Source organism: Helianthus annuus, chromosome 3 (assembly GCF_002127325.2).
Source record: "Helianthus annuus cultivar XRQ/B chromosome 3, HanXRQr2.0-SUNRISE, whole genome shotgun sequence".
Taxonomy (NCBI): Eukaryota; Viridiplantae; Streptophyta; class Magnoliopsida; order Asterales; family Asteraceae; genus Helianthus; species Helianthus annuus.
Genome location: NC_035435.2, coordinates 169,854,067 through 169,921,100, shown reverse-complemented (window position 1 = coordinate 169,921,100; position 67,034 = coordinate 169,854,067). Strand labels below are relative to the sequence as shown.

Here is a 67,034-nt window from a genome sequence, read left to right as displayed (position 1 = left end):
CACCTTCGAAGGAAACAAATATATACTTGTGGCAGTCGATTACTTGTCTAAATGGGCAGAGGCCGAGGCTCTTCCAACAAATGATGGAAGAGTGGTGGTAAAATTTCTGAAAAAGCTGTTCTCTCGTTTCGGGACACCAAAGGCTTTGATAAGTGATACAGGTACCCATTTTTGCAATCATCAACTCGAAAAATATTAACAAGGTATGGGGTCTATCACCGGGTCTCAACAGCATATCACCCTCAAACAAATGGGCAAGCCGAAGTGACTAATCGAGGTTTAAAGCAAATACTTGAAAAAACCGTAGGAATAAATAAAAAGAATGGGCCGATAAATTAGACGACGCTTTATGGGCTTTTCGAACTGCTTATAAAACCACTATAGGCACAACCCCATATAAACTCGTCTATGGAAAAAGTTGTCACTTGCCAGTAGAAATAGCTCACAAAGCCTACTGGGCAATAAAAAACGTAAACTTAGATTTGGAAAATGCCGGTAAAAATCGATTTTGTCAAATAAATGAATTAGACGAGCTTAGGAATTGTGCGTATTCTAACTCCGAAATTTATAAAGAAAGAATGAAAAATTTGCATGATAAATATATTAAATCTAATGAATTTCGGGTTGGAGACCAAGTTCTATTGTTTAATTCACGACTTCGATTATTTCCTGGTAAGTTAAAATCTAGGTGGTCAGGACCTTTTTCCGTCACCCATGTTTTTCCACACGGTGCAGTAGAAATTAAAACTCGAAACGGGACACCATTTAAAGTCAATGGCCAACGGCTGAAACTCTACCGAGGATCCATTGAGGATGAGGAAGAGGAGATCTCACTTCAGACGGTTAACGAATAAACTCGTACCCGACATGTTACAGGTAAGTGTACGTTTAAAAACCGGTAAATCGTCTAACCATTTTTCGGAAATAAGGGGCATGCACACGAGCACATAAAAAAAAAATCAAAAAACTTTGCCCGGCACGGGGCCGTGTCCGCTGGACACGGGGCCGTGTCGAGGCGACTGTCGGGATAAAACCCTCTTTTCCTATCAGTTACACCATTCCACACGCCCCGTTTAGCCGAAAACTCTCTGGTTCGAGGCGATTTTCTGCAGTTTTTCTACGTCACCACCGAATCTAACAACGTCAAGGTATGATTCTATCTTCATTAGTAGTTAGATTAGTTACTTGCATGTAGTTAAAACATCAAAAATTGGGGAAAAATCTAGGGTTCTTCATGTTCATCCGGATCGAACTCAAAATTTTTGATGAAATTTGTTAGTAGTAGTTTAGATTAGTGTAGTAGAAAGTAAATAAGCATGTATTGTTGATAGATTTGTCCGATTTCCAAATAAAACCCCAAACCCTTGTTCTTGAACCGAAAAACACGAAATTGAAAGGGTAAACGGTTTGTTTTGGGAAAAATGACACTTAGGGTTTCATTTTCGGGGGAAACCGCTACTATTGGGCTAAAAATTTTCAGGTTTTCGAAACCGGGACGAAAAATGGAATTTTTGGGTTATAGACGCCTGGACACGGGGTCGTGTCCGCTGAACACGGGGCCGTGTCCAGCCCACTGTTTGCAGTTTCACTTTGATTTTCCTTGTTTCGTACTAACTTTTTATGTATTCTTTTCAGATGTCGAAATTCACAAGGTTTAGCGCAAATGAACTGGATGTTAGGGCACGGTACGAGGTTCTTCAAACACGACCGGAAGAGTACCCAAGGCGGGCGTGTACTGATTTGCTAACCATGGTGAACCAACTTGACCGCTTCAACAACATTGTGAAGGGTCCACTGCATGTCGCATTGACCACCCGACTACGGTCGGTACATCAATGCACGATGGAGTTCTACAGCACCTTCCTTTTCAACTCGAGGCGCGAACCGTTTGATCATGACGCGGTCGAATTTCGATGTGGAGGGACCACGTTTAGAACCTCCATGGCACAGTTTGGAGCCATCATTGGGCTATATAGTGAAGAGGAAGCGGGGAATGAAGAGAATACAGGGGGTTTACGAGACTTGGATGCAACCGAACGCCAAGCCGCATGGGCTCAAATATGTGAAGGAATCTACAACCCGAGCAGCACCAAAAGTACCAAACTGAGGGACCCACTATACCGATACATCCACAGGCTCCTCACGTACTCGCTGAACCAACGCCATGACAGTAGTGGCGTTGTTGGGTTAAAAGATTTGGTTGTCCTTCACTGCATCCACAACCAGAAGCCTCTCGATGTTCCTTACCTCCTACTGCGAAACATGCACTTGAACCGCCTTGCTTCTGCTCCTACACCAATCTTCTTCGGGGGATGGGTGTACCATCTTTTCAAGCACTTCACGAATATCCCAAGGTCCTTCGAAAGGAGTCCATGGTCGGGACGGGTCGATTATCACATCTGCCGAGCCATGAACCTGCTTTATGAAGCGGAGGACGGGACGGTGAGCTTTCAGAGGACGCAAGGCTACGCATGGAATCCGCAGGAGGCTCTAGTTCTTCATGCACCACCTCCCCATTTTCAGTATCCACCCCAAGGCGATCCGGGTCAATCCTCCTCTCAAGGAGGCGGTTTTCCTAACTTCCAAAGTTTACATGATCTTTTGCAGGAAAACCTTATGTGCACCAGGAACACCTACAACCTCGCCAACAACACATACCACCGGGTTGGAGCTATCGAGCGCAACGTCAACGATATACAAGATGATATCGGTAGCATCCGGGAGTACATGGCGAGGCAAGGGGGTGGAGGTGATGGTAGTGATGAAGACATGGAGTAGGAGGCTTGGAGGAACAACGGGCTGGCTGGTGATGAGCCCACAGGTTTGAATACCCTTCTAATCTATCAAACAATTCATGGCCTGCGTGCCATTTGTCGAACAATTTACTTTCCCTAACTACTTTTTATCTTTATTTCGTTTTTACTTTATGTTTGGATAATGCTTGACAATGGTAAATTAGGATGGTTTGTGCTTGGTTGGTTGGTATTGAATGATTAAACAGGTGCAATGCAAGGGTTAGAGTGCTAAACATTAGCACTTGCAGCCCCAGGATGGAGAAACCGGGAGAAAAACCTATTTTTCGGGCTAACAGACTGTCTACACGGGGACGTGTCCAGCCGACACGCCCCCGTGTCCATCTCCCAGATCTGCTGTTTGGCTACTGACCTGCAATTTTTTGCCCGACACGTGGCCGTGTTCACCCGACACGCCCCCGTGTCCACCTTCTGTAAGTTTTCGTTACTGGCAGTTCACCACGGGGCCGTGTCCAATGGACACGGGGCCGTGTCCAGAATGCCAGTAACACAAACCTTTGTTTTTAAACACACTTTTATACATTCTAATCAACCAAAAACATTATTTTTGGACACATTGAGGACAATGTGTAAATTAAGTGTGGGGGGGATGCTTAAACCCTTGAAATTTTGCAAAAATCCTAAAAACAAGCCTTACACAAAACTCTATTAGAACCGCTAAACACCCCAAATTTTTTCAAAAACTTTTTCATTTTTTTATTTACTTGTCTTAGTTTAAGTTGGGAATAACAAGTTCTAAAAAGGTTATATTTTTACAAGTTTACAACCGATAGCGTCGTGATAAAAAAGGAACTAACATAAGAAAATTATGAAACGGCATAACAAGTCTAGTTTAAAATTCGATTATATATGCTTGGTCACATTAAAAACCCATTCCCACAAAAGTGAGTTTTGAGCCTTTATTGAGCATAAAAATACACATTTTAGATTAAATGCTCATTTTTCGTTTCTTGTGTGAATAGCCGCTCGGTCCTTACAAATCTAGAACTTGCCACGACGATACATTCCCGGTCCTTACCAACTTAAACCCAAGTAAGTAAATGATGGAGGCATTAGGACTAACCAATTTTTCTTTCAAAACCATTATTTTTCATTTTTTTTACCTACCCAAAATCCCCCTAGATAGCCCCTTTGAGCCTAAACCTTTCATTTCATTACCCCAAAACCCTTTTTACCCACCAAAAACCTTTTTATTTATTTTTTTAGTAACAAGTTCGATTTTTCGTAAACATCACCTTTTTATGTGACGATCAAAAAAAAATGATGAAGTCAAAAACAAACAAAAGCTATAAAAGCTTGTTTGGAGAAATACTTCAAAATAAAAAAATCACTAAAAACAAGGTACTTCACGAAAACCGACGCTTGTTACGATTTTCGTCCTTTTTACTAACCACTAACCAACCACCCACCTTTAAACCCAAAGCCTTCACCCCAAAAGTCCTCTTGATATTTACAAAGGTAAAAAGTTAAAAAGGAGGAGGATTGATTGCTTGGCAAGCCTATGGAAGACGTGAGTTCCGTGCCGCTCTCGAGTGATTCACTAAAATATACACCTTCGGCCGAGTGTTGAGTGATCTCCCGTGAGGTATGTGAACTTGTATATAAATGGAATTTTAATAAGGCATGCTATGCCCAAATAAGTAATTCATCTTATGAAAAGTTCAAAATAAATCATAACGAATAGGATTGTAAATAAATAAAAATAAAACCAATAAAAACCTTGGATTCCCGACACTCTAGGACAAGCTAAAAAACTTCTCTTCTACCTATTCCATTTGGGAGTGTAAGCCACATTTAAAGAGTTTTGCTTGAGGACAAGCAAAAGTTCAAGTGTGGGGGTATTTGATGTGTGTAAAATGCAACATATAAAACACATCAATTAAGGCATAAAACTAACCCTTTTTAAGTACTAATGTTGGAAAAATAGTGTTTTTGTCTTCCTTTTGTATTTTCAGGATGAAATGAGCTCAAAATCACAAAAGAAGCAAAAAGACTACTAATTCTACCATAAATACAAGAAAAGGAACAAAAGTGGACTGCCCGGACCCTCAACGGCATCTCCCAAGGCAAAAGAGAAAAAACAGAGTCTGAACACGCCCCGTGTCCAGCGAACACGGGGGCGTGCCCAGGAAGCAGCAGAAAAGACAAACCAGTAGAAGCTTCCATTGCCCACCACGGGGCCGTGTCCAGCGAGCACGGGGGCGTGGTGAAAGTACAGCAGGCGCATTAATTGTAATTCGCAATTACAATTAATGAGGAGAGAGAGTGTCAGGCGGGCACGGGGCCGTGTCCAGCGGACACGGGGCCGTGTCCAGCCTTCTGTTCAGCCTATAAATAGAGGAGCTTGGCTTCATTCTCTCTCATCCCTTGGCACACCACCTCTCTCACACCTCATCCACCACCCACCACCACCATAACACCATCATCCACCACCATCATCCATTGTCCATCGTAGAGTGTGTGAGTCGTCTCGGGATCCAAGATTGATCGTAAGAGTTCTTGACAATCAAGGCCATGTTTGCCTAAGTCTCTTACATCACTTGGTGAAGACAAGTGTTTAGTATAATACTTTTTATTTTTAATCTTTTGCACTTTTTATTTGGTTTTGTATTAATGACTTTAATAACTAGTTGCTTATGTTGAAGGTGATCTTTCCTTATCGTTTGTCCGTGGTGTCTTGGCATTATTTTACTGTCTATATAAAATAAAAGATTTTCACCATTCATATCTCCACGGTCTATATGGAGGTATGTTGGCTACCTGGTCGGGGGTTAAGGGAACGGTTTGGTAAGGGTCTTGCCCTTGTTCAGCGTTTAGAGGTCCTGCTTGGGACCTGGGTCAAATTTAGTAGGATCTCCTTCAATGCCCATAGGTATTGGATGGCGGGGATCCAAACTCTTTGACCCCCTCATAAGTTAACTACTATTAATACTATAACCCGGCTATTTAGGACTGTATCCCTGCTGACTCAGACTACTTAGCCGAGGGTAACGTCACCGCCAAAAGCGGGGCCTACCATAATTTGCATTAATAACTTAATTCATTATCTTTCAATAATCCGACCCTTTAGGATTGTATCCTTGCTGACTCAAACTACTGGGTTGAGGGTAACGTCGCCTTCAAAAGAGGGGCCTACTACAATAACTAAGATAATCTCTTAAACAAGTGCAAAAGTGCGAAAATAATCAAAGGTTATACTAATACACGTGTCGGATCCAAGTGATTCATCTTGTCTATCTGTCTTTATTTTATTTTTATTTTCAGCATTTAGTTAGTTTTTATTTTTCTTAGTTTAAAACATTTTTCTAACCTTTTTGATTTGATTAGACGTTGAGGATAAACCGGTATTAAAAGCTCTTGTGTCCTTGGACGACCTCGGTATCTTACCAACACTATACTACGTCCACGATGGGTGCACTTGCCCATATGTGTGTTTAGTGTTAGTGAATATCGTGTTTTATAAATTTAAAACTTGGCTAAAAGTGTAAAAAGGGCTTAAATATACATCTAAAAACATATACACACTAACACGCATCAGAGAGTTATGCTAATTAGCGCAATTAAAATAAACTTTTGTAATAAACGGCGCAATTAGCATAACGCCCATCTAACCCAAGAATTCGTCACCAAAACTTTTACCCACTATTATAAAATAATATTTTTGGAATTTTAAAGATTTTTAATAATTTTAACCTCGCTCATAACCTGCGGTTATGGCTACGGTTCGGTAAATACCGAATATGCCCTTTTCGGCCAAAACATGAGTTCTACAAGGTCTTTTGACCCGATTCCAGTTGCTACTGATTTTAAATAATAAATAAAGTATTTTAGACTTTATAAACTGTTCGGGAAACTCAGATTTCCTGTAGAACCCGAAAAGCCCTTTTAAAAGTCTTTAAAATGACCGATAAACCCCTACGGGGCGATATTTTAACTTAAACTCGTTACGGGCATCACGGAAGGTATCCTACTGATACCACAACCTCTTTAAGGCGTATTGACTTAGGAAGTAGGCGTAAGACTCTCATGGTTAACCGTTTCGCCTATTGCGCGCACGGTTCGGCTTATGAAACTAGTTTTCATAAATTAGCCGATACGGGTCAAATTATATTATTTGAACCCCAAAATCCAGAGTGTGAACCATAAACCCATATAAAACAAGTCTCTGAACTTGTTGGGTCAGAATCACACTCCATTCTCGGTTTTCGCCTTTTCGCGCGATTAAACCATATTCATATATCGGAACCAACCGGTCTAGGCTACGGCCAATATAAAGACCCGTTAGGATTCTAAGAGGTTAATTAAAACCTTCGTTCCAGATTAGGAGCCCCGGTAAAAGCTATCGGCGATTTAATCGAATTAAGGATATATACTTGCAAAGGTAAATACTTTTGACTTATTTCCCCTATATGGGCTTGGGTTACGGTATATTAATACCGCTTGATTGAGCATTATATAATTCCATCGCTTAGGTGGTTAATTGATTAAATATGATCGGCTCATTTAAACAGTTTTGTTTCTTAAAAGCCTTTGGGGGATTATTGACCGTTGTCCCGGATATCCTTGGCATCATTTTACGAAATGGCCACGACCATCGACATCCCGGTGTAGGCGTACACCCGGTATATATTGTCGACATATAAATTAAAAGACGTAGCCGTTGGTTTTTATACTACGGTTTTACGCAATGTGGTGTGTCAATTAATCTTTAACCCGGCACGACCCGGGCTACTGAACGCATAAAAGAACATGTAAAACGTTCACAAGATTATTATGATTTTCCCAAGTTATAAAAGAATTTGTGCCTTGTGCATTCAAATCAATTTTAATAAACATTTTCAAATGTGTCAGTTGAACGTATTTACCAGTGTAAACTGACGTATTTTCCCCAAAAAGATTAAATGCGGGTACTAAACGAAATGGGCTGGTATTGGTTTCCTAAGCATCATAGATAGTCTCGCAAACTCGATGCGATATCTGAATGAACAATATTTTTATTTGATCCGCTGTGGATATTCGACTTCTGTAATACATTTGATATTACAACCAGAGGTTGAAATATATATTTACCTTTAAGCTTCCGCTGTGCATCATATAATTGTGTGGTTTGACTACATTGTTGCCAACATCGTCACGGTAATCCCCCACCGGTGATACACGTGGAAATTGGGGTGTGACAGGTTGGTATCAGAGCCAACGTTGAGTGAATTAAACACTATCCTAATGTGTTTAATCTCAACAACACAATTGCACATACTTGAGTCTAGACAATAACTTAGGACAAATTCGGATTAATACTCCTTTTTGTCTTTTTCTTTCATATGATTTTTAATAAGTTTTGAAGCAGGAAAATGCCACCTGTTATCTTTCGCGGACGAGGAAGGGGAAGACGAGGCCGAGGAGAGATCGTTACCCATAACGATCATGAAGCTGGACCGTCAGGTACAAGACCTCCTTCAATGACGAGGAGCGAAGAACCCCAACGACGAAGAGACCTGTATGAACCAGCAAGGCATTCGACCTCGCACAGTTCAACACCATCTTATCGACACTCATTCGGACCAGATTCCGAGAACGATCCGAACAACCCCCAACCATCCTACATACCGCTACAGCGCTCGGTGTCTCACCGTGCATTTGGGGATCCTACCCCGTACTTCCGAGGTCAGTTCAATCCGGCTGACTACATACAGGAACCTTCTGGATTTGTTCCGCTTGGTCCACAAGACCACTTTTCTGAAGATCCCATGGAAGAAGACGAGGATCCTACTGAACCAGCACGTGGTACGCCCACGCATCCGATTGAAATCTCCGATGGATCTTCCTACCATGGTCCACAATACCAAGGCCCTGACAGCTTTATGGCCTTGTTCGATCAACATGAGTGGTATTATACACCATCACAACTTGGATCGCAGCAGCAGCAGCAACATCCGCGAGATCCTTCTGAGGATCCGCACTTCGAGGCAGTGACGCCACCGCCTCCCCCAGCAACTCAGCCAGTAATGCCTGATCCGCCAAGGCGAAGAAGATCAGGTGCAAGAATGTCTACCCGTGGAGGGGAGTTCCATTTCAGTACCCCTCGACACTCTAGTGGTAGCCACTACCCATCCGTACCGGAGGAAGGGCCTTCAAGCCCAGCTCAAGAGGCGAACTCAGCACCAGTTGCACATAATTCGCCGCCATTTGGGGACGACCGCCCGTTACCTCCGTACGCAACGAACTATAACCCGTTTGAGCCAACGTCGCAAGCTCACTACAACTACAATTACGAGCGCGACCCATATGTGGTAGCGTCAAGGTATAATGCCCGCTATCCAGACGGGAATAGAGGCATACCGGATTACTCAGCTCATGGGTATCCAGCACCACCAAGACCTCCAGTTCCTCAACCACAACCACGTTTCTCTCCTCCTGAGCAGGAGGAGATACTCCAACGACTAGATCGTGTGGAGAGAGAGTTTGAGGAAGAGAAGAAGAGCCACAGAGGATTTCTCAAAGGCTTGGCGAACCTACTAAAGGGCAAAAAGAAGAAGCGTGACCACTAGCCCTTATGGATATATTAATGTAATTTCTACTTTTGAAATAAGTCCCTGCGTGGACACTTATCGTATTTCAGTCCTTATATGGACTTATCGTATTTTAATCCTACAAGGACATATGTCATGAACTAGTCCCTGTATGGACCTATCTGTTATTTTAACCTTATTAAAGGTATGTACTGTTTAAGACCCGTTTAGGGCAACATGTGATAATAGTTGAAATTTATGGAATGTATTTTATGAGTTTGTTTTCATATGTATGAAATAAATCAAAACCATTCCTTTTACATTGATCTGCCTAAATAAAGAATCTTAAAAGGTGAAACCTAGCATGGTGTCTTTTAAGATCCGGTCATGATGGTACGACCTAATTATAAGATTCAGATTCGTTGATAACCTCTGCAAGCATGTTAACACTCATGGCAGATGTGATTCGTTAAAATCACACACGTCATTCTTATACGATAATCCTTAAAAGATTTTAAAGACCCAACTAAATGATTTATAAATCATGGGCTAAATCACCAGTAAAGGTGATCACAATATTAAAACATCCATTAGTGATGTAGTGCCTACGGGCCAACCATATTGAAACATCCATTAGTGATGTAGTGCCTACGGGCCAAACTTATTAAAACATCCATTAGTGATGTAGTGCCTACGGGCCAAACTTATTAAAACGTCCATTAGTGATGTAGTGCCTACGGGCCAACCTTGATAAAACATCCATTAGAGGTGTAGTGCCTATGGGCCGTAATGATTGTCTAATAAAGACCAAAGACAGTGGTGGTTTATGACTCCCTGTCAGAAAGAGGTAAAATAACTACGGTTCAAACCTCTATGCCTTTGATTCTCTGTAATCTCGGCCAATATTATAAAACATCTTCGTGATTAGGCTTTATGCCGCCAATATTATTATTATAGCTACAATAGGATGTATTCAAATCCTAATATTAAATGTGTGATAAGTTAACCAGATATGGTCTCTGTTACCATGGTTAACGAATTGTCATGAAAGACAATTCCATAATAAACTTCTAAATAAATTTTTGTTATCTTCTGTAACAGATTTTAGTTACAATGGCGGATCCTAACGGAGTTAACAGCCATACAAATGAAGACGATTACGATAATGCTCAGGTGCACCTAACCGGCGCACAATTAAAGGCTCTAATAAACGAAGTTGTTCAGGCAGCTCTGGATCGTCAAAACACTGAGTCCCACAGCAGGTCTGTGACAAAACCCCTCTCCAAACCAAAGACACACTCCAAACCACCTTCTCAACCCAAGAAAGATGACGATAAGCACTCGTCAGCTGAAAACAGTGTTCATCGCGATCGCGAGTACACTGATGCATCTGGTGCAAAGGGTTGCACCTACAAATACTTTGTATCTTGTAAGCCCCGGGAATTTACAGGGGAGAAAGGTGCTGTTGACTGTATCACCTGGCTAGACGAGATGGACACGATTGTGGACATCAGCGGGTGCGCTGAGAGGGACGTGGTGAAGTTTGTGTCCCAGTCATTTAAGGGCGAGGCCCTGGCGTGGTGGAGAGCTTTGGTGCAGGCTTCAGGTAAGTCTACTTTATACAAAATGTCATGGGGGGAGTTTATTGCCCTCATAAAGGAAAACTACTGCCCTCAACATGAGGTTGAGAAGATATAGGCTGACTTTGTCTCACTGGTGATGACGAACCTGGACTGCCAGGCATATTTGACAAGTTTCAATACAATGTCACGCCTGGTACCATATCTTGTGACACCGGAGCCCCGAAGGATTGCCCGTTTCATTGGGGGCTTGGAGCCTGCGATAAAGGCTAGTGTGAAGGCCTCTAGGCCGACGACCTTCAGGTCAGTTACTGACCTCTCCTTGTCTCTTACATTGGATGCGGTCCGTCTGAGGGCCCTAAGGAGCAAGGAGGCAGAGAAGCGGAAACGTGAGGATGATACCTCACGGAGGTCTGGGAAAAAGCACCGTGGAAACGGTGAAGGCAAAAGGGGGTCGGATGCAAAGAAGGATGGGCAAGCCGGTGAGAGACCCCACTGCAAAATCTGCAAGAAACCCCACTCTGGGAAGTGCATATTTGCATCGAACTCCCAGTCACAATCAAAGACTCCATCCTGTGGACTATGCAAGTCCAAGGATCATAAGACCGTGGAGTGCAAAAAGATCAAGGATGCAACCTGCTATGGTTGTAATGAAAAGGGGCACATCAAGAGTAACTGCCCTAAGTATGCCAAAAAGGCGGAAGAGACAAAGAAGTCAAATGCGAGAGTTTTTCGCATGGATGCAAAGGAAGCGGTCCAGAACGACAACGTGCTTACAGGTACTTTTCTCGTAAATAATATATTTGCAAGAGTACTATTCGATTCTGGCGCTGATAAATCCTTTGTAGACCAAAAATTTTGCCAACTACTAAATATGCCTATCAAAACCCTTGATGTGAAATACGAAGTAGAGTTAGCAGACGGCACGATAGAAACCGACTCTACTGTTCTAGAAGGATGCGAAATATCCATTAGGAACCATTCTTTTCCTTTATCTCTACTTCCCTTCAAATTAGCGGGTTTTGACATTGTGCTAGGCATGGACTGGTTATCCCATAACCAGGCCCAAATCATTTGCGGCAAGAGGCAGATAGTTTTAAAGACTCCGAGTGGTGAATCTCTTACCATTCGAGGAGATACGCAGTACGGATTGCCCGAGGACGTATCTATGCTCAAAGCCTCAAAGTGTTTGAACAGAGGTGGCGTAATTTACATGGCTCAGGTAATAATAGAAGAGCCTAAGCCGAAGATAGAAGATCTTCCTGTCATTTCTGAATATCCCGAGGTTTTTCCTGAAGAACTACCTGGTTTGCCACCAGATAGACAAGTGGAGTTCAGAATAGACATCATTCCCGGAGCAGCTCCGATAGCGAGAGCATCTTACAGATTAGCTCCGACGGAAATGAAAGAACTAAGGACCCAGTTGGATGAACTGCTGGCGAAAGGTTTTATCCGACCTAGTTCGTCTCCCTGGGGAGCACCGGTCCTTTTTGTAAAGAAGAAGGACGGGTCGATGCGTTTGTGCATCGACTACCGAGAGCTAAACAAAGTTACTATAAAGAATAGATATCCTTTGCCAAGGATAGATGATCTATTCGACCAGCTGCAAGGAGCAAGCTATTTCTCGAAGATCGACTTGAGGTCGGGCTATCATCAGCTAAGGGTCAGAGATGAAGATGTACACAAGACAGCATTTAGGACTCGCTATGGTCATTACGAGTTCCTAGTGATGCCTTTTGGGCTCACAAATGCACCGGCTGCGTTCATGGATCTCATGAATCGCGTTTGCAAGCCGTATTTGGATAAATTTGTCATCGTCTTCATCGACGATATCCTGATATATTCTAAAAGCCAAGCTGATCACGAGAAGCATCTCCGTTGCATTCTCGAATTACTACAACGTGAGAAACTCTACGCCAAATTCTCGAAATGTGAATTCTGGCTAAGAGAGGTTCAGTTTTTGGGTCACGTTGTGAGTGAGCGTGGTATCCAGGTGGATCCCGCTAAGGTAGAGGCGGTCATGAACTGGCAGGAGCCAAAGACGCCTACCGAGATTCGTAGTTTCCTGGGATTGGCAGGATACTACAGGAGGTTTATAGAGAATTTTTCGAGGATTGCTGCGCCCTTGACTTCTTTGACCAAGAAGAAAGAAAAGTTTATTTGGGGCCCAAAGCAGCAAGAGTCCTTCGAAATCCTGAAGCAGAAGCTAAGCAACGCTCCTGTGTTGACATTACCAGAAGGTACTGATGAGTTCGTGGTTTACTGCGACGCATCACACAAAGGCATGGGGTGTGTGCTTATGCAGAAGGGCAAGGTGATTGCCTATGCTTCAAGACAACTAAAGGTGCATGAAAAGAATTACACCACCCATGATTTGGAGTTGGGTGCTGTTGTATTTGCACTAAAATTATGGAGGCATTACCTTTATGGCATTAAATTTGTGATTTATTCTGATCACAAAAGCCTCCAGCACTTGTTCAACCAGAAGGAGTTGAACATGAGGCAACGCCGTTGGATGGAGACCCTGAATGATTATGACTGTGAGATCAGGTACCATCCCGACAAGGCGAATGTGGTCGCCGATGCCTTGAGCAGAAAAGAAAGGATAAAACCCATTCGAATCAATGCCAAGAGCATTGAGGTGAAGAACAATTTGATAGAAAGGATATTAGCTGCGCAGCGAGAGGCTGTGTTGGAAGCTAACTATCCAAATGAAAAGCTAGGAGTAACTGAGGAGCAGTTGACTCTTAGCAAGGATGGAATCTTGAGGCTGAATGGGCGTATATGGGTTCCGATTTATGGAGGACTACGAGATGTTGTTCTCCAGGAAGCCCATAGTTCCAAATACTCAGTCCATCCTGGTGCTGACAAGATGTATCAAGATTTAAAGGCAAACTATTGGTGGATAGGCTTGAAAAAGTCTGTAGCCGCCCACGTAGCAAAGTGCTTGACTTGTGCTCAAGTCAAAGCCGAGCACCAAAAGCCGTCTGGCTTGCTACAACAGCCTGAACTTCCCGAGTGGAAGTGGGAATGTGTAACTATGGATTTTATAACCAAGTTACCAAAAACCAGGAAAGGGAACGACACGATATGGGTCATAGTTGATAGGCTGACTAAATCAGCACATTTCTTACCCATCAAGGAGACATATAGCTCCGATATGCTAGCCCAACTTTATGTTGACAAGATTGTAGCCTTACACGGCATACCTGTGACTATTATCTCTGACCGAGATACCAGGTACACATCTCATTTCTGGAAGAGTTTCCAGCAATCTTTGGGCACGCGCTTAAACTTCAGTACGGCTTACCATCCACAGACGGACGGTCAAAGTGAGCGTACTATCCAAACGCTAGAAGACATGCTTCGTGCATGTGCGATCGATTTAGGTGGTAACTGGGATAAGAACCTACCCCTAATCGAATTCTCCTACAATAATAGCTACCATACCAGCATTAAGGCTGCGCCTTTCGAGGCCTTATACGGTAGAAAATGTAGATCGCCTGTTTGTTGGGCGGAAGTGGGAGAGGTCCAATTATCGGGACCAGAGATAGTGTTCCAGACAACGGACAAAATTGTCCAGATACGGGAACGTCTCAAGGCTGCCCGTGATAGGCAGAAAAGCTACGCCGATCCAAAACGTAAGGATCTTCACTTCGAAGTAGGTGAAAAGGTGTTGCTTAAGGTGTCACCCTGGAAGGGGGTGATGCGTTTCGGCAAGAAAGGTAAACTGAGTCCGAGGTACATAGGACCTTTTGAGGTCATTGAACGAGTCGGATCAGTTGCCTATAAATTGAATTTGCCCGAAGAGCTCAATGGAATTCATAACGTATTCCACATCTGCAATCTCAAAAAGTGCTTCGCCGATGAATCATTGGTGATTCCGCACACAGATGTGCATATAGATGAGAGCTTAAAGTTTATAGAAAAACCTTTGTCGATCGAAGATCGACAGGTAAAGAAGCTTCGCAGAAAGCACGTACCGATTATAAAAGTCAAATGGGATGCTCGTACAGGTCCTGAATATACGTGGGAAGTCGAAGCTACAATGAAAGAAAAGTACCCCTATTTATTTGAGTAAATCTCGGGTCGAGATTTATTTTAAGGGGGTGAGGATGTAACACCTCGAAATTTTGTGTCCAAATGATGTGTTAACACGTGTCATTTGATTACACGTGGCATCCATAATAAATAAAGGACTAATTTTGACAAACCTTGAAAGTATATAAATTCGAGGGTTATAAATGTCAACAAGGGTAAATATACTGTATAGTAACCCTAAATGGTGCTTATACCTTCAAACGAATAAATCATTAATCGTACGGAAGCGAAACGCGGAAGAAAGTGAGGGATTACGAGCTACAGGGGTTAACTGTGTCAACATGTTTAATTATACCTCTGAGTGACCCTTTAACGTTCCCAAGGCTTCGTAACAGTATTATACGCTCACTAAAATATACTGTATAAATTCCGCGAAGTTCCGTTTTAAAACGAGAAAGATATGGTCGAATTCGTATGAGAAGGGTTAAAAGCGTCAATAATGAAAGTTAAGGCTTTCTGAATAATTAATAAACAAACCGAGGACTTAACAACGCGGGTAAATAACACGAGGTCCTTAGTTGTAATTAACCGAGGGCCAAACCGCAAAGTTACCCCTTCAAACCCGAAAGGTCAGGTAAATCATTACGAAAGATTTCGTTATTAATTACCAGGATTTCGTAATCATGACAAAAGATTTAAGAATTCAGAAAATATAACCTCTCGCGGCCCGCGTGAGGTTTAGGCATAAGTTGAGGCGGGCCGCGAGCCTCCTCATTAACTCGCCTGATTTCTTAAACTCAGGCGGCCCGCGTAAAAATGCATGGGAACTCCCATGCGGGCCGCGTGGGACGCCCAGATGCAGAAAAGTTGTAACTACATGCCTTTTGGAGCCTTTGAACGACCAACAACCAATTAATGAGGCATGGGCACCCTATGCTCGACCCATATCACTTAGGGGCACCTGCCCATCATCCATGATCAAATGTAGACTGAGTTGTGATGATCTTGAGGTCTCTTGAACACTATAAATAGCCACTCTTGGCTCATAAGTTCACCACACTTCAAACACACTCATCTGATCATTCCAAGAGCTCTCTAGCATTCCTCTGTGTTCTTAAGTTTTCCCTCAAGCTTCTGTAAGTGATCTAACCCTTTGTGGTTTCACATTTCCTTAGTAAATAGCTAAAAACCAAACCGTCGTAAATACGGTTTGACTTTAAAATGAATCAGTGATGGTTCAGTCTTATGACGAATCAAAAGTAGTTATGAGTTGGTATTAATGTGGGTAATAAACCTCTAAAAGGGTTCCCTCGGATCACCACTCTAACTATGTCAAATATCGAGTCAAACGCGCACTTAAAAAGTCAACAGAAAGTCGTTTCGCCATTTTATACATAATCTGTAATGTATATGCTATGGAACCTGTTTTGATAATCATAAAACATGATAATAAGCATATAAACTTGTTTGCGCTCGTTTGAATCGACCATTGGCTATATTGAACCGGTTCGGAGCCGAATGTCGCAAAAGTTTGACTTTTGCTTTGACTTCAGTTCTGACCCGTTTTAGTGAGGTATAGATATGCCTTAGGACTCTCTTAGGACCAGGTCACATGTTGGTATAAACCTATGTGATCGGTTCATGAGTTATCCGAGTCTTTTACGCATTTCCGTTAATCGCCTAAAAGTTGACCGTAACGGCCTTTTAAAAATAAAACGAGTATTTCGGACACGTGAACGGACCAGAACCTTGCTTATTAAATTATAAGCATGTCCTTAAAGTTTCACGTCAATCCGAGGTCTAGAATGAGAGTTATGCTAATTAGCGCAATTAAAATAAACTTTTGTAATAAACGGCGCAATTAGCATAACGCCCATCTAACCCAAGAATTCGTCACCAAAACTTTTACCCACTGTTATAAAATAATATTTTTGGAATTTTAAAGATTTTTAATAATTTTAACCTCGCTCATAACCTGCGGTTATGGCTACGGTTCGGTAAATACCGAATATGCCCTTTTCGGCCAAAACATGAGTTCTACAAGGTCTTTTGACCCGATTCCAGTTGCTACTGATTTTAAATAATAAATAAAGTATTTTAGACTTTATAAACTGTTCGGGAAACTCAGATTTCCTGTAGAACCCGAAAAGCCCTTTTAAAAGTCTTTAAAATGACCGATAAACCCCTACGGGGCGATATTTTAACTTAAACTCGTTACGGGCATCACGGAAGGTATCCTACTGATACCACAACCTCTTTAAGGCGTATTGACTTAGGAAGTAGGCGTAAGACTCTCATGGTTAACCGTTTCGCCTATTGCGCGCACGGTTCGGCTTATGAAACTAGTTTTCATAAATTAGCCGATACGGGTCAAATTATATTATTTGAACCCCAAAATCCAGAGTGTGAACCATAAACCCATATAAAACAAGTCTCTGAACTTGTTGGGTCAGAATCACACTCCATTCTCGGTTTTCGCCTTTTCGCGCGATTAAACCATATTCATATATCGGAACCAACCGGTCTAGGCTACGGCCAATATAAAGACCCGTTAGGATTCTAAGAGGTTAATTAAAACCTTCGTTCCAGATTAGGAGCCCCGGTAAAAGCTATCGGCGATTTAATCGAATTAAGGATATATACTTGCAAAGGTAAATACTTTTGACTTATTTCCCCTATATGGGCTTGGGTTACGGTATATTAATACCGCTTGATTGAGCATTATATAATTCCATCGCTTAGGTGGTTAATTGATTAAATATGATCGGCTCATTTAAACAGTTTTGTTTCTTAAAAGCCTTTGGGGGGTTATTGACCGTTGTCCCGGATATCCTTGGCATCATTTTACGAAATGGCCACGACCATCGACATCCCGGTGTAGGCGTACACCCGGTATATATTGTCGACATATAAATTAAAAGACGTAGCCGTTGGTTTTTATACTACGGTTTTACGCAATGTGGTGTGTCAATTAATCTTTAACCCGGCACGACCCGGGCTACTGAACGCATAAAAGAACATGTAAAACGTTCACAAGATTATTATGATTTTCCCAAGTTATAAAAGAATTTGTGCCTTGTGCATTCAAATCAATTTTAATAAACATTTTCAAATGTGTCAGTTGAACGTATTTACCAGTGTAAACTGACGTATTTTCCCCAAAAAGATTAAATGCAGGTACTAAACGAAATGGGCTGGTATTGGCTTCCTAAGCATCATAGATAGTCTCGCAAACTCGATGCGATATCTGAATGAACAATATTTTTATTTGATCCGCTGTGGATATTCGACTTCTGTAATACATTTGATATTACAACCAGAGGTTGAAATATATATTTACCTTTAAGCTTCCGCTGTGCATCATATAATTGTGTGGTTTGACTACATTGTTGCCAACATCGTCACGGTAATCCCCCACCGGGCCCACCGGTGATACACGTGGAAATCGGGGTGTGACATGGTTGAGGCGAGCGGTTTCGCCTCTACCCATTTTGTGAAGTAATCAACCGCTACTATGATAAATTTGACTGCGCCTGGTGCGTCTGGGAAGGGTCCGACCACGTCGATTGCCCATTTCTGAAAGGGCCAGGCGGTGGTGACCGGGACCAAGTTGTTTTTGGGGCGCAATGTTTTTGGAGCGTGTCGCTGACAGTTAATACATTTGCGCAACTCTTTGACGGCGTCCAGGTGCATGTCGAGCCAGTAGTACCCAGCATTCATGATTTTGGCCACTACCATGCGTGGTCCTGCGTGTATGCCGCACATACCCTCGTGTATCTCTCTGATGAGGTATGTGGCATCCTGGGGGTTGACGCATCGTAGGAGTGGCCCTAGGTATGATTTGCGGTATAAGATACCGTCTCCCATTTGATAATGGCATGCTTTGTATTGTAGCTTGCGTGCCTCTGACTTGCTTTCGGGAGTCACACCTGATTGCAAATATGCAATAATTGGTGTCATCCAAGATGTTGTGCCGTATTGGATGACGTTGACCTGGCGCAGGGGTACTGAAGGATTTTGTAGAATTTCGATGCGTATCTCCTTTGCCAGGTGTTGAAAGCTGGTGGATGCAAGTTTTGAGAGTGCATCCGCGGATTTGTTTTCACTTCTGTTAATATGTCGGATGTTAAATGAAGTGAACTTTGATGTTAGTTGCAGGGCTTGCTCGAGGTAGAGGATCATGATATCCCCCTTTGCGGCATAGTCGCCGCGTATCTGTCCTGCAACCGACAAAGAGTCGACGTGTGCTTCCAGATGTTGCACGCTGAGTTTGACTGCTAAACGTAGTCCTGCCAATAGGGCCTCATATTCGGCCTCGTTATTTGTGCTTTTGAAATCGAGGCGGATTGCATATGTAAGCTCTTGACCATCAGGGCTGACGAGTCGCAGACCTGCGCCTGCACCTTCCTCGTTGGAGGCACCATCGGTGAATAGTGCCCATGTTTCTGAGGAAGATGGTGTTGGTGCAGGGTTTTGTGCTTCTTCGCATTCTTGGATGCGATTCACCGGTACTTCGGCGGCGAAATCAGCTAAGATTTGGCCTTTAATCGCGGGGCGCGATTTATAGTTCAGCGTGTGCGCGCCCAGCTCTATTGCCCATTTTGCTAACCTCCCAGAGATGTCAGGTTTGGATAGGATCGGGTCGATCCTGTAATTGGTTAGCACTGTGATGACATGATTTGCGAAGTAGCGTCGCAACCGTCGTGAAGCGTGCACCAATGCTAATACCAACTTCTCCATTATTGAATATCTCGTCTCTGGGTCGTTGAGCATCTTGCTGATGTAATAGATGGGTGTTTGAACCCCCTTCCGCTCCACTATCAATACCGCACCTACCGCGTTGTCTGCGGCAGATAGGTATAATATGAGTGGCTCATCCTTGCGTGGTGCGGTTAAAGTTGGGAGTTGTATCAAACACTCCTTCATTTCTCGGAAAGCGTTCTCAGCCTCTGCGGTCCACTGGAATTGTTCTTTCTTTAAACAGTTCCGCAGGGTCTTGATGAAAGGGAAAGACTTAGCTGCATGGTTGGCTAAGAATCTGTTGAGTGCGGCTAGCATGCCGGCCAGTCGCTGCATATCTTTCATTGTTGAAGGCGATGGCATGCGCTCGATCGCCTGAACTTTTTCCGGGTTTACCTTGAATCCATCTTTAGTCACGATGAACCCAAGGAATTTGCCTTCTTCCATTCCAAATGAGCATTTCCCTGGATTGAGCTTTATGTTAACGCTTCACAGAGTCTGGAATGTTCTTTTGATATCTGTGAGCATGGTATCTTCCTCCATGCTCATGAAGACTAGGTCGTCCATGTAGATTTCGACACTTTTGCTTATTTTCCCGCGGAAAGTGTCGCTCATCAGTTTTTGGTAGGTTGCGCCCGCGTTGCGCAACTCAAACGGCATTTTTGTATAACAGTAATTCCTGGTAGGAGTGCGGAATGCCGTTTTATCTTCATCCTCGATTGCCATTTGTACCTGGTGGTAACCTTTGTAGCAATCGAGGAAACAATTCCACCTGAATGGTGCGAGATTATCGACCTTTTCGTCGATTTCTAGAAGTGCGTAACAATCCTTGGGACAGGCTTTGTTGAGGTCCTTGTAATCGACGCACATGCACCAGCCCCCGGATGGTTTCTCTACCATGACTGGGTTGGATAACCAAGTCTGGTATTTAACTTCACGCAGGATGCCTGCGGAGAGCAGTTCTTCGACCTGCTCTTGCATCGCCTGGTTTTTAGCGGATCCAAGGTGGCGTTGGCCTTGGATCACCGGATTGATACCTGGCAAGGTATTCAAGTGATGTTGCGCGATATCATGTGGGACCCCTGTCATGTCTGCGGGTGTCCATGCGAAAATGTCTTGGTTCCTGAAGAGAAGCTGCTTCAGGTGCGCTTTGGTGGTCGGGGATAAGGCGTGACCCAATGTAACCTTTTGTTCTGGGTATCTCGCGTTGAGAACCCATTTTTCTGGTTGGTTGTTGGGGGTGGGCCTTGCGACCTTGGTCGGACGTATTTCGTCCGACATCATGACGTCTCTGCGTGCGTAGATTATCGCGACCCCCGATTCGGTTGGAAAACCGACAACAGAGTGGGGGACGGACGTAATCATATTGAAATCGCCTTGGGATTCCCTCCCAAGGAGTACGTCATATCTGGAGGTGTGAGGTAAAACCATAAAGTTTACCTCTTCTGTTCTTGTGTGCCTTCCGCTGGTAAGACGCACAGGAAAAGTAATCTGGCCCAGGGGAAAGACAGTTTCCCCTGCGAACCCGACCAATGGGTAATCTACTGCCTGCAACCGATCTTTGTCCTCCTGGTCGAACTGGTTGAAGCATTGTTCGTAGATTATATCAGAAGTACTGCACGGGTCGATGAATAGACGCTCGGTGCAGTAATGCGCCAGTTGGCCTGTAATAACGACGGCACGCCTGTCGCGCGGTCCGCCTCGGACTTTTGGAAAGACGACTTGCTCGTCTTTCTAGTCATTGTCCGGCCTTCTCGCCGCTTTGTGCGGCCTACCTTTACCTCCGTTGATCATGTGGATGGAGGCCACGTACATGGTCTTCTTCCCGGAGGAGGTGCCTTCGCCATGAGGGGTGATGCGCTTGGTGGGTTTCTGCCCACCCGACAAAAGATGTTGTAGTTTCCCCTCTTTTAAGGCTCGCTCAATCTCCAGCCGGAGACTGATGCAGTTGTTTGTGGTGTGGCCCAAGTCCTTGTGATACTCACAATAGAGTGTGAGATCCTGATTTTTCTTGTACTTCATCGGTTGGGCAGGTCGCAAGAGCTGTGCGTCTGTTAGAAGGACTTTGCTTGGCGACACAGTGATCTCGGTCCAGTTGCGGTCCCGAGAATCTTTCTTTGGTGCCCGGTTGTCCCGTTGGGGGTTGTAGTTCCTTGGGTCAAATGGGTTGGTCCGCGGAAAGTATGGTTTGGAAAATCGCGATTTCCAACGTCCCGGTTGCGTTTATTGTTACGCTTGGACCCTTGGTGGGAGGTGCGGCTTGGGGCTGTGCCTTTGACACATGCGGTTCGAGAGACCGCTGCGTCTGGGCGTATGTCTTGACCGCGGCCATGACATCTTCCCATTTTTTAGGCAAGCCCTCCTTGCCAGAGATGGTCATGACCATCTGCCTGTCCCTAACGGCCTTGATGAAATGGTTCCGTGCCATTTGGTCTTGCACGTCACCTATCTCTAGGCACTCTTTATTGTACCGGACGACGAATGCTTCTAGAGATTCGTCGTCCCTTCGCCAGATATTCATGACGTCCAATGAGTCACGTACGTGACGTCGTTGCTGGCTGAAATGAGCGAGGAACTTTACATGCAAGTCCTCGAATGAGGCCAGTGATCCCACTGGCAAAGAATCGAACCATGCCCTGGCCAGGCCCGTGAGGGTCTAGGGGAAAAAATTGCACCAGGTGGGTTCGTCCCACAGGCCGTTGCACCCTGCGCCCATGAAAACGTTCATGTGGTCGTCCGGGTCGGACGAACCGTTGTATTTCCCGACGTTGAATGGGAATTTTGTTGTGGTAACATGGGCGTGGGCAATTCGCGGGGCGAATCTGGAATTTTCGGCCGCAGCTTTCGGCCTGTATGGCTGGTTCTCAGGGAGTTTTGAGGCCCTGAGGTATGTGTTGCGGGGATGAGTGGGAGGGACATAGTTGCGTCCTCCCGGTCTGCTGCTGGTGTCATGCGAATCCCCGATATATGTATGGTCGTCCGGGTCGGTACGACCATACCCTTCGGTATACGGTTGCGGGCCCAACCGGCTCTGAATTCCAGAGCCATGTCGAGATGCGGACCGTCGCCTGTCCTCAACGTAAGGACCTAGGCGGGTATGCACTGGTCCCCTGGTGGGGGAATCGTCCTCGTTTATTGTGCGGACCTCACAGTAAGATGATCCGCGGTCTTCATGTCTGCTTCTCGAAGCTGGACGTGAATGTACCCTGCCTTCGTATTGTAGAATACGGTTGGCAGGGGTGTGCGGTGCTGGGGTAGGCCCAGCTTGTATTTGCGCTTCCGCACAAGCGCGGTTGTATGTTGCAGTCAGGAGGGCTGCCTGCTGGTCATACCAGGTATGAAGGTCCGTGCCTGGTGGGATCACAGATGCGTACTGTGATAAGTCATGTCCGAACGTAAGGGATGGGCCCCTTTGCGTCGACGTGCCGATGTGTCCGGGTTGCGAGGTTGAGGGATTGACCCCTACCGGACCTAGGTTTGTGGGATTTTGGTTATCCTCAGTGTTGTTTTGGTGATCAGTTATGATCTTGTGAGAGGGAAAAGGATGGTTTAAAAAGTGCTAAGAGTAGCGGTGGGCGCCAATGATGAAACAATGGTTAGCCGGGCAGGGTTAACTCACTGATCTCGTCAAGAAGGGTTAATCCCTTCCTCTCGAGGATCGCTGGCTGGATCACCGGTGGGTTGATCTCCTGCACAAGGAAACAAACCGTGACTCGTAACAAGGAGGATGGGGTGGGGGGTGCTCCTTGTTACCACTCTCCGGCGTGAGAATCAGTAATCTGTTTGGGAAGCAAAGTATGATAGTAGTAGTAGTGAGAGAGTTGTACAGAGATACCTCAAACCTGGTTTGGGGTTGGTATTTATAGCCGAGGAGTGAAGGAGGAGGATGATGGACAGACTGACGACGTGCTGCACCTTTGCAGGTGTGTCAGGCTTGTCGGGTGTGGAGGTTACGCCACGTCAGTCTGTTACTTACGTAGCCCTGACAGATGACTGTCATCGGTGCTACTTGCACTGTGGTGTCAGTCCCACTTGTTGGGCGTATAGGATGCGGTGCGAGCCGCATCGCTGCCTGCGGTAACATCTGATGTTACCGCGTCCCTTGCTTGTGATCAAGAAATACGCGAGACGCGGTGCCAGCTGCATCGTCGCCTGTGGTGACTGTCGCAGCTTCCTTGTATTGATAGAAGTGTTCACTAGACGCGGTGCCAGGCCGCGTCGCTGTGAATACTTCCGTTTTCATACACCAGATGTGATGCTTTGCCGCATCACCCTACCGTTCTCATATTCCAGGTAAGTCCTCCTCCATCACTGGACATATTGGATTCAACCACTGTGTCGATGCGTTCCCGCACGGACATAAGTAGGTTATTAGCTAGTGGAGGTTTTGATAAGGGTAATGGTCACTCGCGGTCGATGCTGACGCGGGATCTGGGACCATACCCCTTCAGTGTCTAAAGTGAAAAGCCGTATGAGCCGGCCCTGTGGGCAATAATGAATGATGTAGGATTATTGATTTAATCATAACATGAGTAAACAATGTCATTCAAAAAATAAAATTATTTTTGTGTTCAAATAACTTTATAAGTGTATACCACTATATTTGGTCGTATACTAATAAATTGCAGGCCCTGTATGCCTGTGTAATGTATTGGAGGTTCGTTTAGAATATCCCTACATTAATTATATTGTATTATTTATTTTGATCTAATTATAGTCACGTTAATAATCACAACCATAAGGTAAAACAAAATCACCAAAGTGGTAATTGTTTTCTTTTCTCTGTTAGAGAGAGAGAGAGAGAGAGAGTCATATAAGTAAAGAAACAAGCATATACACAAATTTACGATAATGCATCATCTTCCTACAAAGCCCAAACATATCATGTATTTAGTTGATACCTTTTTAATATTTTATGCTTATCTTTGTTTACATGGTTTATTTAATATGTTTTGGTTTTACATAGTTATTCAAAATTTTCATAACTAACTAGTATTTAGGATCCGCACTTTGCAGCTTGATCGTTAAATCAAACAAAAAGTAGACATAAAAACGTGGAATCACGCACGCACGTTACGGCATGTTAACTCATAAAAATACCTAAGTTGACACTGCAACGGCCCATATAAGGTGTTACTTACAACCATTGCCCTTTTATGTGATTCGTATAAAAGCTCATATACATAGAGTCCGTTCTTTATACGATCCTTAAAACAAATGATTTGACAAACATGATACATTTAGTAAAAGTAGAACTACCTGTTTAACACAACTTTTTTCTAATTTAGGTACATAAAATCAACCACTCTATCTGAATTCACATTCACATTCACATATATAAATATTGGAAAATCATGTGATACACATCATTATAGAGTTAAATGCCATTTTAGTCTTTGTGGTTTGTGTCATTTTGTCAGTTTAGTCCAAAGGTTTGAAACGTTGTCATTTTAGTCCAAATAGTTTCAAGCGTTGCCATTTTAGTCCACTGTGTTAACTCCGTCCATTTTTTATGTTAGCTAGAGGGGTAATTCGATCATTTTATATGGTCGAATTGCCCTTCGAGTTAACAAAATTACATATAAATGACCGAAATGCCCTTCTAGTTAATAAATAAAGGGACGGAGTTAACCCAACGGACTAAAATGACAACGTTTAAAACTATTTGGACTAAAATGACAACGTTTCAAACCTTTGAACTAAACTGACAAAATAATCCAAATCACACGAAGTAAAATGAGATTTAACTCCGTCATTATATCCTAATCTATACTTACCATTGAAATTGAAATGATGGAATAAACCGTTACGATATTTATCATACAACCATGGTATTTCTTTTCTATACAATAATAATAACAATATTATAAGATAAAAAAACTAACTAACGTGAAAAAAGGGGAAAACAAAATCCAGGCGAAAACGAAAGAAACGGTCTTTGTTGAGTTGATGGAGACGCAACTGCTACACCCATCTTCTCTCATCTCTAACCTACACGATCTTCAACTTTCATCCGCCATTACAGTCACCTCACTTCTCTTCTCTTCAGGTACCACATCATTCTTCTCAATTTCATCTCATCCGATCACGTCTTCGATCATCGTTCAACATTTCACTCGTTCGTCAATTACTTCGTTCGTTTGTTTCATTGGAATATTAGGGTTTTTGTTCTAATTAGTCGTTCAATTAACTCGATCTTGTTTGTTTTTGTCGCCTATTGTTTGTTTTATGTTAGTGAGGGAGTGTGATTTTGAGTTTTATCAGTTTAGGGTTTTATAATTTGGAACTAGGTTTTAATAATATTAATAATAATAATAATTAATAATAATACCAATAATAATAGAATTGTTATTGTTGTTATATTATTATGAAGTAATTAATGCTATCGTTTTGTTTTGTTTATCTGCTTGTTAATTATATGTTGATTGCCAGATGATGAAGGTGGAGTGGAATTGATTAATATTTAAGAGTTTTTGATGATGTCGTTTGATGGAGATCATAAGCAATCTATTACCTCTAATTTCTCCCCCAATCGATATTCACGTCAATTGCAGTTGCGAGGTCTAAACATTTTACTTGTTTTGGTCATTATGTCTTTACATATGTGTTTGTTCATTTGGGTTAAATACACATATAATATATGAAAAAAATATTGAATGCCATACTTTTTGGGACCCTAGGCCTTTGCCTAGAATGCTAAGCCTATCGAGCTGACCATGATGTAAGACTAGCTCATTTGGTAAAGGTATATGCTTTTTAGAAAGAGGTTTCAGGTTCGAACCTAGGCAATCATGGTCGTTTCAACGTTTTTGGAGGCCCTAAACGAAATACAAAGTGGGGGCCATTTAAATCATAATATGTATCATTTCACAAAAAACGACCCCTCGTTCGTAACAATATAGTGATAACTTAGATACACTTGCAAACACGCTGGGAATTGGGAATGATAATGGCAGCTATAGTTGAGAGATTTTAAGCTGAATAACCAATTGTCAAATGATGCAGTTATGCATATTAGACTATTAGCTAGAGTTTTTAATTCAGAAGTGATCCTTTTAAATTGGACCCTTTTTCCTAATAGAAAACTAGTTGTGTTTTGCAAATAATTTATTAATTTGGTCCTTAACACACATACTATATATAATAATTTAATAAAAATTTGCGGATCTTGATTTCTGGTGGCTATAGCCCTGTGTCTAAAGTGAAAAGCCCTGTGTCTAAAGTGAAAAGCCCTATGAGCCGACCCTATGGGCAACAATGAACAATGTAGGATTATTGGTTTAATCATAACATGAGTCAAAGTTGTCATTCAAAAAATAAAATTAGTATTTAGCTCATAGCTTTTAATATCTTATGCTTATCTTTGTTTACATGATTTTTTTTATATGTTTTGGTTTTACATCGATCTTCAAAATTTTTATAAGTAATTAGTATTTAGGACTCGCACTTTGCAGCATGATCGTTAAATCAAACAAGAAGTAGACATAAAAACATGGAATCACGCACGCACGTTACGACATGTTAACTCACAATGTGACAACTCGTAACTACAGGTTAATGCCTTAACTTAACACAATTAAGTTGGTCACACAATCTTTAGCATTTCATGGAACTATGTACTACTTTATGCATTAATTGACTTACATGAGAACTTTGTGCCTTGATTGTAAATTATATTGTGATGTGTGTGTTTTATGTAAAAGATGATACTTAGGGGTGAGTAGAGTAGTTAGTGAAATCTTAGTAACTCTTAACCCTAACCTCTCTCACAAATCATCTCACAAATCATCACACGTACTTTCAATATTCATCTACAATCCTCTCCTACAATCATCTTCTTCATCATTCTTGGTGGCACAAGCTCTCAATCATCACTTTTGATCCCTCTCTTCATCTAGAATCAATCTAAGGTAAATGTTTAATGATTATTTGTTGTTAATCCTTGATTATTTGATTCGTGCAAAACCCTAGTTCTCCAAACAATGGTTCTGTGTTTATTGATCATTCTGATTGTTTGCACAATGGTTTATGAGTATTTGCGTAACCTTTTGCCTGTCACTATGATGTTTGATATGCTAGAATGGTTAGATTGTCTGTTTGATTACAGCACTGGCAATGTCTGGGATTAGGGTTCTTGATCGTAAAACGTAACCGTTCCATTGAATTTGAATATTCGCATGATTGATTGTTGGTCCGAATTATATATATAAGTGAAACATGGTACGAATATTATAAGGACTCCTTGAGTCCGAGTTTTATGAAATGCACAAGGTCCGACTTTTTGATGCATGAATGGTCCGACTTTTGGATTGAACACATGGTCCGACTTTTGTGATGTAATGTATGGCCGACTTTTAAGTATTGATTAAATGGTCCGAATTTCTGTAAAGCATATATAGTCCGAGTTTTTATAAAGAGTGTTTGGTCTGAGTTTTGATTTAATGATATATATAGTCCGAACTTATTACATGGTCCGAATTTATTGAATGGTCCGAACTTGCTGGATGATATATAAGGAGTGTTTGGGTCCGAGTTTTATAAGCATGAATGGTCCGAACTTTGTTTGGTTGCCTAGTCTGAGTTTTTATTAATACTTGTATGATCCGAGTTTTGTAAACAAAACACATGGTCTGAGTTTTCAAACATTAAAGGGGTCCGAGATTGTTGTTTGGTTCATAAGTGTTACTGTATGCCACTTTATGCCACTGCATGTTACTGTATGTTACCTATGTTACTGTATGAATGTGCAATCTATGTCATGTCCATCTGTAAACAATTATCACACGGAACACAGTTGTTTGGACACCAAGGAATTGTAAACCTTATTTGAACGTAAACACTTACATTAAGTTTATATGCAATGTACCTTAGGTCGTGTGTAACGGACCTAACCATTAATTAACATTAGAAGCAATAACAAACTGAGCAAACCAAGGTGAGTTCACACTCTAACCAAGGCATGGGATTCCCGGGGTTGGGAATGGGATTGAAAGAATGGGATTTGTACTTACACTGTTACTAGACTATCTACCATCGTCCTCGGATGCGAAGGATACATACGTAAAACCTACATATACTTGTACTCATCACTGTCCTCAGGTTGCGAAGGACACTTACGTAAAACCTACGTAAACTTATACTCACTACTGCCTCGGGTTGTGACAGGCACTTACGTAAAACCTACGTAAACCCCCGCGTACCACTGTCCTCGGGTTGAGAAGGGCACTTACGTAAAACCTACGTAAACCTTGTACGTACTACTTTCTCGGGTTAAGAAGAACACTTATGGTTACCTCTAGTCTAGTACATGCACACATGGGAAGCCCCCACTATACGAACATACAATTGACTTAGTTACTAACGCATGGAGGTGCAACGGACTTACTATTACGAACTTATTTACTGTGAACTCGCTCAACTAGTTGTTGACTCTCTGTTACATGCCTTGCAGGTCGTTAGGAATACATGGAGCTTGCACTGGGAGGCACGGTCGTTGTGGACAAGGATCATGAATGCTTTGATTAAACATTATGACATTATATTCATACTTATGTTGGGTTATTTTTATGCTTCCGCTAAACATTGATATTGCACTTATGTTTTAAACACCTTTCATATTGGTTTGGTTGAAATACATTTACTTTTACTTATTACTTACTTGTTCAATATGATTGGTGGCTTGATCCTGACCAGTCACGCTCTCAAGCGGTGATACTCCGCGGGTGGATTTTGGGGGTGTGATAAAGAATACCTAAGTTGACACTGCAACGACCCATATAAGGTGTTACATACAACCATTTCCCTTTTATGCGATTCGTATAAAAGCTCATATACATAAAGTCCGTTCTTTATACGATCCATAGAACAACTAATTTGACAAACATGATACATTTAGTAAAAGTAGAACTACCTGTTTAACACAACCTTTTTCAATAGCGTGTTTTTGACATTTTCTATTTAGATACATAAAATCAACCACTCTATCAGAATTCACATCACATTCACATATATAAATAGAGTTTTTTTTCCCCAAACTAGTGTAGATACAAAAAGTATTTACCTATTTGGGTACTTTGAAAAATATTTACCTATTTGGGTACTTTGAAAAATATTTACCTATTTGGGTACTTTTATATATCCTTTTAACTTTTTTACCTAATTTACACATTTCTTTTTATTTTTCTACCCAAAGTTAAATTAGATTACTCACATAATTAGAATCAACAAAAATATGAGTAATTATTTTTTGTAAAAAAAATAAAAAAATTTGAAAAAATTCTACAAAAAATTATGCGAAAAATCCATAAAAAAATATTAAAAAATCTACAATAATTCTGCAAAGTTAAAAAAAATCTGCAAACAATTTTTATAAAAAAACCCATAACAATAATTCTGCAAAGTAAAAAAAATCTGCAAAAAATATTATAAAAATACATTATATGTTTTTTTATAATATTTTTTGCAGATTTTTTTAACTTTGCAGACTTATTGTATAATTTTTTAATATATTTCTGCAGATTTTTTGTGGATTTTTCGCAGATTTTTTTTAGAATTTTTGCAGAATTTTTTTGAATATTTGCAGAATATTTTATTTTTTTTTACAAAAAATAATTACTCATATTTTTGCCGATTCTAATTCTGTGAGTAATCTAATTTTACTTTGGGTAGAAAAATAAAAAGAAATGTATAAATTAGGTAAAAAATTAAAGAGATATAGAAAAGTACCCAAATACGTAAATATTTTTCAAAGTACCCAAATAAGTAAATACTTTTTGTATCTACACTAGTTTGGGAAAAAACTCTATATAAATATTGGAAAATCATGTGATACACATCATTATAGAGTTAAATGCCATTTTAGTCTTTGTGGTTTGGGTCATTTTATCAATTTAGTACAAAGGTTTGAAACGTTGCCATTTTAGTCCAGTTAGTTTCAAGCGTTGCCATTTTAGTCCACTGTGTTAACTCCGTCCATTTTTTATGTTAGCTAGAAGGGTAATTCAATCATTTTATATGATCGAATTGCCCTTCTAGTTAACAAAATTGCATATAAAATGACTGAAATGCCCTTCTAGTTAACAAAATAAAGGGATGAAGTTAACCTAATGGACTAAAATGACAACTTTTAAAACTATTTGAAACTAAAATGACAACGTTTCAAATCTCTAAACTAAACTAGCAAAATAATCAAATCACAAGGACTAAAATGACATTTAACTCGGTCATTATATCCTAATCTATACCTTACCATTGGAATGATAAGGAATAAACCGTTACATATTTATCATACCACCCATGGTATTTCTTTATAATAATAACAATATTATAAGATTAAAAAAAAAAACTAACGTGAAAAAGGGGAAAACAAAATCCAGGCGAAAACGAAAGAAACGGTCTTTGTTGAGTTGATGGAGACGCAACTGCTACACCCATCTTCTCTCATCTCCAATCTACACGATCTTCAACTTTCATCCGCCATTACAATCACCTCACTGATCTTCAGGTACCACATCATTCTTCTCAATTTCATCTCATCCGATCATCGTCCAACATTCCACTCGTTCGTCAATTACTTCGTCCATTTGTTTGTTTCACTGGTATATTAGGGTTTTTGTTCTAATTAGTCGTTCAATTGAGTCGATCTTGTTTGTTTTTGTCGCCTATTGTTTGTTTTATGTTAGTGAGGGAGTGTGATTTTGAGTTTTATCACTTTAGGGTTTTATAATTTGGAACTAGGTTTTAATAATATTATTAATTATTAATAATAATTAATAACAATAATAGAATTGTTATTGTTGTTGTATTATTATGAATTAATTAATTAATGCTATTGTTTTGTTTTGTTTATCTGCTTGTTAATTATATGTTGATTGCTAGATGATGAAGGTGGAGTGGAATTGATTAATATTTAAGAGTTTTTGATGATGTCGTTTGACGGAGATCATAAGCAATGGACGTGTGGGAAGAGTGGGACGGTCAATTTGCAGCGAGTCGGTTCTATGGTTCGGGATATTGGGGAACCTTGTCTTCATCAATCGCCGATAAAGGTTGTTACTGTAAGACTCCAAACATGATCCTCCCTTTTAATTGCCTGTACGGTTTTAATGCATTTAAACGTGGAACGAGAGGATACAGAGTTTTGCTACAAAAAGATCAGTTTCCGTTTTTTTTTGTTTAACATGTGGATTTTGTTTGTCGAATTCTTTAAACTCTACTGCTTGTCATGGAGCAGGGCCGGGTCCATAGGCTTGGTAACCTAGGCACGGACCTAGGCCACCAAAAAATTAGGGCCTTCGAATTTTTAGAAAGTTTTTATATATAGTTATATGTATTAGGCCCGGATAAATACATTTATTTCAAAACTAAACATGTTTTTCATTGAAGGAGTCCAAAATAAATATTGTTTGGCAAAAAAAGACCAAGTTGCAAAGCCCATTTCGCCTTGATTTCCAGCTATTACAACACAACCACCATCGACCTAATCATCATTAGTTAGCGGCCTAAATCCCCAAAATACAGCCGCAATCATCGTTCCCATTTCCCATAGCAACCTGCTTTCAATTTCTAGGCTATCGGCTATCACTAGCCGAAAAAAGTAAGGGTAATCACCCATGGCATCGGGATTGGAGGAGAGTTTGTCGGCGAAATTAGGGCCCCCACTTTATAGTTCGCTTAGGGTCTCCAAAAACGTAGGAACGGCCCTGGTCATGGAGTACTTTAGTGGTTGCAGTTATATTGTGATTCATGACCCGGCTTATGAGATTGTGTTCTGTCTTTTTTAATAAATTTGTGAACTGTGCAGATAAACAAAAAGCTTAAACCGGAGAAGTGGCAAACAACATTTGATAGTGATGGAAAGGTTTTCGGTTTTCAGAAAGCACTGAAATTGATTATGTTAGGGGTAACGTTTTATCCATTTTATCTTTTTCGTTTTCTTTTTCTTTTTCTTTTTTTCTGCATCCTGTTCACATTCAGGTGTATGTCATTGAAAAAGGGCATCTATCTTTTTATTATTCTTGTTGATTTCTTTTGCAACATGTTTGTGAAGCAAAAACCAATTCTTTTTACACGTATGTCGTAACGTTTTCTTTTTATTTGTTTGGCAGGGGGTAGATCCGTCTATAAGACCTGAAGTTTGGGAGTTTCTTTTAGGCTGTTATGCTTTAAGCAGTACTGCAGATTACCGGAGAAAATTAAGGACTGCAAGGAGGTATTTTACTGTTTTGATTGTAAGATTTTATAAACAAATTATGTTTGATATAATAACTGTCAGATGAAAATTACACATGCAGGGAACGGTACAGAGACCTTGTTAAGCAGTGCCAGTCAATGCATTCGAGCATAGGTACCGGTTCGTTAGCCTACGTTGTGGGGAACAAAGTCATGGATATGAGAACAACAGCTAAAGAGGATGAAAAACGGAAAAAATCGGAAGTAAAACCTGGACGAGATTCTAGTGTTGTTTCCGACAGATTAGAAACTATCTCCAATTGTTCTGATTGTGCGTCATACGATGATTCATATAGTCCATACAACGGCAATTGCACAAAATCAAGAAGTGAAGGGGATGCATCGGAGTACAGAAGTTCAAGTTATTATGATTTTCCTCCTTTACCTGTTACAAATTTGTTTGATAATAACGGTATAAACGATGAGAATGAAAGTAAATCAAACGATGAAAGGCATTCCACACGGCGTAAGCTGAGATTTGAAGATGATCGTGTGTATGATTTTCAGATTAATAACAATGTAGATCTAGTAATGGATGTTTCTACATGTAATGACGACTCGAGAAGCGAAGTACCTAGATCTAGTAATATGGAATATGAAATAGAAAACATTGAAATACAGAAGAAAGATGCAACGGAAATTTTGTCTGGAAGTCCGGTCCGCGTGACGACGACCCATGGAAGAACTCGAAGTCAAGGTCAAGACAGAGTATCGGAGTGGCTTTGGACACTTCACCAGATAGGTAGGGTTTACTGTATCACCAATATTGAGGAAAATTTGAAGTTTATCACTTGCCTTGAGTTTGTTATGTTTCTCTCAAAGGTGGCAAAATACTCGGGTTGGGCAGGTTGGGTAATTGGCCAAAATAGGTGGTTCTTTGGTACAGGTCGAAACAAGTTGGCCCGGGTGGGGTTCAAAACACTTATGTTACAATTTTTTAGTGTTCTGCAAGTAGTTAGTATGCCAATAGTCGGATATCATTATAAAAGTTTTGCTATTATATAGAGTAAAATGCCATTTTCGTCCATGAGGTTTGGCCAGTTTTGCGATTTTCGTCCAAAGGTTTTTTTCCGCATCTGGATCCAAAAGGTTTGAAATCTTGCCATTTTCAGCCGGCTCGTTAACTCCATCCATTTTTTCCGTTAAGTCGGGTATTTCCGTCTTTTTACCTACTTTGTTTTGTTTTGAATAAAATTACATTATGCTAAATGTTTGTACATAAAGTGAAAAAGACTGAATTGTGCTTTAAGTTAATAACAAAGACGAAAATACCCTTGACTTAACAGAGAAAACTGGATGGGGTTAACGAGCTGGATGAAAATGGCAAGATTTCAAACCCTTTGGATCCAGATGCGAAAAAACAAACCTTTGGATGAAAGGCGCAAAATTGGCCAAACCTCATGGACGAAAATAGCATTTTACTCTATTATTTTTATCAATGATTATATAATTAATATAATAAATGTTTATAAAGTTTTTGTGTTAATAATACGCCTTGGGCTACTTTGATAGTGAGTAGTTTGATCTTTCCCTTTTATGTTATTCTTTTATGACCTGTTTGACCCTATTAGGATAAAATAGACCCCGAATTAACTCATTTATAAGTAAACTGATTTAAATTGCGACCTCTAGTTTCTAAAATCTAAAAGGTGGTTATTGTTTCTATTTTTCAGTTGTTGATGTTGTTAGAACCGACAGTCATCTGGAATTCTATGAGAATACACAAAATTTAGCCCGTATGTCAGATATTCTTGCTGTTTATGCCTGGGTTGATCCTGCAACCGGATATTGTCAAGGTTATAGTTTTGAAATTTTTATCTCTTTTTTTATTGGCAAATTGGAAATAAATAATCCCACATTTTTCAATTTGACCGATAATAATCCCAAGTCAGTTATTAGCCAATAATAATCCGAACTCGTCAACTTTTTTTGTAAAATAGTCTGCCGTTAAAAAAGGTTAACGGAGTTAAGTTTTTTTCCAAATTACAAACCGATGTTTTAGGGCTTTTGATCAGAACGAGGATACGAGTCGATTGATGTAAAACCTACCTCAAAATACCGCCCCCAACCCATGAAAACGGTGCTTCAATTCGAGTTTTTAAACTTTAATTAACAAAAATCAAAGCCATTTCGAGCACAATTTCAAGGTAAGTTTTACATCAATCGACTCGTATTCTCGTTCTGATCAAAAGCCCTAAAACATCGGTTTGTAATTCGGAAACAAACTTAACTCCGTTAACCTTTTTAACGGCAGACTATTTTACAATAAAAACGGACGAGTTCGGATTATTATCAGCTAATAACTGACTTGGGATTATTATCGGCTAAAGCTAAAAAGGTGGGATTATTTATTTCCAATTTGCCTTTTTTTTAATTTTTTCTTTTTGCTAAATTATGAAGTTAATACAACTCTGATTGCAGGTATGAGTGATTTGTTATCTCCTTTTATCGTACTCTTCGAGGATAATGCTGACGCTTTTTGGTGCTTTGAGATGTTTTTAAGAAGAATGGTATTCCCGAACTTAACTTTATTTATTTATCGTCATTATATTGTGTGTATACCATGTTCACTAATAGTTTTATATTATCAAGCGTGAAAATTTTCAAATGGAAGGAACAACGGGCGTGATGAAGCAATTAGAAGCACTTTGGCATATATTAGAACACGTAGACCGAGAAATGTTCACTCACTTATCACAAATAGGTGCCGAAAGTCTTCATTTCGCCTTCCGTATGCTTCTAGTACTTTTCCGACGCGAGTTATCTTTCAGTGAGGCACTATGCATGTGGGAGGTATGTAATATGTATTCTTCTTGGTCGAAATTACTAAACCGAAGATATTCAAGCTTGCATATAACTAACTTGCCCTCTTTGTTGTCAGCAGATGATGTGGGCTGCTGATTTCGATGAATCGTTAGCGTTAAATCTGGAGAATAGTTGTCCGGAACTTCTGGTCCTACAGATCCCGAGCGAATCAACTAAAGTCACAGGAAAGGAGGTTATTGAGAATGAAAACGGTAGTTCAAACGGTGGGTCAGAAGTGAAAAATGGAAATTTAGAACACTCGAGTTCTGAAACTAATGGGATAAAACCGACACCGAGTCATCCTTTTTGTGGCCTGACAAAAAGTTTGTGGTCGAAAAGTGACCATTTTCAGATTTGCACTATTATCTCGTCAACAAGAAACGGTGATGATGAATTGCCGATCTTTTGTGTAGCAGCAATTCTTATTTTGAACCGCCATAAAATCATGAGAGATACCCGTTCAATTGATGATTTGATAAAGGCAAGTCGATTAACTTTACTTCTTATCTACAAAGTTTTTTCTTTTTGTTTCTGATAAAAGGTCAATTATACTTGTTTAATTTTGGTTAATTTATGATGCAGATATTCAATGATAATTTGTTGAAGATTAGGGTTAAGAGATGCATACGTACAGCCATTAAACTCCGGAAGAAATACTTTTACAAGGTTTAGGCGTATTACAACTTTCATCTTTTTATTTACCATTTTATGCTTATTTTCTTTCTGGTTCATTTTGCAGTATAATAATCTTAGATTTGGCATACTAGACTCATAAGTAGGGGTGCAAACGAGCCGAGCAGAGCTCGAACAGACTCGAGCTTGGTTCGTTGGTAGTTTCTCAAGCTCGAGCTCGGCACGGGCTCGGCTCGTTTATTATCTTTGTTTTGTTGGAACGGCGACTTACTTTTTGTGTTTGGCCACCGCACTCCCCAATTTGGAGAGCCCTGTTGCCCCACTCCGGCCAGACGATGTTGTCTTAACCAGGTCCACGCTGGCTTTAGAGTTTGGCTTGGGCGTTCCCCCGGGAAACCATACCGCTGACTGTCTTTTGACAGTCGTTGTGCCACCACAAGAGCAGAACTTTGTGGCGTAACACACGGTGGGACGAAAACCCTGGTGGGCTCGGGATTTGAAGTGACAACCTTGCACAAGGCCTAGCTCAAATCCACCAAAAGTGACACAAGTGGGGATCGAACTTGAGTCTCCACTGGAGAATCCAAGCCTCCTACAACTGGGCCACAAGTGGGGATTGGCTCATTTATTATCTATTAATTAATATATTAATTATTAAATAAAAATAATATAAATAATAGACTCCTTTAGGCTCGCATGCTCGATAAGTGAAGCTCAGGCTCGTTTACGAAACAAGCTTATTTTTAGGTTCGAGCTTGGCTCGTGAACAAGTTTAAATAACCCCGGCTCGTTTACTAGACAACTTTAAGTAAGGGGTAAATGTTATTAAATATTAATAAAAACTAATATTACACTAAGGCTCGATGAGCTTCATATACCAAGCTCGAGCTCTGTAAATAAATGAGCTTTATTTTAGGTTCAAGCTCGGCTCGCTCGATAAGGCTCGGCTCGTATCGAGCTTTTTCTCGAGCCGATCTCGAGCAGGCTCGTTTGCACCCCTACTCGTAAGATTATTTTTTTTTTGTTTAAAAGCCTTGATTTGTTTATTTTTTTTGGTGGATGTGAAGCATCACAATCTCTGATTTAGAAGCACACATGCTCCTTTTAATGTTACTTACTTTTTATTTAATATTTTAATTCAGCTGATCAAGAATCGTAGCCAGTAGTAGCTTAATATACTTCAAGTTTATTATCAGAACTCAATCCATGCTGAGGTGTTTCAGATACCGATCTGCCATCCATCTTTGAATTCTTTTTTGCGTTGCGTAGCTGGAGATTTTACCTTTTTTATTATTGGATGATTGCATAACAAAGTGCTTATGCCATTATTAACACTCGTCAACTTCTGTCAAGGTATTTGCTGTACTGTTCTTCATAAATTTCTGAAAATTTTGGTATTTGTTGAACATTTTACATTGTATAAAGAGTTAATTGCTCGGATGGTCCCTGTGGTTTCACGTTTTTTCACGTTTAGTCCCCACCTTTTGCAAATAGCAGTTATGCTCCCTATGGTTTGTCATTTTGTTACTCGGATAGTCCCCTGATATTTACTCAGGGGACTATCCGAGTAACAAAATGACAAACCATGGGGAGCATACCTGCTATTTCCAAACTAACTGACATCTACTCAGGGGACTATCCGAGTAACTGAATAACAAACCATAGGGAGCATACCTGCTATTTTCAAAAGGTGGGGACTAAACGTGAAAAAACGTGAAACCACAGGGACCATCCGGGCAATTAACTCTTGTATAAATAAATAGCTTGATTACAAAACGACATTGTTACAAACATAAACGTTTTCTTACTAAAAGCGATTTAAGAGGTTCTTGACGCATTTGAGTACACGTCTGTGTGACCAATTTGACCTGTTTTCGATTCTGTTTTGAATCGTTCTTTCAGGATTGTGAATTTGAGCTTGGAAGACAGAAGCTGATTATGGTTACACTTGCAGGTCTGAACACAGTTTATTTTTTTTCTGACATGTACACTGTTCAACATTTAAAAAAAAAGTTTATTCGAAATTTGAGGCAATTATAGAAGGTCTATTGCTTAGGTCACATACAACTTGTAAACTTAGAATCAAAGAACCCATTACAATATACTTTTCAACAAAGGAATACATTATTAGATTCTAATTATTTGATGAATTAGTCCAATTGTTTATTAATAATAAAAAAAAAAAAACTAATATGACCACATTCAGTCTACTTGTTGACCATATGGCAATCAAGGCGAATCTGACCCTTGGTCCTAGTCAAACCTTGAGCCCACCCATCCTACACATTGAATAGGCAAACTCAGCCTTTAAATATATAAGCCCTGAAGCATATTCAACAGTTGGATCACATTTGTCAGTTTGTCACCACAATGATGAAGCTGTTGGTCAACTTAGACCACCCGTAGTGGGGCGTGATTTTTAAAAATTTTTCAAAAAAAAACGCCTTATAACGCCCCGGCCGCCATTACACAGGGCGTTACCGGGCGTTATTTTTCAAAAAAAATGAATGTGGCGTGATTATTAAAACGCCATTTTGCAATTGTTGGAGCTTTGACTTGGGTTGACCACCAATGAGAAATCACTTTGTTTTTTTTTTTTTTGTTTTTTTGTTTTTTTTTGTTTAAGGATTGAAAGAGGCATTATTTGGGCATTATTCCCACTACGCCAATTTTGCAATAACGCCCCATGCTGACTGGGTTGCCACGTGTCGGATAATGCCCCCATGGGGCATTATATTTCTTAACCACTACACATGGTCTTAGCAAGATGTGGCTTTTTTTGCCGACGTGACATCTGATGTGGCACTTGTTTAGTGATGTGGCGTCTAGTGTGGCTTTTTTTGATGATGTGCCATTTGATGTGGCACTTGTTTGATGACGTGGCATCTGAGTAAGCTAACAGGGTTCGGGTCCATTTAGTTTGGGAGTGGAAATAAGTTGAAAGTTGGGAGTGGTGTGTTACAAATCGAAAGTTGGGAATGCTATCAACCAATTGATGAAAGTTGGGAACGGTTAAAACTAGGGGTGAGCAAGTTTAGGTCCGGACCGAAAATAACCGAGAACCGAACCGAAAATATACCCAACCCGACCCGAATCCAAGTACCTAGGTATTTAGATCGGTTCCAATTTTTCATACAAAATAGGGTCGGGTCGGTTCTCGGTTCTTTTCATGATGAAACCCGACTTGGACCTATGGACCGGAACCGACCCTATATTTAGGGTAGTGAATCGGTTCTGTATTTTATGTTTGATCGGTTCTCGGGTCGGGTCGGGTAGGGTCGGGTTTTTCCTTTTGCTCACCCCTAGTTGAAACTTTAAGGAGGTCAAGATCCGCCCATTGTATGTGCTCTTGAAAGTGGCCACAAAAAACTTTAAACCAATGTTTTAAAAACCGGTAAATACCGGCCGGTTATACCGGTATTACCGTTTTCAGATGTAAATCTGGTACGAAACACCCCGGTAAATAAGTGAAACGGCATAAGATTTGTACCGGCGGTAAAATCCGGTATACCGGTTTGAAACGTAATACCGGTACCAGCCCATGGTTATTTTAGTTTGGATTGTTACTTATTTTTATTATATTATCTTGCGTAATTTTTATATAATATGATTATTCATAACTAAAAGTTCTTATTTAATATTGTATGAAACGAAAATAGTTATCCTCTAGTTGATGAGGATGACGATAATAGTGAATTTCGTCTTTTATGCGATTATGAACTTGATGTATTCAACACTCAAATGGCTTAAACATATCGTACACTTTCATTTAAAAGAGCTTGTTGGAAAATTGAATGATTTTCGATTATCTTTTGGATAATTTTTTATTATGTATTTACTTTTAGATCATCTTTTAATATGTAATCATGCATTTTTAGATTAACTTTTGAGTTGATGTTGTAATTTAGGAAATTATAGAGTTAGGTAGTCAACCCGGTTGAACCGCTCGGTACAACCTGGTTCAACCGGTTAAACCATTTTTTAGCCTAATCCGGTTTGATTTAAAAACCGGTTTTTAAAACATTGCTTTAAACGCAATCTATGTATAAGCGTTGATGATAAGCTACATTTAAATTCCAATTGTCTTTTAACTAAAAGGTTCTGGGCTGTAACTGGAATTAATAATGATCAAGTGTTTAATTAATAAAACCATTTTTTTTTCTAAAATAACTATTTAACTTTGGGTATCATGTGCCATACACATGATGGAATCTTTTATCTATATTATATACCTTAACTTCTGTATTTTTTGTCAATCATATTGTTTTTTATCAACAACCATGCCATGGTAACTATTAACTAATTACATCTTTCTCTTTTTAAATGTTAAGCATCTTTGATGCATTTGGTTATGCAACAATTACTAATAAAAGAATAATTTCAAAATAATCACATGTTCCTGCACATCTCATATACATGGTGTTTGATGTAAATACTCACGGTAAAAAAAAAAAAAAAGAGTACACGTGTCACTCCTATACCAAATATATACATATAGGGTAAGGATAGTGTAAAAATGGCTTAAAGTGTAAGAAGTGTGAGAAGTGTATTATAACACTATATATAATACTATATAACACCCTATAAACACCGTATAACAATATGTAACACCATATAATACCATATAACACTATGTAACACTATATATCATTATATAACAAATATAACACTATACATCTATCATAGGCATGCTATCAGACAACCTATAGTGTTATATTTGTTATATAATGATATATAGTGTTACAAAGTGTTATATGGTATTATATGGTGTTACATATTGTTATATTGTGTTTATAGGGTGTTATATAGTATTATATATAGTGTTATAATATATTTCTCACACTTCTCACACTTTGAGCACTTTTTACAGGATCCTCTACCTATACATATATACAACACATATCAAACTATATATTTTTTGTGTGAAGTCAGAGGTGGTAGAACTTTTTTTGGATACATCTATACGTGTAGTATAGTTGTCCAATTCAATGATGTATTTGAGTAGTCATCTTTTTCTTAAAGACTTATACTTCTTTTGATAGTCATCATTTTCTTAAAAAACTTGTACTTCTTTTGATGTTTGTAAGCTCAACTAACCGGTTTGGTTTGTATTTTCTAAAAACTGTAGTTACGTGTTTAGCTCAAAATTTTCATCAAAGCAGGCCGAACCTAATTGTGAATACCCCTACGCTCATCGCACTAAATATATAATAAAAGTTCTTGTTTGCAAAGTTAGTACTTGATTTCCATATACAAAATCAAGAGTGTCTATGTATGCCCTTGTATTGTTGGAGAAGATGTCGCCGAAATAGTGTTTGCCGGAGGAAAGGTTGCCAGAGAGGGACAACGAAGTTACAAAAGATGTCATGTAACGAAATTCTACCTTTTATACAACAAAATCATCTTTTGGTTCAACAAATAGTCACATCACTTTTTGATAAAATCTTTTCAACCAGCTATACCACCATCATGGTCAAGTCGAAAACAAAATCAGATATCAAGTATAACTTATCAACATAAACAAAAACTTTACCATCATATATGATCGGGCATGGGCGGTTCTTAGAAGGCCTATGGCAGGGCCACGGCCCGGACAAATTTTTCGACCGTAGTGCTAAATTTCGCATTTCGATCAGAAATTTTTATATATACTATGTTTGGCCCAGGCTTGCCCGGGCTTTTTTTAGTGCCCGTGTCTTTCGGCCCTGGCACGTTCAACGGGCAAGATCCGCCACTGTAATCGGGCAAACCCTAAAGACATCCCAACCTATAGTGTCAAATCTATGTTTACACCTTATCTTCTGACTTTTCTTTCTCATACGCATAGGAATGCACATACAAACATTCTATTTTTTTTCTAAACGTCCAACAAAGCCAAGACGTCCGAGTACACCCGTAGGAAAAGGCCACCACACTTTCGATCATAGACATCGTTGATGACCTGACCTGTCACAAATTGCAGAAAAAAATCTACCGCTTAAAAACTCACTATGATAAAACTCCTGATTCGTGCATGACATTTTATCATAAATAAGGGTGTAACGAGCCGAGCCCAAGCTCGACTAGGCTCGAGCTTGGCTCGTCAAGTTGTTATGAAGCTCGAGCTTGGCTCAGTTCGAGCCTACTTATTTGAGCTTCAGCTCGGCTCGTGAGTAAAACCCAAAGCTTGGGCTCGGCTTGACTCGACACGAGTTATTTTGAGAACAACCTCAAACGAGCTAAAAGCTTGGCTCAGGCTCGCTTCAATATCGCTTAAACAGGCCAAAGCTGGACTCGCCAATGTTATCATCATTACTATTTCTATAAAAACTAAAATTTTGTTTGGGCTCGTCTAAACTCACAAACCTAGACGAGCTTTTTATTTCAGGCTCGAGCTTATTAAAACTCGATTCATTCAAGTTTTTAACCGAATCGATAACAAGTAGCTCACAAGCGTCGAGCCTCTTCCTTCTTTACACCCCCTAATCATAAACCATAACTAAACCTAGATCCAATTCCTATTTATAATTTATGCTTACATCATCACATCGGTCCACTTTCCAATTTGGGTAAACAGCATTTCACCATTTCCGGCAACCGACTTGAAGCCTATCCGTATTCTCTTGAAGTTTGGGGCTCTCATAGTTTTCGAGGTTTTCAACTCACTTCTTTGTCACCTTCCTCTATATACTATCCTTACAAGATATTATCATATCAGATTCACCACCTAGGGTTTGCTTTTTCCTCCCCAATTCACTTACTTCCTCTATATTTTCTCAATTTTTGAGATTTGATTCCTGTTTATCGCCTTAAAACCCCTCAAGGTTTGATTTTTACTTGTTATTCGTTGATTATCCGTTTACCCTTTTTGTTTAATTACGTCAGATTAGGTTAAAGCTGTGATTTTTGTACAGATTAGGTTTAATTGAGTTGTTTTTGATATATCAAGATTGGAATAATAGATGAGTGAAGGTTAATTCGGTTGTGAATAATGGAATACCCTTCACCAACAAAAGATAAACCTATGGGCTTCTGGGCTTCACCTAGGGCTCAGATGGATAGTTCTGCACCTTTAGATGGGTTTGGTAGACCCGAAGACCCGTTGTTTAACGGGTTTAACGGGTTTTCCGAGCTTATGAACTTTGATACTTATGCTGGGTGGTGTACTAGTCCTACTGCTGCTGATCAGATGTTTGCGTCTTTTGCGCTGTCGGGTGGTTATCCGCCTTATGATTATTCGAGCTTTACGGAACAAGTTAAGGGGGGGTTTATGCCAACTGATGCCCCGATCATACAAAGTTTAAACAACGGCGGTGATTTTGTGTTACCTGTGGATTCTGCGGATGAAAAGGGCGGTGCTTCTCAACAGAAGGATGTTCAAGAGACGGGAAACGGTAGCGTTCAGAAGTCACCGTCGACGTCACTTGCTGAAAAGATGTTAAAGGCGTTGTCTTTGTTTAAAGACTCGTCTGGAGCGGGGATTTTGGCGCAAGTTTGGGTTCCGATTAAGGAAGGTGATAAGTATATATTGAGCACTTGTGAGCAGCCGTACCTGCTTGACCAGGCGTTGGCTGGATACCGTGAAGTATCTAGAGGATTCACTTTCTCTGCTGAAGTGAAAGCCGGTGATTTTCCAGGGCTTCCGGGCCGGGTTTTTACCTCGAAAGTTCCGGAATGGACTTCGAATGTGGCCCATTACAATAAAGGTGAATACATGCGTATAGATCATGCGCTCAGTCATGAAGTACGCGGGTCAATTGCTGTACCTGTTTTTGAAGATGACTCGTTTGAGAAATCTTGTTGTGCTGTACTTGAACTTGTTACAATAAAAGAGAAAGCTGATTTTAGTGCTGAGATGGACCGTGTTTGTCGAGTCCTTGCGGTAATTCTTTCGGAATATTGTTCTTGGGGGGGGGTTATAAATTTATCTTGTGATCATAATCTTTTTGCTGTTTCTTAATTTTTGCAGACTGTAAACCTGAAAAGTGTTGCACCTCCCCGACTTCATAAGCAGGTATTTATCGGCAGTTCTGGATTTTGTATTCTTAATACATTTCATTACAATGTTAACTAGATTTCCATAAATGATATTTGTTAAGAGTGAAGTACACGGATGGTCCCTGTGGTTAACCAAAATTTTGGATTTAGTCCCTAGCTTTCCAAAAGTACACGGATGGTCCCTGTAGTTTGTACTCTATAACGCATTTAGTCCCCAACTTTTGCCAAAAGTACATGGATTGTCCCTGTGATTTGCACTTTGTAACGCATTTAGTCTCTAAAGGTTGGGGACTAAATGCGTTACAAAGTGCAGACCATAAAGAGTTAAAGACCATCCATGTACTTTTGGCAAAAGTTGACTAGTTGAGGACTAAAAGCGTTATAAAGTGCAAACCATAGGGACCATCCGTGTACTTTTGAAAAGCTAGGGACTAAATCCAAAATTTTGGTTAACCACAGGGACCATCTGCGTAATTTTCTCTATTTGTTATGTAAAATTGATGAAATACCTTTTTCTTTGAAACGATCATTCTGCAGTGCCTGTCACAAAACCAAATGACTGCATTGGCAGAAATTACCGACGTTCTCCGAGCTGTATGTCATGCACATAGATTACCAGTTGCTCTAACATGGATACCATGTAGTTACAACGAACAAGGTGGTGACGAAATCATTAAAGTACAAGTCGGAGGGCGTAATCGTAATTCAACCGAGAAGTCTATTTTATGTATTCAAGCAGATGCCTGCTACGTTAACGATAGAGAAATGCAAGGTTTTGTGCAAGCGTGTAGTGAGCATCATCTCGAAGAATCACAGGGTATTGCAGGAAAAGCGCTTCAGTCGAATCATCCGTTTTTCTTCCCTGATGTGAAAGAATATCATATAAACGAGTACCCACTTGTTCAACACGCTAGAAAATATGGTTTAAATGCTGCTGTTGCAATTAGGTTAAGGAGCACGTATACGGGTGACGATGATTATATACTTGAGTTTTTTCTTCCGGTCAACATGAAAGGGTCAACAGAACAGCAACTTTTGTTGAATAACTTATCGAGTACAATGCAGCGGATTTGTAGGAGTTTGAGAACTGTTTCTGATGCGGAATTATCAGGTGTAGCGGGGCCCGGTGTTGGATTTCGTAACCGTCTCGATGAAAACCAGTTGTCGACTACTGCTGATCAAGTTTCTGTAAATGCAACCGAGTCAAGTAGCACTTGGACAGGAGCAAGTGCACCTGATCAGGTAATACTATTATTATTTTAATAAAGAGTAAATGCAATTTTTGTCCCTGAGGTTTGTCCAGTTTTGCGACTTTCGTCCAAAGGTTAGTTTTTTCGCATCTGGATCAAAAAGGTTTGAAATCTTGCCATTTTCATCCAGCTCGTTAACCCCATCCATTTTTCTCCGTTAAGTCAGGGGTATTTCCGTCTTTTTTTGTCAACTTAAAGTGCAAAAAAAAATTTTCAAGGGTATTCGGTCTTTTTACATGAAGTGAAAAAGACTGAATAGCCCTTTAAGTTGACAAAAAAGACGGAAATACTTCTGGCTTGACGAAGAAAAATGAATGGAGTTAACGAGCTGGATGAAAATGGCAAGATTTCAAACCTTTTGGATCCAGATGCGGAAAAACAAACCTTTGGACGAAAGTCGCAAAACTGGCCAAACCTCAGGGACGAAAATGGTATTTTACTCTTTAATAAATTTATTTCTCATTTGACTATTTTAGTATGTTTCTTATTGGGAAATTGTCAACACCAACCTTATTTTTTTAACGTTGCAGACGGTTGGTGGATTAAGACGACAGTCTGAGAAAAAACGGAGTGCTTCAGAGAAAAACGTTAGCTTAAGTGTTCTACAACAATACTTTTCTGGAAGCCTTAAGGATGCTGCTAAAGCCATCGGAGGTACATTTTCACGAATCATAATTATATTTATAAATAACGTTATTTTACTAATTTTACTTATAAATAACGTTATTTTACTATATTGTAGTTGATTATATTTTTTCTTTTTACCTTTTTTTTATAGTGTGTCCTACTACACTAAAAAGGATATGCCGACAACATGGTATCTCCCGATGGCCGTCAAGAAAAATAAATAAGGTAAACCGTTCGTTACAAAAGATACAAACGGTTCTTGATTCTGTTCAGGGAGTAGAAGGAGGGTTAAAGTTTGACCCGACAACATGTGGTCTTGTAGCAGCAAGTGGTGTCATCCAAGATCTCGATGCACAAAAAGGTTCAGTTTTTTCCAATAATACCCCTGAAGGTGGTACATCACCGTCACCATGTTTTAATAACGAAAGCGCGATTGTAAAACTTGAAGATGAATGTTACAAGGGGGTGAACAAATTAAAACTGTCCAATGATGAATATTGTAGTCCAGTTGACGGTCAAACGAAAAGAAAAAAGTCAAACCCCCATTTACTCTCACAAAGCTTGACCTCCATGGCGAACGGTGATGATATGGATACATCAATGAATGACGATCATGACCGTGATCGTGACCGTGACCGTGATCATAACCAGTCGACTTCTTCAGGCATGACGGAATCATCAAACGGCTCAATGGTGAATGGAAGTTCATCAAGTTCTCCAAGTTTCAGTGGCCTTAAAAACGCTAAATCCGATACAACATCGTGTGACGAAGGATCTAAACTTACTGTAAAAGCGACATACAAAGAAGATACGGTTAGATTCAAGTTCGAACCAACTTCCGGTTGGTTCCAGCTTTACGACGAAGTTGCGAAAAGGTTTAAGATACAAACCGGCACGTTTCAGCTCAAATACAAAGATGATGAAGAGGAATGGGTTTTGTTGGTGTGCGAATCCGACTGGAACGAGTGTCTTGAAATTTTGGATTTTCAAGGGACCCGCACTGTGAAATTTATCGTTCGCGATGCTACGTTTGCTACGGGCAGCTCGGGCGGTAGCAACTGTTTCTTGATGGGAAGTTGTTAAGATGACACGATTTCCGAAAAATCGTGATCTTTTTTCTGGTAAATTTTAATAAAAATGGTTGTTGTGATATCAGTTGAAGAGGTAAAGGGACATGGATATATTGTTTTGGTGTTAAGGGGTGTGGAATTTGAATAATCATGTATGATAATAATGTTGTCACATTACATGTATAGTGTATGGAGAAGATAGGAGTAGTGGGAGATTTTTATTTGTTTAAATATATGTTGACTATTTTGTTCAAACAAATGGTCAAACCATATCTCAATATTATTAGTGTCATAATATTTATTTTCTTATAAGTTATGTTCATGCTTGCCACCAGAATTGTACTTTCAGTGTGATGTGTGTTTTCTAAGAACATGTGTAGTGGTTTACATGAATAATGCCCTCATTTATGGGCAGTGTGTGAAACGTGTCATCCCAGTCAGCAAAGGGGCATTATGGGCGTTTTTCACAAATAGGCGTAGTGGGATAATACCCAATAATGTCCCATCAATGATTACCCAATTATTTAAAAAATTAAAAATAAACTAAATAATATTAGTTGTAATATTCTTATTGGCCAAACACATGAATGGAGAAGACATCAATGGACATATACAGCGTTTTTTATATAACGCCAATGCAATTTTTTTTTCAAAAATATTGCCCAAAAACGCCCGGCATTTTTTTTGAAAATAATGGCCCACTACGGGTGGTCTAAGATTTGTTCAAAAAGTGCAGGTGAGAAGTAATGCTGTATCGCGGATTGCTGGTTAGATCAAGCGCGTTTATAGTTATTTATATTTATACTTATACTATAACAATTAGCATTTCGGGTGAATAATACTTTAACCTTATTGGTTCGTGTTTTTTAGCTCAAATCGAACCGAAATTCGTTATTTTAAGGTTTCTACAATGGGTCTAGTTCAGATAAACCATTTCGGCATGAAAAATTTGGACTAAGAAAAAAAAAACCATTACCAGGAAAATTGAACCTTGCCTAAAACTTTGGGCATAAATTTTTGTGTTAACTCATATGATTAATTAATTAATTATTACACGTTTTGATCTAAAATTGCTAGAACACACCATATATTAAATTCTTATAAATTATTTAAAAAAATCAGTTTGGATATTTTTTTTTTTTTGGCTGATAACAAAACTGAAACCGAACCAATAATTGATGTAAAAAAAGCATAAAACCAAATTGTCAGTCTTTTATTGAATTTAGTTATGTCGATTATTCAGCTATGATTCTGTTATTTCGATTTTGTGCATACCCTGTTAAGAATTACGAACTCATCTTAGACCATGTGTAGTGGAGAGCTTGAACTTCAAGTCCCTCCTGTGGGCATTATCTGACATGTGTCTCCTAGTCAGCAAAGAAGCTTGAAATTAAAAAGGGGTGTAGTGGGGCTTGAACTTCAAGCCCTCTTGCAATGATTAGATATTGTAATTGAACTAAATAAAAAATAAAAAAATAAACCATAAAAAACATTCCATTGGTCATTCTTTTTTGATCAGGTGTTTTCAAGCCCACACCCAAGCCAAAAAAACAGCCTTGGGGGCAATGTTCGGGTGTAATGGGGCTTTTTTTTTTGCTTATCCAAGCCCAAATCACTTACCACTACAGGTGGTCTTATCTTGACAGAATATTGATATTATTTTCCTTTAGCTACAGGTGGTCTTATATTGACAGAATATCGATATTATTTTCCTTTAGCTATTAAATTTAGTTTTTATCAAGCGTATGCAATTACTATAAATTTTTAGTTGTCAGGTTTATTGTTAGAATCTCATGTAAAGGTCACACATGAATTTAGTTTTTGGTAAAATCAGAAGACTCTCAAAATCTAATATTTTACACTATATAAAAAATTTAAAAAATTTTGATAAAATTTACATTACGAAACAGAAGGTGTAGCATCTTATAGTTTTTAGGTGTGTAACAATATTTTTTTCTTCTATCTTGTGGGTTTTTAGTAAAATGTTTTCATTTTTATTTAAAGATATAGCAATTGTCGTAATTTTCAAACTTAAATATAAGGGTGTACGGGGTGTATTTCAGGGACCCCATCGGTGACCCAAAATACCGATTAGGGGGGGGGGGGGGCTGCCATCCATTAGGTGAGTTAGAGAGAGGGAGTGAAATGGGTGAGGAGATGCCGAAGAGAGGGGGAGGAGAGAGAGAGAGAGGGGACCAATCACAGCTTTCCTTTTTTTTTTTTTTAAAAAAAAAACCAATTCACCTAAGAGGGGAGTGGCGCCATCAAATTGGGGTGTTAGGGGAGTTTAAGAGGGGAGTTGACGTGGCACACGGGGATTGGTTTGGCGTAAGAGAGGGGACTCACCTATTAGGTGAGCACCCCCTTCACCCTAAGGTTTCCATAAAGTAGATGGAGGAGTAGTGATCCACAAACCAATATATCATATTTGTTTATAGGAACTTGTATTATATTTTAATTTTAATTATTACAAGTCATTTATAACTTTCATTGACAAATATAATACACAAGGACCACTATACCAAACCTTTAGAAGAATTATATATTCTAAATAATGACATGATTATAAATAAGAAGAATTATATATTCTAAATAATGACATGATGATACATAAATATGATTTTCTGTGTGTACTAAATGTATTTATAGTGATATTTATGATTTCTCAATATTCAAGATTATATTTAGATCAGAATCAAACACAATCAAAAGTATCCACACGTTGTAAGAAAAATAATTTAAAAATAATTTTATAATATTGAATGAGTTTCCAATATTATTTTAACAGGTAGGGGCGGAGTTTATCATAAATTCATAATGAAGCACGGTTAAATAAAGACCATATAATTTTTACTCTAAAATTTAACTAAAAAGGTTTTAATAAAAGTTTTTTTTTTATTCTTTCAACTACATTTTCTATAAAAATAAATTATACTCTATCAAACACGTCTATAGAAATAAACTCTTCACCTATTAGCATTTATTAAATTAACTAAATGACGGGGAACAACGCCGCCGGTCACCTTTGCCGCGTGTGTTTGTACCAATTCGGTGTATAGTTACCGCGTGAGGGGAGGGGATTTTTTGACCGTTGGCTGCACATGAAACCAATCACAATTCTTTTTTGTTTTTTATATTTAAAAAAATAGTTTACCTCTCCGCAAGGTGATCACCCCTTATATTTTAGTGCAAGAAAGGATTTAGAGAGGGGAATTGACATGACAAGATGTGAGTGAGTAGATGAAGAGTTTACCTGTAGGACTTGTTGTGACATCCATTGACACTTGAAATTAATAGCTAGTATAGTTTACTTCAAATCAATAATGGTAAACAAGGTGTTGATCACATAATAAACATTTGTTATTATTAGGTTCAGGGGTTGAGTTATTCTATAAAGAAATCTAAAAATAAGAAGTGTAAGAAGTCATTATAGAGTGACAAGTGTCCCAAAAAAAATCAAGTGGAAATGGTAATTTTGTCAAAGAGAATAAAAAAGATTAGCCACATGTAAGTCACATGCTATTTGCCCCATATTTTTTAAACGTCCATAACTTTTTTATACGTCATTTGTTTTGAAAAAAATATACCATAAAATCGAGCGTCTTTTTATCTTTAATATGAGTACATTTTGTTATATTTAGAAAAAAATTCAAAAATCCAGTTGCGTATTACGCAATGGACGTAACATAAAACACAATGAGTATCAAACTAAAAACACAATGGAAAGTAGACTAAAATCACAATCGATGACAACAGATAAAAGACACAATGGACATAACATAAAACACAATGAGTATTAAACTAAAAACACAATGGAAAGTAGACAAAAAACACAATCGATAACAACAGATAAAAGGCACAATGGACATAACGTAAAACACAATGAGTATCAAACTAAAAACATAATGAAAAGTAGACTAAAAACACAATCGATGACAACAGATAAAAGACACAATGGACATCAGTTGCGTATTACACAATGGACATAACGTAAAACACAATGAGAAAACCTCAGTTGCATATTACACAATGGACATAACATTAAACACAATGAGTATTAAACTAAAAACACAATGGAAAGTAGACAAAAAACGCAATCGATGACAACAGATAAAAGATACAATGGACATAACGTAAAACACAATGAATAACAAATTAAAACACAATGACCGAAATCTATAACACAATATATATAGAGTACCCAAATATAACACATCTTTATTGTGTCATAAACTGTGTTATAAGTTTTGAACAAAACGCAGTAGCCTGCACCCAAATTAGCATCGTGTTATAGGTTTTGATAATAACACAATGTATAGAAGTCTTAGTAAAAACGTAATGAACAAAACCCAGTTAAAAGACACAATGACCTGAACCTTTAACACAATGCAAAAAAAACCCAGTATAAATAATTTTTTTTATTTAGCAATATCATACTCATATTAAAGATAAAAAACGGTTGTTATTACGGTGAACTTTTTTTTTTAAATGTCGTATGAAAAAGCTGTGAACGTTTTAAATTGATGATGAAAATTGACATGTGTCTTGCATGTTGAGAGAGAAAGTAAATAAATGTATGATTTTTTTATACCCTTCTATTATTTCCTTTTCTTTAAAACTAATCTCAACCCTCCAAATCTTAGATCAATTGACCAAAATCCTTCTTACCCTTCTTATTTATTTTTCTTTTGTATTTGATGTTAATCCTAGTTTCGGGTTATCAAGTTTGTTTTTTTTAAGAGATTTAATAAATTTTGAAAAGAAGTTCTAAGATAAAAGTTGAAAAAACGAGGTATATGATTTGGTTGTTCTTAAAAGAGATGATGTGAAAACTCGACAAATGTTAAGGGGTTGTTTGGTAGCCTCTTAATGACCATTCAAATGCTACCTCTTAATGGTTAAAAACCTCTGAATGAATAAGAGGTAACCTCAAGTCTGAATGGTTAAGAGGTAACCTCTGAATGGTAAATTATCACATGTCATATTCTTCTACCTTCTCATTGGTAAAATTCTTAATGGTTCCATTAAGAGGTAGTATCTTAATGACCATTCAGAGGCTACCAAACAACCCCTAGTCAATCAGGTCTGTTTTCGGCTATTTGCACATCTTTTAAAGGCATCTAAATATTATTTGAACACTTGACTTTTTTTGAACAATAACTTTCATTAACCAAAAATAACCACCACTGCAAACTGTAGGAGCATCGCCATAATGAACAATCACTTTCATTAACCAAAAACAACCACCACTACAAATCGTAGGAGCATTGCCATAACAAACACCAAAACTAACACACTATCCATACAAGAAACATTTACACCAATCTATCCAACTAATATATATCAATTCGACCTGTACTTATACGGTTATACCACAAATAACTAATCGACTTAATATCTTTCATCACACCCTCCGGTGAAACCAAAATGCTAATCAAACACCAAAATAATACAACAAAGCCAGACTACTTCTCATCTCTAAAATAAGTGCCTTAATGATTAATTAAGGACATGCCTGGTGAGTGATCACACTTCTTAGATCCCACAATCAGGAGTTGTGGCAACCCTTATCCATCATATAACAACACCCATAAAGCATAAATATAGGTTAAATTGCACTTTTCGTCCTTTATGTTTCAATGTTACGATAGGCGTTGTCTTTACAAAGTTAGGTCGAAGTGACAGCGTCTGTCGAAACATTGAAACATAAAGGACGAAAAGTGCAATTTAGCCCATAAATATATATTGGACATACATGCCAATCCTTAATAACACAACTCACAACCTTACAAGACTATGTGTCGTGGGGCTTGATTTTTTGAGCATTATGTGATATGTTGCACCAAGCTCCTCCTTCAAAATCCACTGACGTTTTCACAATCACGCCAACACCAATTTTAATTGAATCACGCCCCAAAGACGATGTATGAAATATTATGACGCGTGATCAATCACATCACCACTACAGATGTTCACTCGGTGACAAAATGCTCACATAAAAATCTATTTTATTTAATACCATAAAACATTTGGTCGAGTAGAAGTGTGACAAAACAATAATCTATAGATAGATCCAATTCCCCTAACTCCTTGTGTCATAAAGTCGGTGTTGTTCTATTTTGTGAAACCCATCTCAATTCTCACCGATTGCACCGTTTCAAAGCTATCTACTTTGTCTCGGAGTTTGGGGCTCGCAAAGTTTCGAGGTATTCAACTCACCCCTTTGTCATCTTCCTCTACATACTTACTTCGTCCACCGTATATTCCTTCCTTTTCATCAGTTAGGGTTCCACAGTTTCGTATCTATTTTAACCACTATTCCATTCATTGGTTCCCCCTTTGGCCAGTTCTTGTACTTTTCACAACGAATCTGTCACTCGATCGACTCATCTTTATTTAATTCCAACCACAACCCTCTTCCCAATTCGCTATTGGGTCACATAAAGCACCCATCTTGAGGTTCAATTTGGACTTATAATATAGATTAGATTAGATTGAAATAGCCTATGAATGAAGTTTAATTTAGTTGTGAATAATGGAATACCCTTCACCCACAAAAGATAAACCTATGGGCTTCTGGGCTTCACCAAGAGCTCAGATGGATGGTTCTGCTGCAGCTTTAGATGGGTTTAGTCGACCGGATGATCCGTTTAACGGGTTTTCCGAGCTTATGAACTTTGATACTTATGCTGGATGGTGTACTAGTCCTACTGCAGCTGATCAGATGCTAGCATCTTTTGCGCTGTCGGGTGGTTATGCGCCTTTTGATTACTCGAACTTTACTGAACAAGTTAAGGGGGGGTTTGTAGGAAATGATGTTGATGTTTTGATCGAGCGAAATTCGATCTACGGTGGAGATTTTGTTGTACCGGGGAATTCGAATGATTCGAATGATGAGAATGGTGGTTGTTGTCAGCAAAAGAAGGTTGAAGAGATTGGAAATGGTGTTGTTTACCGGTCACCGTCGACATCGCTTGCTGAAAAAATGTTGAAGGCGTTGTCGTTGGTTAAAGATTCGTCTGGAGCGGGGATTTTGGCGCAGGTTTGGGTTCCGATTAAGGAAGGTGATAGGTATGTATTGAGCACTTGTGAGCAGCCGTATTTGCTTGATCAGGCGTTGGCTGGATACCGTGAAGTTTCGAGAGGATTCACCTTCTCTGCTGATGCGAAACCTGGTAATTTTCGTGGGCTTCCGGGACGGGTTTTTACCTCGAAAGTTCCGGAGTGGACTTCAAATGTGGCCCATTACAATAAATGTGAGTACTTGCGGATAGATCATGCGCTCAGCCATGACATCCGTGGGTCTATTGCGGTTCCTGTTTTTGAAAATGGTTTGTTTGAGAAGTCTTGTTGTGCGGTTCTTGAACTTGTTACGATGAAAGAGAAAGCTGATTTTAACGCTGAGATCGATCAAGTTTGTCGGGCTCTTGAGGTAATTCTTTTAAATATTATTCTTAGGGGGTGTTTAGGAAAACTGCTTTTAGGAAGTTAATCTTCTCTATAGGTACTTAAGTGAGTTTTTAAGTATGTGACATAGTTGTTAATAGCGAATAGCGACAGGGGACCTATATGCTACATAGCGAATAGCGACAAATAGCGACCGCTATTTTATATATAGCGATACACTAGAAAAAGAATTTTGAAAATTTTTATATGTATTTTATATCAAAATACCTTGGTATATATACTATTTTACATGTATATTTAATAAAACCTATAAATCCAGCTATTTTATAGCTATATCTAATCTAATTGCTATTTACATAAAAAAAAAAAAAAAAAAACTAACTGTCACTATTCACGCTAGTGGTCGCTATGACCCAAATAGCGACACTTGGTCGCTTCGCTACATAGCGCGCTATAGCGGTCGCTATAGCCGCTATTGACAACTATGGTATGTGACGCCATTGACCGTTCATAATTTGTAGTTATTTGTATGATCCGTATTGTTCAAATAAGCCACTTTGAACTACTACTTTTTCATCACTTCTATTCGAGTGTATGAATGGTGCAATTTTATAAAAAAAATCATAGATTTGTATGTGTATCTATTTGGCGCTTTTCCTGCATACATGTGGATCTCTTGCCTTCCTCTTTTCATTGTACAAATCATCATCATCATCATCATACTCAGTATATCCCACCAATAGCAAAGCTAAGGTAGGGTCTGAGGAGGGTGAGATGTAGACAGCCTTACCTCTACCCTGTAGGAATAGAGGCTGCTTCCAATGAGACCCCTGGCTCGATTGTAGTTTTGCATCAAGCCTTGGACATAAGGCACATAACACTCGGCAATTGAGACAAACGCCGATTAGTGCATGTACCTCCTTGTCTTTGGGCTATCAACGCCACCACATGATGCATGATTAACCATCCCCCTCTTTTAACGTTATTTCACGAAATTAGTAAAATAACGTTAAAATTAGTGCACTTTCACTAATTTTAACGTTAATTTCACGAAATTAGTAAAAATAACGCCACCCATGATGCATGATTAACCATCCTCCTCTTGTCATTGTACAAATAAATAAGTAAAAAAATCAAGTTATGGGTAAGGTTGAAATCAAGTCAAATTTGTTCTTTTATTGCTCAATGAGTAAAATGCCATTTTCGTCCCCGAGGTTTGGCCAGTTTTGCGACTTTCGTCCAAAGGTTTGTTTTTTCGCGTCTGGATCCAAAAGGTTTGAAATCTTGCCATTTTCATCTGGTTTGTTAACTCTATCCATTTTTCTCCGTTAAGTCAGGGGTATTTTCGTCTTTTTTATTTAGCTAGGGTATTTTGAATACCTGTACGTTATGCTAAATGCTTGTACATAAAATGAAAAAGACCAAATTACCCTAAAAGTTGACAAAAAAGACGAAAATACCCCTGACTTAACGGAGAAAAATGGATGGAGTTAACGAGTCGGATAAAACTGACAAGATTTCAAACCTTTTGGATCCAGATGCAGAAAACCAAACCTTTGGACGTAAGTCACAAAACTGGCCAAACCTCAGGGACGAAAATGACATTTTACTCTTGTTCAATTTATATATTAATTTGCTGTTTTCCAATTCTTGCAGACTGTAAACCTGAAAAGTGGTACACCTCCTCGTCTTCATGAACAGGTATTTAATCAAATAATCAATATGGCTCGTTTATACTCTTAATACTTTTCATCACAAAATTTTAATTCCTTTTTCTTTGGACCATTATTTTGCAGTGCCTCTCGAAAAATCAACTGGCTGCTTTAGCAGAAATAGCAGATGTACTTCGAGCCGTATGCCATGCACATAGCTTACCGGTTGCTCTAACATGGATACCATGTAGTTTGAACGAACAAGTTGGTGACGAAATCATTAACGTACGAGTCGGAGGGCGTAGTAGTAATTCAACAGAGACACCTATTCTATGTATCCAAACAGATGCCTGTTATGTTAACGATAGAGAAATGCAAGGTTTTGTGCAAGCGTGTAGTGAGCATCATCTCGAAGAATCGCAGGGTGTTGCCGGAAAAGCGCTTCAGTCGAATCATCCTTTTTTCTTCCCTGATGTGAAAGAATATCATATAAACGAGTACCCACTTGTTCAACACGCTAGAAAATATGGTTTAAACGCTGCTGTTGCAATTAGGTTAAGGAGCACGTATACGGGTGACGATGATTATATACTCGAGTTTTTTCTTCCGGTCAACATGAAAGGGTCAACAGAACAGCAACTTTTGTTGAATAACTTGTCGAGTACAATGCAAAGGATTTGTAGGAGTTTGAGGACTGTTTCCGATGCGGAATTATCAGGTGTAGTGGGGCCCGGTGTTGGATTTTGTAACGGTCTTGATGAAAACCAGTTGTCAACTACTTCTGATCACGTTTCTGTAAATGTAACCGATCAGGTAATACTTATTTTAATCGTTTTATATCGCATTTTATATCAAAGTCAATAAGACTCTTTTATCTTTTAACGTTGCAGCCGGTTAGTGGGTCAAAACGACAATCCGAGAAAAAACGAAGTAGTTCGGAGAAAAACGTAAGCTTAAGTGTTCTACAACAGTACTTTTCTGGAAGCCTTAAGGATGCTGCTAAAGCCATTGGAGGTACATTTCCACCTTCATAATTATATTTCGAAATTTTTTTAATGTTTTATACAAGAGGTAAAATGCCATTTTCGTCCTTGAGGTTTGGCCAGTTTTGCGACTTTCGTCCAAAGTTTTGTTTTTTCGCATCTGAATCCAAAAGGTTTGAAATCTTGCCATTTTCATCCGGCTTGTTAACTCCACCCATTTTTCTCTGTTAAGTCAGGGGTATTTGAGTATTTCGGCTTTTTTGTTAACTTGAAGGGCAATTCGGTGTTTTGAATACTTGTACATTATGCTAAATGCTTGTACATAAAGTGAAAAAGACAGAATTGCCCTTTAAGTTAACAAAAAAGACGAAAATACCCCTGACTTAACGGATAATAATGGGTGGTGTTAACGAGCCAGATGAAAATGGCAAGATTTCAAACCTTTTGGATCCAGATGCGGAAAAACAAACCTTCGGATGAAAGTCGCAACACTGGCCAAACCTCATGGACGGAAACAAAAATGGCATTTTACTCTTTTTATAATAAAGAGTGAATTTCAAGGATTGTCCTTTATCTTTATACCCATTTTCAGGCGCTGCCCTTTATGTTCAAAATTGACGAGTTTTGTCCTTTATGTTTTCATATCATACACGTTTTGTCCTTTAGGCCTAACTCAGTTAGTTTTTTCAGTTAAATTTAGTCATATGCTTTGCACATGAGGGCATTTTTGTCAATTCATAGGTAAGTTCAACGGCAGCTTTACAGCTCAAAGCTTCTGCAACCTTTGAATTGACAAAAATGCCCTCATGTGCAAAGCACATGACCAAATTTAACTGAAAACACTAACTGGGTTAGGCCTAAAGGACAAAACGTGTATGATACGAAAACATAAAGGACAAAACTCGTCAATTTTGAACATAAAGGACAGCGCCTGAAAATGGGTATAAAGATAAAGGACAATCCTTGAAATTCACTCTATCTATGTAGTAGTTGATCTTGATCAATTGTTATTTACTATGTTTTATAGTTTGTCCTACTACACTAAAAAGGATATGCAGACAACACGGTATATCCAGATGGCCGTCAAGAAAAATAAACAAGGTAAACCGTTCTTTAAAAAAGATACAAACGGTTCTCGATTCGGTCCAGGGTGTAGAAGGAGCGTTAAAGTTTGACCCAACAACAGGTGGTCTTGTAGCAGCAAGTGGTGTCATCCAAGATCTCGATGCACAAAAAGGTTCAGTTTTTTCCAATAATACCCCTGAAGGTGGTACATCACCGTCACCATGTTTCAATAACGAAAGCCCGATTGTAAAACTTGAAGATGAATGTTACATGGGGGTGGGAAAATTAAAATTAAAATCGTCTACTAGCCTCCCGGTTACAACTTCCGTTAATGAATTTTGGAGTCCGGTTAAACCGAACCCTGTTTTCACCTCACAAAGTTTGGGCTCCATGCCAAACGGTGATGATATGGATACATCGATGATTGATGATCATGATCATAACGAGTCCACTTCTTCAGGCATGACGGAATCATCGCATGGCTCAATGATGAACGGAAGTTCATCAAGTTCTCCAAGTTTCAGCGGTTTAAAAAACCGTAAATCAAAGACGTTATCGTGCGACGAAGGATCTAAACTTATCGTAAAAGCTACATACAAAGAAGATACGGTTCGATTTAAATTTGAACCGACTTCTGGTTGGTTCCAGCTTTATGAAGAAGTTGCGAAAAGGTTTAAGATGCAAACAGGCACTTTTCAGCTCAAATACAAAGACGATGAAGAGGAATGGGTTTTGTTAGTGTGTGAATCCGACTGGAACGAGTGTCTCGAAGTCTTGGAGTTTCTTGGGACTCGCACTGTGAAGTTTATCGTCTGTGATGCTACGTTTGCTACGGGTAGCTCGGGCAGTAGCAATTGTTTCTTGGTGGGAAGTTCTTAAAACGACGCGTTGCTACATTCGGGCCCTGAAAAGCAAAAAGAACATAGAGTTCTTTTTGGCACTACAGGGGTTGTGAAGTGTGAGTTTAGTTAAATTTGAATAACAATAAATGTATGAGGGTAATGTTGTCACATGTATAGGGGTGGAGAATATAGGAGTAGTGGGAGTTCTTAAGTTAAATTATGTTGCATACTTTGTATAAGCAAATGGCCAAACCATAGAAATATGGGTTACAAGTATCAATATATTTCTATGGTATAGGTCAAGTAAGTATCATAATATTTGCTTTAAATGTGAATGTTTTCGTTTAATGCAACCATGTTACTACAAACTATCATTTGGGGGGTTATCGTCTTTTCGATAACAATGACTATCATAGGTTCCATGTGTAACATCCCGTGTTTTCGAATGTCAAGGTCAAAGTTCAAGTCAACTTTGACTTTCTTTGACTGTAGATGGTCTATTTTATGTTTTAGTTGTATTATGTGGAGTAAGTGTTGTAATCAGCAAGAATCGAAGTAATCGAATGTTTTTAACGTGAACCGATCTACGACTGTGAATGATAGGAAGTAACAATGCGATAAAGTTAACTAATCAGCAATCAAACCAATCTAACAATCATCGAACTCGAGACTCGAATTATGCGAATTGTGGTATTGTTATACGTGTGTGTGTGTGCCTTATGTGTTTTACTTGTGCATGTTTACTTTATGTTTGGTGTGGTATTCAAGCAAATCAATCGAAAATCGAATCGAAACTCGAAAGGCAATCAAACTCAATCGAAACCGACAACGAAACGTGACTTATAGATGATTGTATGTTAGATATAGTCCCAACTACTGAGAGTAATTTGACTAGGAACTCTATCGTATTCGTATCATCGTCCATCGAAATCGAAACGTCGAAAATCGTCACGAAATACTCGAAGTGTGTCGCGGATCGAACAGAAGGCATCCTGATCGAACAGGCCAGCCGATCGGCTAGCATCTTGCCAGCCGATCGAGCAGCCCACTCGATCGGATCTCCTGGCCGATCGGCTGCCACTTTCCCCTTTTGGAAGCCTATAAATAGGGCTGTCCTTGTCTTCATTTCCACTTTTGGAAAGTTATGACCGGCCAGCTCCTATTTTTCATCTTTTCTCAGATTTATCTCAACTCCTGTAAGTTTTCACTCTGATTCTTGTACGTTTTTTATCATTACTTGATTCTACACCTTTCTACCTTTCAAAACTTGGATTCTAACTGTGAAATCACCAAGATCTAAGTGTTCTTGGGTGATGTCATCATGGTGTTCTTGAAGAACATCAAACCTTGGCCTCATTCAACCATGAATAGCTTAGATCTAACCGATTTCCACATAAACAAGTTAAGATCTATCAAAGATCTAAACATCCACAAGTTGTGAAGGATTGAAAGAAGGAATCCCAACTTTCTTTCAACTCTTTTACACTCAATGCCTTCAAACCGGTAGAAACGGAGCCTGAGCCGACCCACCGATCATTCCAATGGTTGGATGGTTCAAGATTCGGGTTCTATCTACGAGGTTCACCGACAATGGGTTAAACTCTAAGCCAACGTTCCGAACCGCTCAACGGACGGATTTGGGTAATTCCTGTCCGAGCCGGAGAGACAAGTAAGAGCGAAGGTATCATAGTTCAACTCGTTATCAAACTACCTCGATATAATGACAAGTAACCAAACAGCCAAGTGTTAGACGAAAGGCCGACCAGGTCAGAGATGCTGGCCGAACGGCTAGGCTGTTCGAACAGCCCAGCCGACCGGACATACCAGCCGATCGACCGGGCCAGCCGATCGGCTAGCACATGGTCCCACACTTTTAAAATTTCCTGAAGCATAGTATCGAGGAAGAGATGTTCGATCGAACTGCGTTTGGTGAACATTACTCTTCGGATCATGAGATACTACTCTTCAACACTTAATCGTTTTTACAACTCGTTCGTAGCAAGGAGTGCCAGCCGATCGAACAGTCCGTTCGATCGAGTGACATTCTGTTGAGAACCACTTCTGAAGTTCCCAGCCGATCGAGTGAGCTAGCCGATCGAACGAACCGTTCGATCGATCGACTTGAAAGGGTAGGAACACTTCAGTGTTCTCATATACTACAACGAAAACTTCAAAAGTTCAAATCCTTAAACACAAACACACCAAAGGAAGAAACAATCCACTCGAATGGCCCAGCCGATCGGGCCTACCGGCCGATCGAACAGGACTGTCCAATCGGATATATCAGCCGATCGAACAGGCCGTTCGATCGAACCTGCCGTTCGATCGACCAGCCTATTCGATCCATTCACACTTGTTTGCATTTCCACGTTACTCATTGTTGTGATATCGAACTATTCAGGCTAATCTTACTCTCAGCGCTCCCTTCAATCCATAATCAATCACTGTGAGTATACTCGATCCCTTTTTACTTTTAGCACTTTTGGGTGTTACATACGTTACCTATCAAATCACAATCAAACACAAACTATTTGAACGCTAACCATTTGCATGTGCTACTTGACTAAATGAATGCTGTTTATTATGTTTACACGTGGAGTGCTATCTACCTGCCTTAGCAACATAGTACTATAGTTTGGACCCGTTCACACGGGGGTTGTTAAGGACAATTACTTGCATGGATTACGGTGGTAATCATGTATTGCGAACCGTCTCGGACGGTCAACCCACAGTCGTTGGTATCGATGGTCCCATGTTGATAATTAACATGCATCATTTTCCTCTGTGTACGTGCTTGGTTATGCGTAAACTATTCGAACTCTATATGCTATTATCAAACTTGTGTGCTCACCTTTACATTATATGTATTGACTCTATTTTAACGTATGTGACAGGTGCTTAAGTTGCTAGGATGCTTAGGCGCGTGGTGATGAAATCGAGGCTAGGGAGTCTAGAAATAATAAACAATTGTCTGTAATAATAATTGAATCTGAGTTGTCGGAACGAAATTATTTGCCTAGTTGCTTTCTATGATAACTTGTTATTTATTTGGGATACGGTATGGGACGTATCATTTAAACTGAATTTATATATTAATTGTTGTGGAAACTTCTGGACAATCTGTTTCGCTCAGTGCCGCGCCCCGATGATTCCGCCATCGGTTGGGGTGTGACACCATGTTTCCAATCTGATCCTTGTCCCATAGTCGACAAGACATTGCCAATATTCGTCACCTTTTCTTATAAACACCGAACGCTCGCTCGATGTCTTTACATGCAGCCATTTGGACCCTGTTAAACTTTAATCTCTTTGGATCTATGGTACCGTGTCTTGTGAACGATTTTACGAAAACCCCCCACTCCGGGTAAATCCCATCAACTAGGTAGTACCCATACACGTACTCAACCCCGTTTACAAAGAAACTTCCTTTGGGTGACGTTTCGGCTTATATTCCTACGAATGTAATTTCAATTATAGGAATGAATTGGCCGATATCCTCTGTCATCCCATAGCTTAGGCTGGTAATATCGTTATGTGAACCTGGCATACCGAAAAACGTATGCCATATCCAAAGATCTTGGGACGCAACCGCTTCAAGCATGATGGCTGGCATCCCGTGATATCCACTCGTGTGAGCGCCTTCAGGGGCGGACCTAGAGGTTACCGGGGGGTAACCTCCGCTACGGCTTGGCTCGGAAAAATTTGACGTTTTTAGTGTAAATTTTGGAAAAATTTGATGTTTTTTCAATTTCGTTACGGCTTATTTATAAGACGTTACGGCTTGGCGTGAATCCTAGATCCGCCACTGAGCACCTTGCCATGCGGTTGGACAAAATTCCCAAGGACATTTCATACAATCTAAACTACCTAGCATTTCGGGTAGCCCAATGATAATCGGCATGATGTTCCAATATTTGTTGCATGTCACCGAACGACGGCTTTCTCAAATATCTTTTCTTATGAAGTTCTAAAATACACGAAGAAAAGTTGTGAAGACTTTCTCTAGCTACACGTGCAGACATTTTTAAATAGTCATCCATAATATCCGAACTATTGCCGTACGCTAACTGTCTAAGTGCGGCCGTGACTTTTTGCCACGTACTAAATCCTAATTGCCCGGTTACATCCGGTTTTTGTTGGGAAAAAACATACTTCTCCTCAAGATCCCTAGATATCCTTAAAAATAAGTTTCCACTCATACGAAAACAACGCCTAAACATTTTTTCATCATACTTAGGTTCGGCTGAGAAATAATCGCTTACCAACAAATTGTTAGCGGTGTGCCGTTCACGAGCGATGTACCTCCTCCGTTTAGGTTTTGAAGTCTCTTCCTCATCGTCTTCCACGATAGCTTTCACCACCGTCGCGATCGTTTGTAGAAATATTTCCGCACCATCGTCAGATGATGATGACGATTCACTTGAACTTGAAGAACTCATGGCAAGATTGTGTTTTATGTGTTCGATATTGTGTGAAAAATATGTTAAATATGGTAGGGTATTTATATAGAAAAAAAGTTTTTTTTTTATTAAAATTCATGTCCAACGGCTACTTTTTTTGGCCAATGAGAGCCCGCCATGTCGGGTTCGTAGCCCCGCCCAACGCCCGGGCTGAAACCTCCGCCAAAGGGGCCACGCAGAAACCCAAGCCCACTCGGGATAATGACTTGAGCGTTTGTACCCAACCCACGTCCCATACCTCCTAGTCTAACCTTGGTCACCGTGTATAAATACAAACCACATAACAGAAGTCAGACTAAAATTTTAATAAATTGACGAGTAAATGTCATTAAATAGTTAACGACATTTATTGTTCTATTCATGAGACTTTAATTTTATATAATTGGACTTTGATGTTCTATTATTAAGAGTAAAAACTATAACAACCCTCGGTAAAACCGACACCCTCATAATATTTCTGACACCCTAATATATCTTTAAATGTATCAATATGTCTTTATATGCACCCCGTATGTGAAAACCGAGCCCAAAATAGATAAAATAAAAATAAAATAAGTTTATTCAAGTTGAGGCGGGCCGCATAGACTCACCCCAACCTTTTACGCGGGCCGTATAAAGGTGTAACCGGATTCCTTTGATTTCTTTAGTTTAGGCGGGCCGCGTAAAGGTTATTGTTAGTTGATGCGGGCCGCGAGTGTCTCAAATGGTGGCGCAGCCCGGTGATGACACGTGTCATCATCGTGGCGGACCTACACGCTGACCCAGCCAAGCTATGCGTTGACGGGATGTTGACGCGGGTCGCGTAAGGCCTTGCCTTATCTTACGCGGGCCACGAGAAAGTCAAGATCAGACCCTATAAATAGAGGCCATCGGATTCAGACGACAATTCGTTCACAATTCACTTCTTAAATCACAATTTATGTAGTGGCGTTATTATACCCGGGCATTATACCCCCTAAAATAGCGAGGTTCTGCTACGATGTAAGTATTATAACCCCTGGAGACGTATTAGATACGCTGCCCGATTGATCTAGGGTTCCGTAACGGCTGTCGTGGTTCTGCCCGACGTAGTCGTTGGAATGCCGTCTCGGGGAGGGTATTACTAATGTTAAAATGGGTTATTATACTAACACACGTGCATTTGTGTAAATTATAGATATTCACCAGGAAACCCTAAAGAATAACCTAAAACAGCAATGTGAGTTATCCTCTTTTTGTTAAATGTTTTTACAAAACCTTACATACTTTTCCATGCAAACAACAGTTATTGAGTATTTGTAAGAATACAATTATCGTGGGTATGTTGAGTTTTGTATACAAAATTGGTTACAACCTGGTTAAGGAGTAACATTTCCACAAGTCGGGTGTCGACAGTACCAACGAGTGATAATTGATATAACTTGGAAATAAATGTAATTGCGGGATCGCCCTCAATACTGTTCACTGTGAATTTATTTAAACCTGATTAAACTGGGATTCACTCACCAGTATTTCCCACTGACAAAATGTTTTTAAAACGCGTTTCAGGTAACAACATGTGAAAGCCAAATAAAAGCCAGCTGGACAGCACTGGAGGCTTGGAAAAGTGGCAATAAAGTTACCTAAAAATAAAACGGATGTTTTTATTAAATAAATAGGATTTATTCCTATGAAATGCGTGTATTAAAAACTTGGGTTTTACCCATATGTTTAATGTTATAAAACATGGTGGTTTACTCTGATTAAATATTTCCTAACTACGGTCCTGATGAAAATTTCCGCTGCCAAATTGGATAAATAAATGTGATACCACCGAAACTGGCTCACGACCGCCCGTTCCCGGGAACTAGGGATCGGGGGTTGTGACAAAAACCGAGACAATTAGTAGTACTTTTATTATTATTTTTAAACTTTAAAACTTCTTGTAATATTTAATTAATATAATTAGTTTTGAACATATTTTTTTTTATAATTTTTATGATACAGTGTTTTTTAAAATTTTCAGTATGTTGTTGTGACTTGTCTATTTTTATTTACGTCTTAAAATATTTTTTTCTTACCCTAGTCACAGGCTCTTGCGAACTTCAAATAATAAAACGGCCAACCGTCGACCGTCGTCATTACATTGTGGTCCGACTTTGCTTTGAAACTAATGGGGAGATGACAACGTTTACACCGTTGAGATTGGTATTTTCAATACCGATATCGTACCAAGCTCATCTATATTAAAAGTCAACAATATATGTTAAAAATCGTATTACTTAAACTCTTAAACTTATATAAAACAGGTATTAAGACGCGCACGTTGCAGCAAAACCCTTAAATCAGACAAAAAATAGACGTAAAAGTACTGAAACACGCACGCGCATTGCGGCATTAACTCGAAAAATATAAACTAGAAAAAAAAAAGAAAATTTCAAATATCTGGTTATACCGAAAAAAATAAACGTAAAATTAATATATAAATTTCATGATTAATAGCAACAATATGATACTTTTTGGTTTTATCAACAATATCCTATTTACTATATCAAAACACAATAATCTTATAAGAAATTTTAATATCCAATCCCAAGACAAAACTAATCCTATTTGGTTTTATCAACTAATTTAATTAGAAAATATACTATTTGCTATATCAAAACACAATAATCTTATAAGAAATTTTAATATCCAATCCCAATCAAGACAAAACTAATCCTATATTAACATTGATATCTATATCTATATCTATACTATGGAATGGGATCAAATACAAACACTTAAGTTTGTAAGAACCATAAGAACCAATACATAATTGACAAGTGTCCATCAATAAAAAATTAGTTTAGGGGTAATTTAGACTTTTTGACCATATTTATTTATAACTAATTAAAAATAATTACAAAAAATATAATCAGCACAACACTATATAATTAGCACAACATCATTAATCGTTCTTCATTATCAGCACATCGTCCTCGAATCGTTCTCCATTATCAACATAAACGACATTAGCACAACATCTTCAATCGTTTTCCATTATCAGCACACCAGATGTGCTGATTATATCTACTTTTGGTGTTTGTTTGTATTATTTTGTAATTAACACATAATCAGCACCTTATTAGCACAAATATAAAACACCTTTTGTTAACTTTTTTTAAAAAACACTTTTATAAATACAAAAAGGTATAGCAATATGGTACTCATATTAAAGATAAAAAAAATACTTGATTTTATGGTATATATTTTAAAAAAAAATAATGAAGTATATAAAAGTTATTTTAGTTTAAAAAACATTGGTGGAATTTGTATTTAATAGAAAATGGTCAAATGACTAGCAATTTTACAAAATTACCCCTAATTTGTTAGTAGTAATTTTTAATTAT

At 39.2% G+C, this 67,034-nt stretch overlaps 2 protein-coding genes and 1 long non-coding RNA gene across 7 annotated transcripts; all 3 read left to right on the top strand.

The window, feature by feature from the left end:
- The first annotated feature begins 25,556 nt into the window (after positions 1 to 25,556).
- LOC110930694 lies at positions 25,557 to 29,192 on the top strand. The gene is made up of 3 exons (XR_002588050.2): positions 25,557 to 25,732; positions 26,116 to 26,244; positions 29,135 to 29,192. It is a non-coding gene; the product is annotated as an uncharacterized LOC110930694 (long non-coding RNA).
- Positions 29,193 to 31,025: 1,833 nt separating this feature from the next.
- LOC110930693 (small G protein signaling modulator 1) lies at positions 31,026 to 38,453 on the top strand. 3 transcript variants are annotated; one of them, XM_022174044.2, is made up of 12 exons: positions 31,026 to 31,186; positions 31,561 to 31,730; positions 32,486 to 32,584; positions 32,790 to 32,893; positions 32,976 to 33,655; positions 34,587 to 34,709; positions 35,335 to 35,423; positions 35,506 to 35,706; positions 35,798 to 36,199; positions 36,301 to 36,384; positions 37,494 to 37,704; positions 38,254 to 38,453. In XM_022174044.2, exons 2-11 carry the CDS (start codon positions 31,605 to 31,607, stop codon positions 37,515 to 37,517), a joined length of 1,932 nt encoding a protein of 643 aa, XP_022029736.1. In that variant the 5' UTR covers positions 31,026 to 31,186; positions 31,561 to 31,604; the 3' UTR covers positions 37,518 to 37,704; positions 38,254 to 38,453. The 3 variants fall into 3 exon arrangements, with proteins under 3 accessions (XP_022029736.1, XP_022029735.1, XP_022029737.1); XM_022174043.2 differs by having other exon boundaries at positions 31,561 to 31,739; XM_022174045.2 differs by lacking the exons at positions 37,494 to 37,704; positions 38,254 to 38,453 and having other exon boundaries at positions 31,030 to 31,186; positions 31,561 to 31,739; positions 36,301 to 36,390.
- A 4,417-nt stretch (positions 38,454 to 42,870) lies between these two features.
- On the top strand, positions 42,871 to 59,577 carry LOC110930692 (protein NLP9). 3 transcript variants are annotated; one of them, XM_022174042.2, is made up of 6 exons: positions 42,871 to 43,452; positions 53,933 to 54,707; positions 56,339 to 56,383; positions 56,479 to 57,147; positions 57,225 to 57,348; positions 58,345 to 59,577. In XM_022174042.2, exons 1-6 carry the CDS (start codon positions 43,322 to 43,324, stop codon positions 59,259 to 59,261), a joined length of 2,661 nt encoding a protein of 886 aa, XP_022029734.1. In that variant the 5' UTR covers positions 42,871 to 43,321; the 3' UTR covers positions 59,262 to 59,577. The 3 variants fall into 3 exon arrangements, with proteins under 3 accessions (XP_022029734.1, XP_022029733.1, XP_022029732.1); XM_022174041.2 differs by lacking the exons at positions 53,933 to 54,707; positions 56,339 to 56,383; positions 56,479 to 57,147; positions 57,225 to 57,348; positions 58,345 to 59,577 and adding exons at positions 44,300 to 44,344; positions 44,866 to 45,570; positions 46,109 to 46,232; positions 46,357 to 47,591 and having other exon boundaries at positions 42,880 to 43,154; positions 43,245 to 44,212; XM_022174040.2 differs by lacking the exons at positions 53,933 to 54,707; positions 56,339 to 56,383; positions 56,479 to 57,147; positions 57,225 to 57,348; positions 58,345 to 59,577 and adding exons at positions 44,300 to 44,344; positions 44,866 to 45,570; positions 46,109 to 46,232; positions 46,357 to 47,591 and having other exon boundaries at positions 42,880 to 44,212.
- Positions 59,578 to 67,034: the final 7,457 nt, after the last annotated feature.

Bases quoted from the DNA above. Each gene is read 5' to 3' on its own strand.
- LOC110930692 (XM_022174041.2), top strand. From the start codon at position 43,322: ATGGAATACCCTTCACCAACAAAAGATAAACCTATGGGCTTCTGGGCT. The intron at 44,345-44,865 runs GTATTTATCGGC...ATCATTCTGCAG, and splicing joins CTCCCCGACTTCATAAGCAG to TGCCTGTCACAAAACCAAAT. The intron at 45,571-46,108 runs GTAATACTATTA...TTAACGTTGCAG, and splicing joins GAGCAAGTGCACCTGATCAG to ACGGTTGGTGGATTAAGACG.
- LOC110930693 (XM_022174043.2), top strand. From the start codon at position 31,605: ATGATGTCGTTTGACGGAGATCATAAGCAATGGACGTGTGGGAAGAGT. The intron at 34,710-35,334 runs GTTATAGTTTTG...CTCTGATTGCAG, and splicing joins TGCAACCGGATATTGTCAAG to GTATGAGTGATTTGTTATCT. The intron at 36,200-36,300 runs GCAAGTCGATTA...TTTATGATGCAG, and splicing joins CAATTGATGATTTGATAAAG to ATATTCAATGATAATTTGTT.